Raw genomic sequence first — 72,089 nt, forward strand, 5'->3', positions numbered from 1 at the left:
AATAAAATAGAGAGAGTACAGAGGAGATTTACTAGAATGTTACCTGGATTTCAGCACCTAAGTTACGGAGAACGGTTGAGCAAGTTAGGTCTTTATTCTTTGGAGCGTAGAAGGTTGAGGGGGGACTTAATAGAGGTATTTAAAATTATGAGGGGGATTGATGGAGTTGACGTGGATAGGCTTTTTCCATTGAGTGTGGGGAAGATTCAAACAAGAGGACATGAGTTGAGAGTTAAAGGGCAAAAGTTTAGGGGTAACATGAGGGGGAACTTCTTTACTCAGAGAGTGGTAGCTGTGCGGAACGAGCTTCCAGCAGAAGTGGTAGAGGCAGGTTCGATGTTGTCATTTAAAGTTAAATTGGATAGATATATAGACGGGAAAGGAATGGAGGGTTATGGGCTGAGTGCAGTTCGGTGGGACTAGGTAAGAGTAAGCATTCAGCGCAGACTAGAAGGGCCGAGATGGCCTGTTTCCGTGCTGTAATTGATATATGGTTATATGGTTAAGGTGTTGCTGGCAACTTGGTCCCCAGCAGGGGTGAGGGGATGAACGACAACAAAACCTACCCTCTCTGGTGCTTCAATCCGTAGAGTAGAGACACAAAGTACTGCAGATGCTGGAATCTGGAGCAAAAATATAATCCGCTGGAGACTCTCAGCAGGTCGAGCAGCATCTGTGGGGAGAGAGGGATGGGCAACGATTCGGTCTGAGATCCTGTATCAGGGCTGAGAGTGTACAGGGATGACTGCAGGTAGAAACAGGTGAGAAGGAAGAGTGAGACGGTGGCTGGTAGGTGATGGGTGGAATTCAAGTTCAACTTGAACTTCAGTTTGTTGCCATTCAACCACACACATGTACCATCAAATGAAACAACATCCCTCCAGACCAAAGTGCTCAACACAGTACATATAGCTCATACACACAACTCATAAAGTGTATATAATATACAGGTTAAAATATAAACAGTATAATGCCACTGGCCTTTCATACGTGATGAGACCCAGGATGTTTCAGGCAGGTCAGTAGTCTCATTGCCAGGAGGAAGATGTTTCCCATCCTAACAGTCCTTGTCCTAATGCTACAGTACCTCCTGCCTGATGATAGGGGGTCAAGGAGACTGTTGGACAGATGGGAGGGTCCCTGATGGTGTTAACGACCCTGTGTATGCAGTGCTCCAGATAAATATCTCTAATGGGTGGAAGAGAGACACATTGCCACAGACGGTTATCGAGGCCAAGGCACTGGTTCAAAGCGGAGTTTGATATGTTCTTTGATGAGACACGCCATCAAAGATTGTGGGGAGAAGGCAGGCGAATGGTGTTGGGAGGGATAGCCAAGATGGAATGACAAAGCAGACTTGATGGGCTGAATGGCCTAATTTTGACCCTATGTCTTTTGGGCTTATGATGGAACCAGGAGAGATGGGGAACTGATAGGCAGAAGCATGTTGAGATATAAAACCTATTGTCACTGAGAACAAGAGAGTTGCCCAAGGTCCTGACAATGCCAAACCCTCAAACATTACTCAAGTAGATTACTGAGTTACAATGAATCTCTATAAGTAGTTTATGGAATTATTAGATTACAGGGGCAGCAGGGTAGCATAGTGGGTAGAACAATGTTTTACAGCTGTAAGATTGGGGCTCGAAGCCAGCCGCTGTCTGTAAGGAGTTTGTATGTTTTTCCATGCCCATGTGGCTTTCCTCCGGGTATCACAATTTCCTCCCACTGTCCAAAGACTAGGTTAGGGTCAGTGAGTTGTGAACGTGCTAGGCTAGTGACACTTGCAGGCTGCCCAGCATATTCCTCACTGACTTGATTTGATTTAACCAATCAGCCCATTTCACTGTATGGTTCAATGTACATGCAACAAGTGAAGCTAATCAATAATCTCCCTAATCGATCCTTCAATTCCTAATCTATTCTCACCCACTAATCCACCCCCTGCACAAACCCCGTCACCACTACTTTATCATTTCCTGTCAGTCACCGTATGTACAGACTTGCCTCTGCCTGGTGTCACTTTGTGGAGATACAACCCATCTGTTGTGTTTTTTTATTCATGTGTTTTTTGTGCTGCATCAGATCCGGAGTAACAATTATCTTCTTCTCCTTTACACTTGTGTACTGGAAATGTCGTTAAACAATCGTGACTCTGTACCAATTCCTTACACCGACACTTGCCCTGTAACCTTCTCTGCCTTGAGGATTCAAGTGTAAGTCCGATCCTTCCAAAGGTCTCATCACAAGGTTGTTTCTGGAGGATTGAATTATATACACTATCAGAGATCCTCACCACCCAGGCCATGCTCGTTTCTCACTGCTGCCGTCAGGCAGAAGGTACAAGAGCCTCGGTATTCACACCATCAGGTTCAAGAACAGTTACTACCCCTCAATCATCAGGCTCTTGAACAAAAGGGATAACTGCACTCATTCTATTTCTGGTGTTCCCACAATCAATAGTTTCACCTTAAGGATTCTTTATCTTGTTATTTCATGTTCTCATTATTTATTGCTATTTATTTATAATTGCATTTGCACAATTTGTTGTCTTCTGCACTCTGATTGTGACATAGGGCGGTGGCTGGGAATGGACCCAAGTGCAAGACACAGACACTGAAGTACTAGGGACAGGACTAGGATACAGGGTGAGGGCAAGGATATGGACGCGAAAACCAGGAACCTGAAACAGGACTGGACAAGAGAGCTAGGAGCCCAGGCTTGGACTCCGAGCCAGAGACTGGACAAGGACCCAGTACCTGGGTCTTGCCTCTGGCTCGAATCCCAGAACTAGGCAAGGACGAGGCTAGGCTGGCAGGCAGGAGGCAGGAGGCTGGAGTCTTCAGGCTTGAGGCTAGAGACTAGAGGCGAGGCTTGGCAGGAGGCAGGAGACAGGAGGCTGGAGTCTTCAGGCTTGAGGCTAGGCAGGAGGCTGGAGTCTTCAGGCTTGAGGCTAGGCAGGAGGCTGGAGTCTTCAGGTTTGAGGCTAGACAGAAGGCCGGAGTCTTCAGGCTAGAGGGTAGAGGCTAGAGACTTGAGGCGAGGCTTGGCAGGTGAGGAAACAGAAGGCAGAAGAAGGGATACAAGGAGTAAGGACAAGGACAATCCAGCAGCCACACCCTGGTCTCTGAAGGTATTTATTCAGCCAGCCCCAACGAGAATCAGCTGCCTCAATTAGAGCTCAACAACAACAGAAACAGGGTAGACAGGAAAACCTGGAGCAAGGGTCAATGGACCGGACCGTGAACCGGAATATGGACTTCATGGACCGGACCATGACAGGTTGATCTTTCATTGATCCTGGTATAGTTACTATTCTATACATTTGCTGAGTATTCCTGCAGGAAAATGAATCTCAGAGTTGTATGTGGTGACAAATATGTACTCTGATAATAAAATTTACTTTGAGCTTTGAACTTTTCCCTGCAGTCTTTACCACATCCATGCAGTGGGTACAGTTTGCAATCACCCAATTGTTCTGTAGAATTCTGAACAGGATAAGGAAGGTGCCACAGAAATCTGAATTGTTTTCTCACACACCCCAGCAAATAAATAACACTAATCTACTTGACGTTCTTGTGGCTGGAATGTGGTGTACAGTACACCTGGGACAGTGTAATGCTGACTGCTACATCACTGTAAAGCCCAGAAGGAGAGACCCAACAGGCTGGGACTATTTCCCTGGAGCGGAGGCTGAGAGGTGACCTTACAGAGGTTTATGAAATCATGGTAAGGTGAAAGGTCACAGTCTTTTCCCAGGGTAGGGAAGACTAAAGTAGGGAGCGCAGACTGAGGTTTTAAAAGTTAGTGTATTTCTTAGTGTAACATATAGTAATGTTTTATTTATGTATTACACAGTACTGATGCTAAAGAGTGGGAAATTTCACAACATACACTCAGTGGCCACTTTATTCGGTTCACCTATACACCTGCTCGTTAACGCACATATCCAGTCAGCCAGTCATGTGGCAGCAACTCAATGCATAAAAGCATGCAGACATGGTCAAGAGGTTCAGTTGTCCAGAGGAAGTCAAGTCAAGTTTATTGTCATTTTACTATGTACATGTATATAACCATATAATGTTTATAGAAACAAGACAAGATTTCTCCAAACCAGGGTGTATAGCACAGTAGTACACATAACACACAATAACTTATAAAGGTAAGGATAAAATCTACAGATGAATCATACACAAATAAAGTGCATTAATATTAAATATTATAAGGTATGGAACAGATTAACCAGTGCACTTCGAATACGATGTGGCAGGGAGTTCAGAATCCTAATGGCCTGGGCCATTTCAAGATGCAAAGAGACTGGGAAAATTAGGTTGTTGCTGGATCCCAAGAGGAGGAATTTGTAGAATGCCTATGAGCTGGCTTTTTAGAGCAGCTCATAGTTGAGCCCACTAGGGGATCAGCTATTGTGGGTTGGGTGTTGTGCAATGAACCAGAATTGATTAGAGGGCTGAAGGTAAAGGGGCCAGTGATCACGATATGATCAAATTCACCCTGAAATTTGAGCAGGGGAAGCTAACGTCAGATATATCAGTATAACAGTGGAGTAAAGGGAATTACAGAGGCATGAGAGATGAGCTGGCCAAAGTTGATTGAAAGGGGTCATTAGCAAGGATGAATGGCAGAGCAGTGATGGCTGGAGTTTCTGGGAGGAATTCGGAAGGCCTTCCCAAAGAAAAAAATGTATCCTAAAGGCAGGATGATGCAATGTGGCTGACAAGGGAAGTCAAAGACAAAATAAAAGCCAAAGAGAGGGCATATAATAGAGCAAAAATTAGTGGAAAGTAAGAGGATTGGTAAGTTTTTAAAAACCAACAGAAGACAACTGACAAACAAGAGAACATCTGCAGATGCTGGAAATCCAATCAACACACTCAAAATGCTGGAGGAACTCAAAAGGTCAGGCAGCATCTATGGAAAAGAGTAAACAGTCACTGTTTCAGGCCGAGAGCCTTCATCAAGGCAACTGACAAAGTCATACAGAAGGAAAAGATGGAATATGAAGGCAAGTTACTGTAGCCAATAATGTTAAAGAAGATACCAAAAAGTTTCTTCAGATATAGAAAGTGTAAAAGAAAGGAGAGAGTAGATATCAAACTGGTGGAAAATGATGCTGGAGAGGTAGTAATGGGGGATAAGGAAATGACAGATGAACTGAATAAGTGTTTTGCATCAGTCTTCACCACGGAAGGCACCACCAGTAAGCTGGATGTTCGAGAATGTCAGGGGGCAGAGGTGAATGCTCAAAGATATTTTCAATCTCTCACTGCTACAGTTGGAAGTTCCCACTTGCTTCAAAAGGGCAATAATCACACCAGTGCCCAGGAGCAGGGAGAGCTGCCTTAATGACTATCATCCAGTCACACTCACATCTGTGGTGATGAAATGCTTTGAGAGGTTGGTCATGGCCAGAATCATCCCCTGTCTCAGGAAGCCCCTGGATTCACTGCAATTTACCTGTCGCCACAATAGGTCTATAGCAGACATACAATGGCTGTCCACACAACCTTGGATCACCTGGGCTATGCAAGTACCTATGTCAGGATGCTGTTTGTTGACTATACCTCAGCATTTAACACCATCATTCCTACAGTCCTGATCAAAAGGCTACAGAACCTGGGCCTCGGTACGGATCCTCGACTTTCTAACCAAAAGACCACAATCTGTGCGGATTGGAAATAACATCTCCACCTTGCTTAGCCCACTGCTCTACTCTCTCTACACCCATGACTGTGTGGCTAGGCACAGCTCAAAGTCCATCTATAAATATGCTGATGATACAACCATTGTTGGTAGAATTTCAAATGGAGACGAGAGGGTGTACAGGAGCAAGATATACCAACTAGTGGAGCGGTGTTGTAGCAACAACATTGCATTTCACATCAGTAAGACCAAAGAGCTGATTGTGAACTTCAGAAAGGATAAGATGAGGGAACACAAACCAATCCTCAAAGAGAAATCAGAAGTGGAGGGAGTGAGCAGTTTCAAGTTCCTGGGTGTCAAGATCTCGGATGACCGATCCGAGATGCAACATATTGATGCAGCTAGAAAGAAGGCAAGCTAGCAGCTATATTTCATTTGGAGTTGGAGGAGATTTTTACAAATATACTGTGGAGAGCATTCTGACTGGCTGCATTACTGTCTGGTATGGGAGTGGGAGGCTACCGATCAGGATCAAAATAACTTGCAGAAACTTGTAAAATTAGTCAGCTCCATGATGGGTACCAGCCTCCGTAGTTTCCAAGACATCTTCAGGGAGCGGTGCCTCAGCAAGGCACGTGTTTCAGTGAGGATCCCCACCACCAGGACGTGGTGCCTTCACGCTGTTACCGTGGAGGTGGAGGTACAGAAGCCCACTCTCAGAGAATCAGGAACAGTTCTGCCATTTGATTTCTAAATGGACATTGAACCTATGAACACTCCCTCACTACTTTTTATTTCTGTTTCTTGGCATTACTTATTTTAACTTCACTATTTAATAGACAAATATACACTCACTGTAGCTGTTTTTTTCTCTATATTTGTTTATCATGTATTTCATTGTACTGTTGCCATAAAGTTAACAAATTTCATGATGTATGCCGGTGATATTAAAACTGATTCTGATTCAGATTAGGAGATTGGGCAAAGAAGGGACAGATGCAATACAATGTCAGGAAGTGTATGGTCATGTACTTAGAAAACCATAGAAACCATAGAAACCATAGAAAAACTACAGCGCAGAAACAGGCCTTTTGGCCCTTCTTGGCTGTACCAAACCATTTTCTGCCTAGTCCCACTGACATGCACACGGACCATATCCCTCCATACACCTCCCATCCATGTATCTGTCCAATTTATTTTTAAATGTTAAAAAACCCACATTTACCACCTCGTCTGGCAGCTCATTCCACACTCCCACCACTCTCTGTGTGAAGAAGCCTCCCCTAATGTTCCCTTTAAACTTTTCCCCCCTCACCCTTAACCCATGTCCTCTGGTTTTTTTTCTCCCCTTGCCTCAGTGGAAAAAGCCTGCTTGCATTCACTCTATCTATACCCATCATAATTTTATATATCTCTATCAAATCTCCCCTCATTTTTCTACGCTCTCCGGGGAATAAAGTCCTAACCTATTCAACCTTTCTCTGTAACTGAGTTTCTCAAGTCCCGGCAACATCCTTGTAAACCTTCTCTGCACTCTTTCAACCTTATTTATATCCTTCCTGTAATTTGGTGACCAAAACTGAACACAATACTCCAGATTCGGCCTCACCAATGCCTTATACAACCTCATCATAACATTCCAGCTCTTATACTCAATATTTTGATTAATAAAGGCCAATGCACCAAAAGCTCTCTTTACGACCCTATCTACCTCTGACACCGCTTTTAGGGAATTTTGTATCTGTATTCCCAGATCCCTCTGTTCTATTGCACTCCTCAGTGCCTGACCATTTACCCTGTATGTTCTACGTTGGTTTGTCCTTCCAAAGTGCAATACCTCACACTTGTCTGTATTAAACTCCATCTGCCATTTTTCAGCCCATTTTTCCAGTGTCCAAATCCCTCTGCAAGCTTTGAAAACCTTCCTCACTGTCTACTACACCTCCAATCTTTGTATCATCAGCAAATTTGCTGATCCAATTTACCACGTTATCATCCAGATCATTGATATAGATATTCGGTAGAAGAAATAAACGCATAAACTATTTTCTAAATGGAGAGAAAATTCAAAAGTCTGAGGTGCAAATGGACTTGGGAATCTTTGTGCAGAATTCCTTAAAGGTTAATTTGGAGGTTGAGTTAGTGGTGAGGAAGGTAAATGCAATGTTAGCATTCTTTTCAAGAGGACTAGAATATAAAACCAAGGACGTAATGCTGAAGCTTTATAAGGCACTAGTGAAGCCTCACTTGGAGTATTGTGAGCAGTTTTGGGCCCCTTTTCAAAGAAAGGATGTGCTAACATTGGAGAGGGTTCAAAAGAGGTTCACGAAAATGATTCTAGGATTGAAAGGCTCATCACATGAGGACTAAATGGCTGTGGTGTGTTCTTCGTGCTGGATGTTGAAGAACTGGGAGACCCAGAGTCTCCCAGGGAAGTGCATCCGACTGCAGCTCCTTGAAGACCGTGTTAGGGATCGGGAGCAGCAGCTGGATGACCTTGGGCTTGTACGGGAGAGAGAGGAGATAATCGATCAGAGTTACAGGGAAATAGTCACCCCAAAGTTGCAGGAGGCGAGTAGCTGGGTGACTGTCAGGAGAAAGGGAAATAGGCAGTTAGAGCAGAGCACCCCTGTGGCCATTTCCCTCAAAAACAAGTATACCACTTTGGATAGTTTTGTGAGGAATGACCTCCCAGGAGAAGGCCACGGTACCCAGGTTACAGTCACTGAGCATGGGTCTGTGGTGCAGAAGGGAAAGAGGGAGAAGAAGGGAGTGGTAGTGATAGGGGACTCAATAGTGAGGGGATCAGACGGGAGATTCTGTGGATGTGAACGAGACACCCCGATGGTATGATGCCTCCCAAGTCCCAGCGTCAGGGATGTCTCAGATTGCGTCCACAACATTTTGGAGAAGGAGGGGAGCAGCCAGATGTCTTGGTACATATTGGTACCAATGACATAGGAATGACAAGCAATGAGGTCCTGAAAAGAGAATTTAGAGAGCTAGGTAGAAAGCTGAGAAGCAGGACCTCCCAGGTAGTAATTTCTGGATTGCTGCCTGAGCCACGCACCAGTGAGGGTAGAAACAGGATGATTTGGCAGATAAATGCGTGGCTGAGAAGCTGGTGCAGGGGGAAGGGCTTCAGGTTCTTGGATCATTGGGATCTCTTCTGGGGGAGGTATGACCTGGTCAAAAGTGACAGGTTGCACCTGAACCTGAGGGGGGATCAATATTCTCGTGGGCTGTTGAGGAGGGTTTAAACTAATTTGGCAGGGGGGTGGGAACCAGAGTGAAGGGACTCAGGATAGGACAGACGGTAAAAAAGTAAATATAGCGTGCAGTCAGACTGTCAGGAAGGGCAGGCAGGTGATGGGACATAGTCACAGCCAACAGGGTGAGTATCAGTACATTAGGGATGCAAAATCAAAAAGGGCAGCAAATACGGTACTCAGTGTGTTATATCTCAATGCACGGAGTATAGGAAATATGGTGGATGATCTTGTTGCACTATTACAGATTGTCAGGTATGATGTTGTGGCCATCACTGAATTGTGGCTGAAGGATGGTTGTAGTTGGGAGCTGAATGTCCAAGGTTACACGTTATATCAGAGGGATAGGAAGGTAGGCAGAGGGGGTGGTGTGGCTCTACTGGTAAAGAATGGCATCAAATCAGTAGAAAGATGTAGAGGAGGACAAAGGGCTTAATTAGGAAGGGGAAAAAAAATTATGAGAGAAAACTGGCAGGGAACATAAAAACGGACTGTAAAAGCTTTTATAGATATGTGAAAAGGAAAAGACTGGTAAAGACAAATGTAGGTCCCCTACAGACAGAAACAGGTGAATTGATTATGGGGAGCAAGGACATGGCAGACCAATTGAATACTTACTTCAGTTCTGTCTTCACTAAGGAGGACATATATAATCTTCCAGAAATAGTAGGGGACAGAGGGTCCAGTGAGATGGAGGAACTGAGCGAAATACATGTTAGTAGGGAAGTGGTGTTAGGTAAATTGAAGGGATTAAAGGCAGATAAATCCCCAGGGCCAGATGGTCTGCATCCCAGAGTGCTTAAGGAAGTAGCCCAAGAAATAGTGGATGCATTAGTGATAATTTTTCAAAACTCTTTAGATTCTGGACTAGTTCATGAGGATTGGAGGGTGGCTAATGTAACCCCACTTTTTGAAAAAGGAGGGAGAGAGAAACCGGGGAATTATAGACCGGTTAGCCTAACGTCGGTAGTGGGGAAACTGCTGGGGTCAGTTATCAAAGATGTGATAACAGCACATTTGGAAAGCGGTGAAATTATCGGACAAAGTCAGCATGGATTTGTGAAAGGAAAATCATGTCTGACAAATCTCACAGAATTTTTTGAGGATGTAACTAGTAGAGTGGATAGGGGAGAACCAGTGGATGTGGTATATTTGGATTTTCAAAAGGCTTTTGACAAGGTCCCACACAGGAGATTAGTGTGCAAACTTAAAGCACACGGTATTGGGGGTAAGGTATTGATGTGGATAGAGAATTGGTTAGCAGACAGGAAGCAAAGAGTGGGAATAAACGAGACCTTTTCAGTATGGCAGGCAGTGACTAGTGGGGTACCGCAAGGCTCAGTGCTGGGACCCCAGTTGTTTACAATATATATTAATGACTTGGATGAGGGAATTAAATGCAGCATCTCCAAGTTTGCGGATGACACGAAGCTGGGCGGCAGTGTTAGCTGTGAGGAGGATGCTAAGAGGATGCAGGGTGACTTGGATAGGTTGGGTGAGTGGGCAAATTCATGGCAGATGCAATTTAATGTGGATAAATGTGAAGTTATCCACTTTGATGGCAAAAATAGGGAAACAGATTATTATCTGAATGGTGGCCGATTAGGAAAAGGGGAGGTGCAATGAGACCTGGGTGTCATTATACACCAGTCATTGAAAGTGGGCATGCAGGTACAGCAGGCGGTGAAAAAGGCGAATGGTATGCTGGCATTTATAGCGAGAGGATTCGAGTACAGGAGCAGGGAGGTACTACTGCAGTTGTACAAGGCCTTGATGAGACCACACCTGGAGTATTGTGTGCAGTTTTGGTCCCCTAATCTGAGGAAAGACATCCTTGCCATAGAGGGAGTACAAAGAAGGTTCACCAGATTGATTCCTGGGATGGCAGGACTTTCATATGAAGAAAGACTGGATGAACTAGGCTTGTACTCGTTGGAATTTAGAAGATTGAGGGGGGATCTGATTGAAATGTATAAAATCCTAAAGGGATTGGACAGGCTAGACGCAGGAAGATTGTTCCCGATGTTGGGGAAGTCCAGAACGAAGGGCCACAGTTTGAGGATAAGGGGGAAGCCTTTTAGGACTGAGATTAGGAAAAACTTCTTCACACAGAGAGTGGTGAATCTGTGGAATTCTCTGCCACAGGAAACAGTTGAGGCCAGTTCATTGGCTATATTTAAGAGGGAGTTAGATATGGCCCTTGTGGCTACGGGGATCAGGGGGTATGGAGGGAAGGCTGGTGCAGGGTTCTGAGTTGGATGATCAGCCATGATCATACTGAATGGTGGTGCAGGCTCGAAGGACCGAATGGCCTACTCCTGCACCTATTTTCTATGTTTCTATGTAACATAGGATCGGAAGATGTTGAATCCTTGTGGGTTGAGTTAAGAAACTTCAAGGGTAAAAGGACTTTGATGGTAGTTATATACAGGCCTCCAAACAGTAGCTGGAAGGTGGACCACAGATTACAACAGGAAATAGAAAAGGCATGTCAAAAGGGCGATGTTATGGTAGTCATAGGAGATTTTAACATGCAGATCGATTGGGAAAATCAGGTTGATAATGGATCTCAAGAGAGTGAGTTTGTTGAATGTCTAAGAGATGGCTTTTTAGAGCAGTTTTTAGAGCATTGAGCCTACTAGGGGATCAGCTATACTGGATTGGATGTAATGTAATGAACCAGAGGTGATTAGGGAGCTTAAGGTAAAAGAATCCTTAGGAACCAGTGATCACAATGTGATTGAGTTCAACTTGCAATTTGACTGGAAGAAAGCAAAGTCGGAGGTAGCAGTATTTCAGTGGAGTAGGGGAAATTACAGTGGTATGAGAGAGGAGTTGGTCAAAGTAAATTGGAAGGAGCTGCTGGCAGGGATGTCAGCAGAGCAGCAATGGTGTGAGTTTCCGAGGAAAATGAGGAAGGTGCAGGACATATGTATTCCAAAAATGAAGAAATACTCAAATGGCAAAATAGGACAACCATGGCTGACAAGGGAAGTCAAAGATATTGTAAAAGCAAAAGAAAGGGCATACAACAAAGCAAAAATTAATGGTAAGATAGAGGATTGGGAAGTTTTTAAAAACCTACAGGGAGCAACTAAAAAAATCATTAGAATGGAAAAGATGATATATGAAAGCAAGGAAGCAAATAATATTAAAGAAGATAATAAAAGTTTTTTCAAGTATGTTAAAATTAAAAGAGAAGTGAGAGTGGATACTGTATTGGACTGCTAGAAAATGAGGCAGGAGAAATAATAACGGGGGACAAGGAGTATTTTGCATCAGTCTTCACTGTGGAAGACACTATCAGTATGCTTGATGTTTCTATGTTTCTATGTAACATAGTGTGTGAGGGAAGAGAAGTGGGTGCAGTTACTGTTACAAGAAAGAAGGTGCTCAAAAAGCTGAAAGACCTAAAGGTACATAAGTCACCCAGACCAGATGAACTGCACCCTAGGATTCTGAAAGAGGTAGCGGTAGAGATTGTGGTGGCATTAGAAATATCTTTCAAAAATCATTAGACTCTGGCATGGTGCCAGAGGACTGGAAAATTGCAAATTTCACTCCACTCTTTAAAACAGGAGAAAGGCAGCAGAAAGGAAATTATAGACCAGTTAGCCTGACCTCAGTGGTAGGGAAGATGTTAGAGTTAATTGTTAAGGACAAGGTGATGGAGTAGTTGGTGTCACAGGACAAGATAGTACAAAGTCAGCATAGTTTCCCTCAGGGAAAATCCTGCCTGACGAACCTGTTGGAATTCTTTGTGGAGATTACAAGTAGGATAGATAAAGGGGATGCAGTGGATGTTGTATATTTGGACTTTCAGAAGGCTTTTGACAAGGTGCCACACATGAAGCTGTTTACCAAGTTAAGAGCCCATGGTATTACAGGAAAGTTACTAACATGGTTAGAGCATTGGCTAATTGTGACAGTGACTAGTGGTGTTCCGCAGGGGTTGGTGTTGGGACCACTTCCTTTTATGCTGTATATAAATGATATAGATGATGGAATAAATGGCTTTGTTGCAAAGTTTGCAGATGATACGAAGATTGGTGGAGGGGCAGGTAGTGTTGAGGAAACAGGTAGGATGCAGAAGGACTTAGACAGATTAGGAAAATGGGCAAGAAAATGGCAAATGAAATGCAATGTTGGAAAATGCATGGCCATGCACTTTGGTAGTAGAAATAAATGTGCTGCCTATTTTCTAAATGGGGAGAAAATCAAAAAATTTGAGATGCAAAGGGACTTGGGAGTCCTTGTGCAGAACACCCTGAAGGTTAACTTGCAGATTGACTCGGTGGAATGCAAGTGCCATGTTAGTATTCATTTCAAGAAGTCTAGAATACAAGAACAAGGATGTGATGCTGAGGCTTTGTAAGGCACTGGTGAGACCTCACCTTGAGTATTGTGGACAGTTTTGGGTTCCTCATCTCAGAAGAGATGTGTTGGCATTGGAGAGGGTCCAGAGGAGATTCACAAGGATGATTCCAGGAATGAAAGGGTTTTCATACGAGGAACATTTGATGACTCTGGGTTTGTACTCCCTGGAATTCAGAAGGATGAGGGGGGATCTCATTGAAACCTTTTGAATGTTGAAAGGCCTAGATGGAGTAGATGTGGAAAGGATGTTTCCCATGGTGGGAGAGTCTAGGACAAGAGGGCACAGCCTCGGGATAGAGGGGCGCCCTTTCAAAACAGAGATACGAAGAAATTTCTTTAGCCAATGGGTGGCGAATTTGTGGAATTTGTTGCCACATGCAGCTGTGGACGCCAGGTCGTTGGGTGTATTTTAAGGCAGAGGTTGATAGGTTTTTGATTAGACATGGCATCAAAGGTTACAGGGAGAAGACCGGGAACAGGGGTTGAGGAGGAGGAAAAAAGTAACAGCCATGATTGAATGGCGGAGCAGACTCAATGGGCCAGATGACTTAATTCTGCTTCTACATGTTATGGTCTGTGCTCTTATGGTCTAATTGATGGCTCTGGGCCTGTATTCACTGGAATTTAGAAAAATGAGGAAGGATCTCATTGAAACCTAGTGAACATTGATAGGCCTTGTCAGAGTGGATGTGGAGAGGATGTTTCTTCTGTTGGGGGAGTCTAGGACCAGACGACACAGCCTCAGAATAGGCAGGCATCCTTTTAAAATGGAGATGAGGAGAAATTTATTTAGCCAGATTTATGTGAATCTCTGGAATTCATTGCCACAGATAGCTGTAGAGGCCAAGTCATTGAGTATATTTAAGGGAGAGGTTGATAGATTTTTGATTGGCCAAGGCATGAAGGGTTATGGAGAGTGTAGTGTGGATGAAATCACAGGAGAAACAGAGTCACTGGTAGATACAAAGCAGCTTCTTTATTCCACACAACAAGGTACAGCAGGCATCATACGGATGGAGACCTTTTGGTAGAAAGGTCTGCTAGCCCAATGTGGGCTCGATATTTATATGCTAAACACAAAGGCAATCGCTACTTAAAAAGTTATAGACAATGCTTCCTTTTGAAGCTACATACAAACATCACACCTTCTGAATTCATCCTTTCCTTCCAATGCCAACATGTCTGGGTTGGTATCCACAGCCTTTAGGAATGCAAGTTAAATCCAAATACATTTATTTGGCATTTTACGTGCTAACATAGAAGACAATTAATATTTATGAAGTATAGATAATACTGTCTTCGAAACTACAGCATCTGGTCAGACTACGACGCCAGAAGCATCTGGTATTCACACCTTTTAAGGAAGCGCATTGTTGTGGACTCGATCCACAGTACTTTGTCAAATAGAAGTCTGGTGGCCAGAGTGATTTAAGTGTAAACAAATCATCTGCCCAAAAAAACTCACTCTAACAGAGAGAAGGAAGTCATAGTCATAGTCATAGTCATACTTTATTGATCTGGGGGGAAACTGGCTTTCGTTACAGTTGCACCATAAATAATAAATAGTAATAAAACCATAAATAGTTAAATAGTAATATGTAAATTATGCCAGGAAATAAGTCCAGGACCAGCCTATTGGCTCAGGGTGTTTGACCCTCCAAGGGAGGAGTTGGAAAGTTTGATGGCCACAGGCAGGAATGACTTCCTATGACGCTCTGTGTTGCATCTCGGTGGAATGAGTCTCTGGCTGAATGTACTCCTGTGCCCACCCAGTACATTATGTAGTGGATGGGAGACATTATCCAAGATGGCATGCAACTTAGACAGCATCCTCTTTTCAGACACCACCGTCAGAGAGTCCAGTTCCATCCCCACAACATCACTGGCCTTACGAATGAGTTTGTTGATCCTGTTGGTGTCTGCTACCCTCAGCCTGCTGCCCCAGCACACAACAGCAAACATGATCGCACTGGCCACCACAGACTCGTAGAACATCCTCAGCATCGTCCGGCAGATGTTAAAGGACCTCAGTCTCCTCAGGAAATAGAGGTGCCTCTGACCCTTCTCTTAGACAGCCTCAGTGTTCTTTGACCAGTCCAGTCCAAGGAGATTGGGGCTGAAAGGGAAATAGATCAGCATGATGGAATGGTGGAGCCAACTTGATGGGCCAAATGGCCTCACTCTGCTCCTGTATCTTATGGTCTTACAAAGTGGCCACTGGGTGCCTAAGCCCACAGATGGTGGCCCTCGATCCGTGTTGTCTGGGTCTTGCTGTCCACAGCAGTGTGCTCCTTGCTGGTGAGCTGGAGATGGAATTGAACTCTATCTGCAGCATTGCTGCTTCAGCCGTGAACTCCTTGCTGAGGAGATTGCTGTTTGCAACAGAGTGACTGGAGGTGGGTGGGCCCGGGACACCACCCTGACGAACTCCTGCAAGGGATGTGAGCCAACAACCTTCTGGGAGCAAAAGGACATCAGTAGGGATGGCTCAGTAGCCCAGCGGTTAGATCGGTGCCTTACAACCTTAGTGACCCAGGTTCAATTCCTCCGCTGTCTGTAAGGAGTTTGTACGTTCTTCTCCTGACTGTGTGGGTTTCCTCCAAGTGCTCCAGTTTCCTCCCACATTGCAAGGAGTTAACGGGTGAGTTGTGGATATGCCACGGCGAGTGTGTGGAGACTTGCGGGCTGCCCGGCACAATGGCCGCTGGTTTGATTGGACACAAAGTGACGTATTTCACCCTACGTTTCGATGTACACCTGACAAATAAACACAAGAAAATCTGCAGCTGCTGGAAACCTAAAACAACAAGGTGTAGCCATGGGTGCCGCCGTGCCTGCTTTTTCATCGGCTCCATGGAACAGTCTACGTTCTGAGCCTACACCAGCATCGCTCCCCAACTGCTCCTACACTACCTCACAACTGCATTGGTGCTGCTTCCTGCACCCGTGCCCAGTTCATCGACTTCATCAACTTTACCTCCAACTTCCACCCTGCCCTCAAGTTTAACTGATCTATTTTTGATACCTCACTCCCCTTTCTCGATCTCTCTGTCTCTATCACTGAAGATAGTTTATTTACTGATATTTTTTATAAATCCACGGATTCTCACAGCTATCTGGGCTATACCTCTTCCCACCCTGTCACTTGTAAAAATGCCACTCCCTTCTCTCAGTTCCTCCATTTCCACCGCATCTGCTCTCAGGATGAGGCTTCTCATTCCAGAAACTGGCCTGCTGAGTTCCTCCAGCATTTTGTGTGTATTGCCATGTAACAGTTAAAGATTATCATCTCCTTCTCTCTTTACATGCACTGTGTAGTACGAATACCATGAAAGCAAGTTGTTCACTGTACCTCAGTGACAATAATAAACCAATTCTAATTCCAAGCTGTCAAAGGGACAGGCCCTCTGTCTTCTGTGGAGCGTCTGAGGGATGCTACTGGAAGTCAGATTTCTCAACAAGTTAATGAAATCTGGTTGTAACCACACTGTCATTGTGGTAAAATTGCCTGCGGAACATGGTGACGAGACAGAAATTCCTTCATTGGCTCCTCATGACTGCGTGGGATTTTTTCCATATGCTCCAGTCTCCTCCCACATTCCAAGGATGTACGGGTGGGAATCAGTAAGTTATGGTCATGCTATGTTGGTGCCGGAAGCATGGCAATATTTGCGGGCTGCCCCCAGCACATCCTGAGTCTGTTTTGGTCGTCGTCACCACCACCATCATCATCATCATCATCATCATCATCATCACCATCATCATCATCACCATCATTATGTGCTGTGTCATATGATTTGGATGATCATGGTCTCCATGACCATGCTTGTCCTTGGCAAATTTCTCAGCCGAAGTGGTTTACCGTTGCCTTCTCATCAACAAGAGAAAATCTGCAAATGCTGGAAATCTGAGCAACGCACAAATGCTGCAGGAACTCAGCAGGCCAGGCAGTGTCTATGAAAAAGAGTACAGTCGATGTTTCGGGCCAAAACCTTTTGGCAGGATTCGATTAAGAAAAAGCTGAGGAGTAGATTGAAAAGGTGGGGGAGGGGAGAGAGAACACAAGGTGATAGGTGAAATCTGGAGGGGGAGGGATGAAGTAAAGAGCTGGGAGGTTGATTAGTGAAAGAGACAGAGGGTCTTAGAAGACAGAAAAAGGGGTAGGAGCACTAGAGGGAGGCACTGGGCTAGCAGGAAGATAAGACGAGAGAGGGAAAAGGGGATGGGAAATGGTGGGGGGGGGGAACATTACCGGAAGTTTGAGAAATCATTGTTCATGCCATCAGGTTGGAGGTTACCCAAACAAAATAAGACCATAAGACCGTAAGACAAAGAAGCAGAAGTCGGCCATTCGGCCCATCGAGTCTGCTCCACCATTTTATCATGAGCTGATCCATTCTCCCAATTTAGTCCCACTCCCCCACCTTCTCACCATAACCTTTGATGCCCTGGCTACTCAGATACCTATCAATCTCTGCCTTAAATACACCCAATGACTTGACCTCCACTGCTGCCCATGGCAACAAATTCCATAGATTCACCACCCTCTGACTAAAAAAATTTCTTCGCATTTCTGTTCTGAATGGGCGCCTTTCAATCCTTAAGTCATGCCCTCTCGTACTAGACTCCCCCATCATGGGAAACAACTTTGCCACATCCACTCTGTCCATGCCTTTCAACATTCGAAATGTTTCTATGAGGTCTCCCCTCATTCTTCTAAACTCCAAGGAATACAGTCCAAGAGCGGACAAACGTTCCTCTTATGTTAACCCTCTCATTCCCGGAATCATTCCGGTGAATCTTCTCTGTACTCTCTCCAACGTCAGCACATCCTTTCTTAAATAAGGAGACCAAAACTGCCCACAGTACTCCAAGTGAGGTCTCACCAGTGTCTTATAGAGCCTCAATATAAAGTGTTGTTCCTCCTGCCTCAGTGAGGCCTCATCACAACAGTGGAGGAGGCTATGGATGGACATATCAAAATGGGAATGGGGAGTGGAATTAAAATCGGTGGTCACTGGCAAATGGAGCATAGATGCTTGGTGGCGGTCTCCCAATCTACATCGAGTCTCACCGATATACAGGAGGCCACACCGGGAGCACTGAACACAGTGTGTGACCCCAACAGGCTCACAGGTGAAGTGTCACCTCGCCTGAAAGGACTGTTTCATAGTCATAGTCATACTTTATTGATCCCGGGGGAAACTGGTTTTCGTTACAGTTGCACCATAAATAATTAAATAGTAATATGTAAATTATGCCAGGAAATAAGTCCAGGACCAGCCTATTGGCTCAGGGTGTCTGACCCTCCAAGGGAGGAGTTGGAAAGTTTGATGGCCACAGGCAGGAATGACTTCCTATGACGCTCTGTGTTGCATCTCGGTGGAATGAGTCTCTGGCTGAATGTACTCCTGTGCCCACCCAGTACATTATGTAGTGGATGGGAGACATTGTCCAAGATGATATGCAACTTAGACAGCATCCTCTTTTCAGACACCACCGTCAGAGAGTCCAGTTCCATCCCCACAACATCACTGGCCTTACGAATGAGTTTGTTGATTCTGTTGGTGTCTGCTACCCTCAGCCTGCTGCCCCAGCACACAACAGCAAACATGATAGCACTGGCCACCACAGACTCGTAGAACATCCTCAGCATCATCCAGCAGATGTTAAAGGACCTCAGTCTCCTCAGGAAATAGAGACGGCTCTGACCCTGAATGGTTGTGAGGGAGGAGGTGTAGCACTTGTTCTGCTTGCAAGGATAAGCGACAGGAGGAAGATCAGTCGGGAGGGATGAGTGGACAAGGGAGTCTCGTAAGGAGCGATCCCTGCAGAAAGCAGAAAGCAGGGGTGGGGAGGTGTGGAGGGAAAGATGGTGTATACAGCACATAATTCTCCAAAACTTCCTACACCTCCAACGGAACTCCACCACCAAGCACATCTTTCCCTCCCCCTCACTTTCTGCTTTCCACAGGGATCTCTCCCTACGCGACGCCCTTAGCCGCTCCCAGCTCTTTACTTCACCACTCCCCCTTCAGGTTTCACCTATCACCCGGTTTTCTCTCTCCCCCCCCCCCACCTTTTAAATCTACTTCTCAGCTTTTTTTTTGTCTCCAGTCCTGCTGAAGGGTTTTGGCCCAAAATGTCAGCTGTACATTTTTCCATAGATACTGCCTGGCCTGCTGAGTTCCTCCAGCATTTTGTGTTTGTTTCTACCATTGCCTTCTTCTGGGCAGTGTCTTTACAAGATGGGTGACCCCAGCCATTATCAATACTCTTCAGAGATTGTCTGCCTGGCGTCAATGGTTGCATAACCAGGACTTGTGATCTGCACGGGCTGCTCGTACGACCGTCCACCACCTGCTCCCATGGCTTCACGTGGCCCTGATCGGGGGCTAAGCAGGTGCTCCACCTCACCCAAGGGTGACCTGCAGGCTAGCGGAGGGAAGGAGTGCCCTACACTTCATTTGGAAGAGACGTATCTCCAACCACCACCCAAAAGTACGTGACAAATAAAGTAAAACTTCTCAATCTTTAATCCTTGGAAGGTGGGAGGACAAGGACACAAAGCAAGGACAGAAGAGTGTGTGCATGAAATCAGAGAGATTTCTCAGCAGTGCCCAAGATTTCCCGTCCATGATCACAGTGTCATCTTATAACAGGACCCAGCCAACTGTTCTGTTGGAGTGTAAGAGACTGAGAGGTGCCTTAGAGAAATGTATAAAATCATGAGCGGTGTAGATAGGGTAAATGAACATTGTCTTTCTTCCCAAGGATAGGCAATCTAGACTTAGAGGGCACAGGTTTGAGGTGAGAGGGGAGAGATTTAATAGGAACCTGATGGACAAATTCTGCACCCTGTTGTGTAATTAATATTTCAATAGTAATTGAGTGATATTGTAAATATATTGCTTGATTAAGCATTCTTTGTTGTTTACATTATTCATTATGAGTTACATATAAAAGTACATGAATGGCATACGTCATTATGCCACCAGGTCATATGTGTGCGCCTCACTCAAGCAGAACAGGAACTAAGCATATGCGTTCGGGATCTCCATGTATTTCTTTCAATTAGTTTTATGTTTTTGGTGATCTGGTTAAGAAAAAGAGAGAGGTGTATAGCAGGTATAGGCAACAAAGAACAAATAAGGTACTTGAAGAGTATAGAAAATGTACAAACGTAAGAAAATACTGAAGGAAATCGGGAAGACATGAGGTTGCTTTGGCAGATAATGTGAAGGTAAATCAGAAGGGTTTCAACAAGTACAAGTATATTAACAGTAAAAGTTGGCGGAAGGAGAGGATGGCAACGCGACGCAGCGCGTGCGGTCTCTCCAATGAAATGATATCGTATTTGTTAAATAGGGGCCGTGCACAATTCTGATTTGATGAAAACAGACATGAGAAGCATGGAGGAACTTCTGGAGAAACTTCTGAAATGCCCAGTTCGTTGCCGCTGCTACTGTGTGATCGAGAATCTCCGGAGGGAAGGCCCCAAATCCTCGGCGTTTCCTGTTGCTGGCGGCCAGGGCTGGGGTCAAAGCGCTCGGCAGAGATGATGCTCGGCGCTCGGTGTCGGAGGGCTGGTCGGAGGCTCGAAGTTTTCAGATGCCTCAGAGTCGGACTGTGGTCGGGTGCTTCCAGGATGCTGCATCAGCAAGTTTGCGGCGCTGGTAGCTCATGGCAGGAAGAGAGTTTCCTTCCTTCTCCCGTCCGCGTGAGATGAGGGGACTTTCGAGAGACTTTGAACTTTTTTTTAACCATGCCCATGGCCTGTTCTTCATTAAGTTACAGTATTGCTTGCACTGTTGTAACTGTATGTTATAATTATGTGGTTTTTGTCAGTTTTTCAGTCTTGGTCTGTCTTGTGTTTCTGTGATATCACACCGGAGGAACATTGTATCATTTCTTAATGCATGACAATAAAAGAGGACTGCATGTCCTCATAATCTAAATCTAAAAGGATAGTAAAGGACAAAAATGGTTCCCTAGAAGATCAGAGTGGTCGTCTATGTGTGGAGTTTCACGAGATGGGGGCGATCTTAAACAGTTTTTTTGCATCAGTATTTACTCAGGAAACTAGCATAGCGTGTATGGAAGGAAGGAAAACAAGCAGCAGTGTCATGGAACATATAGAGATTAAAGAGGAGGAGGTGCTTGCTGCCTTACAGTGAATAAAGGTAGATAAATCCCCCGGGCCTGACATGATATTTCCTCTGGCCTTGAGAGAGACTAGTGTAGAAATTACCGGGGCCCTGGCAGAAATATTTAAAATGTCCTTAGCCACGGGTGCGGTGCCGGAGGATTGGAGGGTAGCTCATGTTGTTCTGTTGTTTAAAAAAGGCTCCAAAAGTAAACCAGGTGATTACAGGCCGGTGAGCCTGACATCAGTAGTAGGTAAATTATTGGAAGGTGTTCTGAGAGATCGGATATACAAGTAGTTGGACAGCCAAGGGCTGATTAAGGATAGTCGGCATGGCTTTGTGCATGGTAGATCGTGCTTAACGAATCTTGTAGAGTTTTTCGAGGAGGTTACCAAGAAAGCAGACAAACGAAGGGCTGTGGACATTGTCTACGTGGACTTTAGTAAGGCCTTTGACAAAGTCCCACATGGGAGGTTAGTTCAGAAGGTTCACACCCTAGGTATTCATGGAGAAGTTGTAAACTGGATTCAAAATTGGCTGTGTGGGAGAAGACAGAGAGTGGTAGTGGATGATTGCTTCTCAGACTGGAGGCCTGTGACTAGTGGTGTGCCTCAGGGATCTGTGCTGGGACCATTGTTGTTTGTTGTCTCTATCAATGATCGCTAAGATTGGAGGCATGGTGGACAGCAAGGAAGGCTTTCAAAGCTTGCATAGGCATCTGGACCAACTGGGAAAATGGGCCAGAAAATGACAGATGGAATTTAATGCAGACAAGTGTGAGGTGTTGCATTTTGGAAGGACAAATCAAGGTAGGACATACACAGTAAATGGTAGGGCACTGAGGAGTGCAGAGGAACAAAGAGATCTGGGAGTTCAGATACATAATTCCCTGAAAGTGGAGTCACAGGTAGACAGGGTTGTAAAGAAGGTTTTTGGCATCCTGGCATTCATAAATCAAAGTATTGCGTATAGGAGTTGGGATGTTATGGTGAGGTTGTGTAAGAAATTAGTGAGGCCAAATTTGGGGTATTGTGTGCAGTTATGGTCACCTAACTATAGGAAGGATATCAGTAAGCTTGAACGAGTGCAGAGAAGATTTACTAGGATGTTGCCGGGTCTTCAGGATTTGAGTTACAGGGAAAGATTGAACAGGTTAGGACTTTATTCCTTGGAGCGTAGAAGAATGGGGGGAGATTTGATAGAGGTTTACAAACTGATGAGGGGTATAGACAGAGTAAATGCGAGTAGGCTCTTTCCACTTAGATTAGGAGAGATAAATACGAGAGGACATGGCTTTAGGGTGAAAGGAGAAAGGTTTAGGGGGAACTTCTTCACTCAGAGAGTGGTGGGAGTGTGGAACGAGCTGCCATCTGATGTGGTAAATGTGGGCTCACTCTTAAGTTTTAAGAATAAATTGGATAGATACATGGATGGGAGAGGTCTGGAGGGTTATGGACTGGGTGCAGGCCAACGGGACTAGTGGAATAAAGTTTCAGCACAGACTAGAAGAGCCAAATGGCTTGTTTTCTGTGCTGTAGTGTTCTATGGTTCTATGGTTCTAACTAGGTTAGAATATTTTCGCAGGCAGGTTTGTTAGAGCTGTTGGGGAGGGTTTAAACTAATTTGGCAGGGGGGTGGGAACCGGAGTGAAGGGACTCAGGATAGGACAGATGGTAAAAAAGCAAAGATAGCATGCAGTCAGGCTGTCAGGAAGGGCAGGCAGATAATGGGACATAATTGCGGCCAGCAGGGTGAGTATCGGTACATTAGCAGGATCAAAAAGGGCAGCAAATACGGTACTCAGTGTGTTATATCTAAATGCATGGAGTACAAGAAATGAGGTGGATGATCTTGTTGCACTATTACAGATTGTCAGGTATGATGCTGTGGCCATCACTGAATCATGGCTGAAGGATGGTTGTAGTTGGGAGCTGAATGTCTCAGGTTACATGTTGTATCAGAGGGATAGGAAGGTAGGCAGAGGGGGTGGTGTGACTCTACTGGTAAAGAATGGCATCAAATCAGTAGAAAGGTGTGACTTAGGATTGGAAGAAGTTGAATCCTTGTGGGTTGAGTTAAGAAACTGCAAGGGTAAAAGGACGCTGACGTTATATACAGGCCTCCCAACAGTAGCTGGAATGTGAACCACAGGTTACAACAGGAAATAGAAAAGGCATGTCAAAAGGGCAATGTTATAATAGTCATGGGAGATTTCAACGTGCAGGTGGATTGGGAAAATCAGGTTGGTAATCAAGAAAGTGAGTTTGTTGAATGTTTACGAGATGGCTTTTTAGAGCAGTTTGTTGTTGAGCCTACTAGGGGATAGCCGTACTGGATTGGGTGTTATGAAATGAACTGGACTAGCTTAAGGTAAAAGAACCCTTAAAAACCAGTGATCACTTTATGATTGAGTTCAACTTGGAAATTTGATAGGGAGAAAGTAAAATCTGATGCAGCAGTATTTCAGTGGAGTAAGGGAAATCACAGTGGTCTGAGAGAGGGGTTGGCCAAAGTAAATAAGAAGCAGAAATGGAGTGAGTTTCTGGGAAAAATGAGGGAAGTGCAGGATAGCTGTATGCCAAAAACAAAGAAATACTCAAATGGCAAAATAGTAGAACCATGGCTGACAAGGGAAGTCAAAGCTAATGCAAGAGCGAAATAGAGGGCATACAACAAAGTGGGAAGACAGAGGATTGGAAAGCTTTTAAAACTCTACAGAGAGCAACTAAAGGAACTCTTAGGAGGGAAAAGATTAGACATGAAAACAAGCTAGCAAGCAATATCAAAGTGGATAAATTAAATTAAATTAAAGGCACCCGTTAGTCTTGTGAGACCATGGATCTGCACCTGGAAAGTCTTCATTCTCAAGGGTGCAGGCCTGGGCAAGGTTGTATGGAAGACCAGCAGTTGCCCATGCTGCAAGTCTCCCCTCTCCACGACACCAATGTTGTCCAAGGGAAGGGCATTAGGACCCATACAGCTTGGCACCAGTGTCGTCGCACAGCCTCGCTCAAGGACACAACATGTTGCCTCGGCTGAGGCTCGAACTCACTTTGTACTTTATACTTTATTGTCGCAAAACAATTGGTACTAGAATGTACAATCATCACAGTGATATTTGATTCTGCGCTTCACACTCCCTGGATTATAAATATTAAATATCAAAAATAGTAAATATTAAAATTTTAAATTATAAATCATAAATAGAAAATAGAAAAATGGAAAGTAAGGTAGTGCAAAAAAACCGAGAGGCAGGTCCGGATATTTGGAGGGTACGGCCCAGATCCGGGTCAGGATCCGTTCAGCAGTCTTATCAAAGTTGGAAAGAAGCTGTTCCCAAACCTGGCTGTACGAGTCTTCAAGCTCCTGAACCTTCTCCCGGAGGGAAGAGGGACAAAAAGTCTGTTGGCTGGGTGGGTCGTGGCAGCACTGCTCCGACAGCGTGCGGTGTAAAGTGAGGTCGCTAGTCCAATGCCTTAACCACTGGGCCACGTGCCCACAAAGTGGATGGTAAAAGGTTTTTCAAGTATGTAAAAAATAAAACAGAGATGAGAGTGGATATAGGACTGCTAGAAAATGAGCCTGGAGAAATAATAATGGGGGCAAGGAAATGACAGATGAACTAAATGAGTATTTTGCATCAGTCTTCACTGTGGAAGACACTAGCAGTGTGCCAGATGTTGTAGTGTGTGAGGGAGGAGAAGTGGGTGCAGTTACCTAAAGGTACACAAGTCACCCGGACCAAAGACACTACACCCTAGGGTTCTCAAAGAGGTAGTGGTAGGGTAGAGGATGTCGAGGCATTAGTAATGACCTTTCAAAAATCTCTGGATTCCGGCATGGTGCCAGAGGACTGGAAAATTGCTAATGTCACTCCACTCTTTAAGAAAGGACAAAGGCAGCAGAAAGAAATTATAGATAGATAGATAGATAGATATACTTTATTGATCCCGAGGGAAATTGGGTTTCGTTACAGCTGCACCAACCAAGAATAGAGCATAAATATAGCAATACAAAAAACCCCAACAATCAAACAACAAAATGCAAAACTATGTCAGATGGAAAATAAGTCCAGGACCAGTCTATTGGCTCAGGGTGTCTGACCCTCCATGGGAGGAGCTGCAAGTTCGATGGCCACAGGCAGGAACGGCCTCCCGTGCCACCCAGTGTTGTATCTCGGTGGAATATGGCCGAAGTCCAACAGTAAAAAGTTCAATATCCGTATAGACCAGTTAGTCTGACCTCAGTGGTTGGAAAGATGTTGGAGTCAATTGTTAAGGATGAAGTTACAGAGTATTTGGAGACACAGACAAGACAGGACAAAGTCAGCTTGGTTTCCTTCAGGGAAAATCTTGCCTGACAAACCTGTTGGAATTCTTTGAGGAGATTACAAGTAGGATAGATATAGGAGATGCAGTGGATATTGCATACTTGGATTTTCAGAAGGTCTTTGACAAGGTGGCACAGATGAGGCTGATTACCAAGTTAAGAGTCCATGGTGTTATAGGAAAGTTACAGGCATGGTTAGAGCATTGGCTGATGGGTAGGAGGCAGTGAGTGGGAATAAAAGGATCCTTTTCTGGTTGGCTGCCAGTGACTAGTGGTGCTCCGCAGGGGTTGGTGTTGGGACTGTTTCTTCTTATGCTGTGTATAAATGATTTAGATGGTGGAATAGATGGCTTTGTTGCACAGTTTTCAGATGATACAAAGTTTGGTGGAGGGGCAGGTAGTGTTGAGGAAACAGGTAGGCTGCAGAAGGATTTAGACAGATTGGGAGAATGGACAAGAAAGTGACAAATTAAATACAATGTTGGAAAATGCGTGGTGATGCACTTTGGTAGTAGAAATAAATGTGTGGACTATTTTCTAAACAGGAAGAAAATCATGGAATCTGAGATGCAGGGAGCCCTTGTGCAGAACACCCTAAAGGTAAACTTGCAGGTTGAATCAGGGGTGAAGAAGGCAAATGGAATGTTAGCATTCATTTCAATAGGTCTTGACCACAAGAGCCGGGATGTGATGCCCTTGTGAGGCCTCACCTTGAGTATTGTGAACAGTTTTGGGTCCCTCATCTTAGAGAAGATGTGCTGGCATTGGAGAGAGTTCAAAGGAGGTTCACAAGGATGATTCCAGGAATGAAAGGGTTATCGTATGAGGAATGTTTGATGGCTCTGGGTCTGTACTCACTGGAATTTAGAAGGATGAGGGGGGATCTCATTGAAACCTTTCGAATGTTGAAAGGCCTAGACAGAGTAGATGTGGAAAGGATGTTTCCCACGGTGGGAGAGTCTAGGACAAGAGGACACAACCTCAGGATAGAGGGGTGTTCACAGAGATGCGGTGAAATTTCTTTAGCCAAAGGGTGGTGAATTTGTGGAATTTATTACCACAGGCAGCTGTGAAGGCTAGGTCGTTGGGTATATTTAAGGCACAGCTTTGACTGGACATGGCATCAAACGTTACGGGGAGAAGGCCAGGCTAAGGAGGAGAAAAAAGGATCGGCCATGATTGAACGGCAGAGTAGAATTGATGGGCCAAATGGCCTGATTCTGCTCCTATGTCTTACGGTCTATGGTCTAGGAGGCTATTGAGACAGGTACATTAATGTTTAAAAGACTCTTGGACAGTTATGTGGATGGGAAAGTTTAGAGGGTTATGGGCCAAACTCTAGTAAAAGGAACAAGTTTAGTCTGCAGCAACCAGATGGACTGAAGGGCCTGTAGTACTCCATGACTCTAAATGGCATTACAACATCCTGAGACTGTAAAAGACTGGAGGTCAAAGTCATTCTGACTCTGGAACTTGAAGAGATCTGAAAGTCATAAAGCCATCAAGGGAGATAAGTGGGGTGATAATGGAAAAATAATTGCTTCGGTGTGAAAGAAGACTTGTTTCCCTATCGTGGCTAGCTCGTTATCAGAAGATAAATTATGGCAGAATTTGCTCTAGTTACAGGTGTTAATCTTGTGCAGCCTGGACTTCAGCTCTCAACATGCAACCACATCATAACCCTGAAACAGATGATAAACAGAGCAGTGAGTGATCTCTCCCGAGCTGCCCAATATTCCAGCGTTACACACCCCTTCAGACAAACTCTGAGCTGTAATTACCTGGGTCAGAGGGATTTGCACACAATATACTTGACTCCTTAAGTTTGTCATAGCCAGGGAATGAGGGAGGGTGTGGGGGTTGTGGGGACAAGCTCCCACTACCTACTAAACATTCCCAATGGAGTATGTCTCATATAGCCTCTGACAACCAGTTCCAGCTCCTGACCTTTACGAGTAGCTTAGCTACTAAACCTGACAGAACCATTTCTACTTACAGGAGAAGGGGTGAAGACGGGTTACTGGCTCCTTAAAACCAGTCGCTTCAGGCAGATGGGGCTCGTCAGCCGTGGCTGGCAGCTCATCTCGGAAAAGGAAAACTCTGATCTCAAACCTCCGCTGCCTTGCGGCTATATCCTCTTGTGGGGAAGGCTCGGGAGTAACAGAGCACATCAAGCTCTCCAGCCAGAAACCTGGATACATCCGAGGGATTGAATGAAATAAGGGAGTAAGATATGGGAGCAGAATTAGGCCATTTGGCCCATTGAAGCAGGATTAGAAGCAGGAAAAAGACGTTTATTGCCTTGTGACTACTCCACCATGGTGAGACCAGAGAGGCGTAGAGCATTGCAGCCCATCAGCCCATCTAGTCCATGCTGACTGAGTCTTCTGCTTTGTCTCATTGACCTACACCCGAACCATAGCCCTCCAATCCACCCCCATCCATGTACCTATCCAAACTCGTCTAAAGGATTTGGACAAAAAACATTATTGCAGTACACTAGTACGGTTAGCATAACACTATTGCAGTACACTAGTACGGTTAGCATAACACTATTGCAGTACAGTATTACAGTTAGCGTAACACTATTGCAGTACAGTATTACAGTTAGTGTAACGCTATTGCAGTACACTATTACAGTTAGCGTAACACTATTGCAGTACACTATTACAGTTAGTGTAACACTATTGCAGCACTAAGCAACAGGGGTTCAATTCCCGCAGCCGTCGGTAAGGAGTTTGGGTGTTTTCTCCGTGATCCCGCCTTTCCTCCGGGTGCTCTGGATCCCTCCCACATTTCATGGGCGGGGAGGTTTTGTAGGTTAATTGGTCACGTGGGAGGAATTGGGTAGGGCTTGTGATGGGTCCACCACTTTCTACAGATGTTGAAACTTTCAAATCGTTGAAAGGCCCACGTAGAGTAGTTGTGGAGAGGATGTTTCCTGTAATAGGGAAGTCTGGGACCAGAGGGCACAACCTCTGAAAAGAAGGACATCCATTTGGATCAGAGGTGAGGAGGAATCCCTTTAACCAGAGGGCAGTGAATCTGTGGAATTCATTGTCACAGACAGCTGTGAAAGGCAAGTCATTGAGTATGTTTGAAACAGGGTTCTTGATTGATAAGGGTGTCAAAGGTTATGGGGAGAAGGCAGGAGAATGGGGTTGAGAGAGATAGTAAATCAGCCGTGATGGAATGGTGGAGTAGACTCAATGGGCTGAATGGCCTCATTCTGCTTCTATATCTTATGATCTTATGGAACAGCCCGTTTCTATGTTGAGCGACTCTCTGACTGAGGGGCTGAACCCTTACATTGAGATGGCAATCTTTGGTTCGAAGGCTCTCAGGCATGGAAGTGCACTACTGACTGGGAGAGGGGAGAGGGGACGGTGGGTTGAGAGGTGAAATCTACCTGTCCAAAGGTGCGGAAGAGGGTCTGTTGGCTAATTGTGGCTGGGAATGAACCTCACGGTTCCCTGAGCACGGAAATCAGAACTTCAGAGTTAATTGATTGTGTTGTTCTTTAGAGCAATGAAATAGTGTGCAAATACGCATGTCATCATGATAAAACCATCAGTTAGCTTTACAATCTGCTGAGGTGTGGTGTGAATGTAAACACAACTTGGTTGGGTATTCCCACATCACAACCTCTTCACCTTCCCCCCAAATCTTGCTCTTTCTGCATCTGCCAGCTTCTGTGGTGGCCATGCCTTCATCTGCCAAGATCCCAACCTCAGGAATTCCCTTTCCACCCATCCGCCTCTCTCACTTCATTCAAACCTGCAGTCCCGTGCAAAAGTCTTAGGCACATATACCTAGCTAGGGTGTCTAAGACCTTTCAACAGTCCTGTATTTGTCAACGTGGAGTGGAGAGCGAGTGTAAATCTGATGGGAACAAAGGATGTTGGGAATGGCGAGGGTGGAGTGCTACGGGAGGGGTGTGGGACAGGTGGCAGAGGAGGAGAGCTGGGGGCAGGAATGGCACAGATGCAGACACACCCAGCCCTGAGACACCAGGCAAGGTCATCTGATTCCAGACAATTGGTTTATGATCATTACAGAATGTCTCTCTAGTGCTTCCCGCTCCCTCCCCTCTCCCTTCCCCTTTTCCCAGACTTCATTCCCCTCTCCCTGTCCCCTTCCCACTCTCAGTCTACAATAGAGACCCGTATCAGAATCAGGTTTATCATCACTCACATATATCATGAAATTTGCTTTTTTTATGGCAGCAGTACAGTGTAATATATAAAATTACTACAGGAAGGTGCAAATGTCTTAGGCACCCTATCTATGTATATGCGTGTGAGGCTTTTACACAGTGCTGTACATACCTGGCCAAGACCTGCCCTCACTGCAGTTGCTCCTTAGGAAACACTTGAGGTGCTGAGCAAATATACAGAGCCCAGGTGTGACCGCAGCTGGAGTGTTGTTCGAAGAAAGATGAACTCAGCATATGTTCAGAGGTTATTGCAGTTTTGGTCCCCTAATCTGAGGAAAGACATTCTTGCCATAGAGGGAGTACAAAGAAGTTTCACCAGATTGATTCCTGGGATGGCAGGACTTCCATATGATGAAAGACTGGTTCGACTAGGATTATACTCTCTGGAATTTAGAAGATTGAGGGGGGATCTTATTGAAACGTGTAAAATTCTAAAGGGATTGGACAGGCTAGATGTAGGAAGATTGTTCCCGATGTTGGGGAAGTCCAGAACAAGGGGTCACAGTTTGAGGATAAAGGGGAAGCCTTTTAGGATTGAGATGAGGAGAAACTTCTTCACACAGAGAGTGGTGAATCTGTGGAATTCTCTGCCACAGGAAACAGTTGAGGCCAGTTCATTGGCTATACTTAAGAGGGAGTTAGATATGGCCCTTGTGGCTACAGGGATCAGGGGGTATGGAGAGAAGGCAGGTGCAGGGTTCTGAGTTGGATGATCAGCCATGATCATACTGAATGGCGGTGCAGGCTCGAAGGGCCGAATGGCCTACTCCTGCACCTATTTTCTATGTTTCTATGTTCACCAGGCTGACCCCTGGCATTGACCTACAAGCAGAGAACGTGTTGAAAGACAAAGCCAAAAATTAAAGGTTAGCTTTATTTGTTGCATGTACATCAAAATATACAATGAAATACGTTGTTTGCATCAATGCCAACACAACACCGAGGATGTGCCGGGGGCAGCCCGCAGACGTCGCCACGCTTCTGGTGCCAACACAGCACGCCCACAACTCACTGACCCTAACCCATACGTCTTCGGCATGTGGGAGGAAACCGGAGCACCCGGAGGAAACCCACACGGTCACGGAGAGAATGTATTAACTCCTTACGGACTGCAGCAGGAATTCAATCCCAGTCGTTGGCACCATAAATCATAATGCTACTTTGCCACCCTTTTGTTGACTAAGTCTGTATTGGCTAATGTTCTGATGAATGAGACGAGATCTCTTTATAGAACATAGATCAGTAGAGTGCAGAAACAGTCCACAATGTTGTACCGAACCACTTCAGTTAATGATATCTAACAACAGTAACCCATTCTACCTACACAATGTCAGTATCCGTCCATTCTCTGCATATTGACGTCCCTGTCTAAGAGTCTGTTAACTATCTTGACAACCGCCACTGGCAGCACCTTCCATGTATCCTCCACTCTCCACGTAAAACAACCTGCCCACACATCTCCTTCGAATTGACCCCTCTCACCTTAAGGCACCTAAGGGAGACTTACGACTAGTTTATTATGAAGGTTTGACCTTGGGAAAAGATACCAGCTGTCTGCTATATCAATGCCCCTATAAATTGTTAAATTGGTTTATTATTGTCACGTGTATCGAGATAGAATGAAAAACGTGTCTTGTAAACTGTTCATACTGATCATTATATTACAACAGTGCAATGAGGTACTTTCGAAGGCTCTTCGTCCCATGTTCATGATATTTATTGTTTAGTTAATTATTATTATCATTTGCTTTTTGTATTTGCACAGTTTATTGTCGTTTGCACTCTGCCTTACCGTGTGTGGTTTTTCACTGATTCTATTGAGTTTTTATGTATTTACTATGAATGCCCGCAAGTAAACGAATCTCAGGGTTGTACTTTGATCTTTGACCTTAATTTATAGTTTTTTTGTGTACTGCATTGTGTTGCTATTGTAAAACAACACACTTCTCGATATATGTCAGTGACAATAAACCTGATTCTGATTCTGAATGAGTTATGTCTTAACTGTATAAACAAGGCAGCAGAGGAACGGGCCACATACTGAGTTCCAGTTAACCAGCAAAGGCAGCCGAACTCCCCAGGAATGATGAATGCGTACAGGGGGAAAGGTAAAGCGTTCTTTTTAAATATAGCATGAGTCGCCTTTCCGGATCTTGGCACCCCTGGCAAGGCCAGCATCACCATCGCCGGCCACCCTCGAGAAGGTGGGAGATGAGCTTCCTCTTAAAACTACTGTGACCATCTGGTATGGACGCCCACCACCACCCCCCCACCCCATGCACAGACTGGAAAAAAAACTGTAGCAAGTTGTAGACTGGGCTGGCTCCACCATGGCCACCAGCCTCCACACCATCGAGAACATCTCTAAAGGTGCCTCCAGAAGCCAGCATCCATCATAAGGGAATGTGCTCTCTTCTCGTTATGACCATCAGGGAGAACATACAGGAGCCTGAAGACACACACACACTCAACGTTTTAGGAACAGCTTCTTCCCCACCACCGTCAGATTTCTGAACAGTCCATGAACCCAGGAACAATACCTCAGTATTTTACTCTCTCTTTGCACTTTTTTTTTTAATTTCTTATTTTAACTTTTTTCTGTATTGCACTGTTGTGCTGCCACAAAACTACAAATTTCATGACACATGTCGGTGATAGTAAGCCTGATTCTGGTTCAGTCTTTCTGGTGAAATACTGTCATGGTGCTTTTGGGGAGGTAGTCCCAGGGTTAAGAGCCAGTCAGACAGAGGACCAGATGTGTAAGTTCACAGATGGTTCAGAATGACAGGGGAATTACAGGCTGCAGATTGCAGCAATAGTATATCAGAGAAATATATCGAGGAGGTTTTGTGGACCACCGACAAAACATTGGCAACACAATTCTGTCCCCTCTACGCACAAGATATGCAGGCAGATTATGGAAAGGAGTAAAAACAGCAGAGTTGCTATAGTGGAGACTTTTAACTTCTCCAATATTGACTGATACACCCTTTGTACCAGAGGCTTAGACGGGGTAGAATTATTGAAGTGCATCCAACACTCTGTGGCTAGTCCAACTAAAGGAGGTTCCAAACTGGAACTTGTATTAGGAAACAAGCTTTTCGAGGCTGGATTTCAGTGAGAGAGTGTTGTGGGAACAACAACCACATTTCCACAAGTTTAAAGTAACTCTAAGTCCAGAAGACATATATTATTGTGCAAAAGTCTTAGGCATGTACAGTGTATACAGCAAGACTTTTGCACAGTACAGTATTTGTCAACGTGGAGCAGGAAGCGAGTTTGTAAATCTGGTGAGAGCAAAGCACGATGGGTATAGCGAGGGTGGAGTGCTGTGGGGAGAGGTGAGGGAGAGGTGGTAGAAGAGGAGTGCCGGTGGTGGGGAATGGCACGGGTGCAGACACACCCAGGCCGTGAGACACCTGGCAAAGTCATTTGATTGCAAACAATCCGTTTATTGATCATTACAAAATATCTCTCAGGTGCTTCCTGCTCCCTCCCCTCTCCCTTCCCCTTTTTCCAACCGTGAATCCCCTCTCCCTGCCCCTTTTCCACTCTCAGTCCACAATAGAGACCCAGATCAGAATCAGGTTTATCATCACTTACATACGTCATGAAATTTTTTTTGTGGTAGCAGAACAGTGCAATACATAAAATTACTATAGTACTGTGCAAAAGTCTTGGGCACCCTAGCTATATACAGTGCTTATAAAAAGTATTCAACCCCTTGGAAGTTTTTATGTTTTATTGTTTTACAACATTGAATCACGGTGGATTTAATTTGGCTTTTTTGACACAGAGGAACAGAAAAGACTCATATCAAAGTGAAAATAGATCTCTACAAAGTGATCTCACAAGATCACAAGACAAAGGAGCAGAAGTAGGCCATTCGGCCCATCAAGTCTGCTCCGCAACTCCCCCATGAGCTAAACTATTCTCCTATTTAGTTCCAATTTCCGGCTTTTTCCCCATATCCCTTGATACCTTGACTAGTTAGATACCTATCAATCTCCTCCTTAAACACCCTCAATGATCGGGCCTCCACAGCTGTATGTGGCAACGAATTCCACAAATCCACGAATCTATATTAATTACAAATATAAAACACAAAATAATTGATTGCATAAGTATTCACCCCCCCCTTTTAATATAACACACCAAATCATCACTGATGCAGACTATCTGTTTTAGAAGTCACATAATTAGTTAAATGGAGATTACTGTGTGCAGTCAAAGTGTTTCAATTGATTGTAGTAAAAATGCACCTGTATCTGGAAGGTTGATCTGCAGGTGAGTCAGTAACCTGGTAAACATTACACCACGAAGGCAAAAGAGCACTCCAAGAAACTCTACGAAAAAGTTATTGAAAACTACAAGTCAGGAGAAGGATATAAGAACATTTTCAAGTCACTGAATATCCCTTGGAGTGCAGTTAAGTCCATCATCAACAAATGGAAAGAATATGGCGCAGCTGTAAATCTGCCCAGAGCAGGCCGTCCTCAAAAACTGAGTGACTGTGCAAGAAGGGGACTAGTGAGGGAGGCCACCAAGAGACCTATGACAACTCTGGAGGAGTTACAAGTTTCAGTGGCTGAGATGGGAGAGACTGCACATACAACAACTGTTGCCTGGGAGCTTCACCAGTTGCAGCTTTATGAGAGACCGGCAAAGAGAAAGCCACTGTTGAAAAAACTCACACATGAAATCTCAGCTAGAGTTTGCCAGAAGGCACGTGGGAGAGTCTACAGTCAGCTGGATAAAGGTTCTATGGTCTGATGAAACCAAAATTGGGCTTTTTGGCCATCAGACTAAACCCTATGTACATCATCAAAAACACACCATCCCAACTGTGAAGCAAGATAATGACCCCAAGCATAAAGCCACAGCTACACAGGAATGGGCTTAAAAACAGCAAAGTTAATGTCCTGGAGTGGCCAAGTCAGAGTCCAGACCTCAATCCAATTCAGAATTTGTGGCTAGACTTGAAAAGGCTGTTCACTCACACTCCCCATGCAATCTGACAGAGCTTGAGCAGTTTTGCAAAGAAGAATGGAAAAAATTGCAGTGTCCAGATGTGCAAAGCTGATAGAGGCCGATCCACACAGACCCAAGGCTGTGATTGCTGCCAAAAGTGCATCTACTAAATACTGACTTGAAGGGCGTGAATACTTATGCAATCAATTATTTTGTGTTTTATATTTGTAATTAATTTAGATCACTTTGTAGAGATCTGTTTTCACTTTGACATGAAACAGTCTTTTACTGTTTATCTGTGGCAAAAAAAAGCCAAAATAACTCCACTGTGATTTAATGTTGTAAAACATTAAAACATGAAAACTTCAAGGGCGGGTTGAATACTTTTTACAGGCACTGTATATCATGTCAAAGACTTTTGCACAGTACCATGGAAGCTGAATTTAGCCACTCAAACCATTGAATCTACTCCACCATTCAATCATGACCTTTTTTTAAAAACACGAACACAAGGAAATCTGCAGAATCTGGAAGTTCAAGAACACACATAAAAAATGCTGGTGAACACAGCAGGCTAGGCAGCATCCCTAGGAAGAGGTACAGTCGACGTATCAGGCTGAGACCCTTCGTCAGGACTAACTGAAGGAAGAGTTAGTAAGAGATTTGAGAGGGGGAGGGGGAGATCCAAAATGATAGGAGAAGACAGGAGGGGGAGGGATGGAGCCAAGAGCTGGACAGGTGATTGGCAAAAGGGATATGAGGCTGGAGGAGGGGGAGGATCATGGGACGGGAGGCCTAGGGAGAAAGAAAGGGGGAGGGGAGCCCAGAGGATGGGCATGGAGTTATAGTGAGAGGGACAGAGGAAGAAATAAGAGAGAAAACACTCAGGTTGGAGGAACAACACCTTATATTTTTCCTCTCTCTCTTTTTTCTCCCTCTGTCCCTCTCACTATAACTCCTTGCCCATCCTCTGGGCTCCCCTCCCCCTTTCTTTCTCCCTAGGCCTCCCGTCCCATGATCCTCCCCCTCCTCCAGCCTCATATCCCTTTTGCCAATCACCTGTCCAGCTCTTGGCTCCATCCCTCCCCCTCCTGTCTTCTCCTATCATTTTGGATCTCCCCCTCCCCCTCCAACTTTCAAATCCCTTACTAGCTCTTCCTTCAGTTAGTCCTGATGAAGGGTCTCGGCCCGAAACATCGACTGTACCTCTTCCTACAGATGCTGCCTGGCCTGCTGTGTTCACCAGCATTTTTTATTGTGTTCATGACCTTTTTTTCTTTTTTTTCCTACCCCATTCCCTCACCTTCTCATATCTGGTAATCCCTTTGCCCATCAGGAACCTATCAATCTCTACTTTAAATACTGTCTACTCCTTGGCCTCCAGAGCTGTCTGTGGCAATGAATTCCACTGATTCACTACCCTCTGGCTAAAGAAATTCCTCCTCATTTCTGTTCTAAATGGATGTCCCTCAATCCCGAAGCTGTGCGCTCAGATCGTAGACTCTCCTACAGATGGAAATATCCTCTCCACACCCACTCTACCCAGGCATTTTAGCATCAGCAACACACACAAGTTGCTGAAGAAACTCAGCAGGGCCAGGCTATGGAAAAAAAAGTACAGTCAACATTTCAGGCTGAGACCCTTCAGCAGGACTGGAGGAAAAAAGATGAGTTTAGTTGAAAGGTGAGGGGAGGGGAGGGGCAGGAGTGAAATAAAGAGCTGGGAAGCTGATTGGTCCAGCTCTGTATCTCTTTGACCAATCAACTTCACCCCTTCCCCTCCCGGTTTCACCTATAACCTTGCCTATCTCCCTCCCCTCCCCCCACTTTTTAAATCTTCTCCTCATCTTTTTTTCTTCCAGTCCTGCAGAAGGGTCCTGGTCCAAAACATCGACTGTGCTTTTTTTTTTACCACAGATGCTGTCTGGCCTGATGAGATCATCCAGCATGTTGCAGATGACTTCCAACATCTGCAGATTCTCTCTTGTCTGTGCTTCAGCATCAGGTACACTTCAGTGAAATCCCTTCTCCTCCTCCTAAACTCCAGAGAGTTCAGGCCCAGAGTCGTCAAACATGCCTCATATGTTAACCCTCTCATTCCCAGAATCGTTCTCGTAAACCTCCTCTGGACCCCCTCCAGGTCCACAGGACTTCCATTTAAGGCAGAGGAAGGTTTCGGAGGTAAGTTCATTCCACAGGGAGTGGTAAATGTTGTGTGTTTGGTATTTCAGTAATATTGTAAATATGTTGTTCTTTATTGTTTAAATAATTCATCTTGGTTCTATGTAAAAGTACGTGAATTACATACATCATCACGCTACCACATGATGTGTGTGCACCTCGCTTGAAGTAAACAGGAAATTGGACTCACATATTTGACTCCCATGTCTTCCTTTCAATTAGTTTAATGTTTTGAAGTTACAAAACAACACAGTAATTACTGGAATGCACTACCTGAGGTGGTGGTCGAGACTGACGTAATATTTATTCTATTTTTATCAACACGGCGTTGACCCTTCTGGTCCTTCGAGCCATGTCACCCCAGCAACCCCTGACAAACCCAATCACGGGACGATTTACAATGACCAATTAACCATTCCGGTACGTCTTTGGACTGTAGGAGGACCCGGAGAAAACCCATTAGAGACATTTAAAATGCTCTTATAAAGACATACGGACATAAGAAAAATGGAGAGCTATGCGGGAGGGAAGGGTTAGATTGATCTTGGAGACGTTTGTAGAGATTGGCACATCATTGCGGGCTGAAAGGCCTGTACTGTACTATGCTGAACTGTTCTACGTTTTCTATTTTCCCTATGTTCTGACTCTCATATTTCATCTTCTCCTCCCTTATAGCTTTTGTTAGTTGTTCTCTGTTCATTTTTAAGGGTTTCTCAATCCTCTGGCTTCCCACTAATCTTTGCCATATTGCATGCCATGACTTCCCTTGTTTTCCCCTAAGTGTGATTAATATTCAATGTGATAAAACTCTCTTGAATAACTTCCAGAAACTAATGCTGTTATTGCTCCACCAGCCCCCTGCCATGGTCCCCTCCCAGTCAGCTCCGTCCAACTCGCCCTTCGTGCCTGTTAAATTGGGGTGTCAAATTGTTGTTTTTCTTGTAGTTTAATTTTCTTATGCTTGTTTCTGTTTTTATATGATCACTCATGTATCTGTAACTGTTCAGTGAGGTTTCTGGTGGTTACAGTTGCCTCTACACAGAGCGTTGTCGTGGGAAAGCAGGAAAGCAGCATCCATCATCAGGGACCCCCACCACCCAGGTCACGCTCTCTTCTCACTGCTGCCATCAGGTAGAAGGTACAGGAGCCTCAGGACTCACACCACCAGGTTCAGGAACAGTTACCCCTCAACCATCACGCTCTTGAACCAAAGGGTATAACTTCATTCAACTTCATTTACCTCGTCACAGAAATATTCCCACAACCTCTGGGCTCACTTTCAAGGACTCTTTATCTCATTCTCAGTATTTATTGCTTTGTTCTCTCTCTTTTCTATTTGCACAGTTTGTTGTCTTTTGCGTACAGTTTGTTGTCTTTTGCACACTGTTTGTTTGTCTGTCCTTTTCGTCCTTGTGTGGTCTTTGTCTGTCCTTTTCGTCCTTGTGTGGTCTTTCATTGACTCGATCGTGTTTCTTGTAATTACTGTGAATGTCCACAAGGAAATGAATCTCAGGGTTGTATACGGTGACAAATACAGTACTGTGTAAAACTCTTAGGCACCCTACCTAATTATATGTGCCTAAGACTTTTGCATAGTACTGTGTGCACTTTGAAAGTAAAGTTAGTTTGAACTTTGTAAAGTCTTGTAAACCTCCCCTGGATCCTCTCGCGGACCACAGGACATCTAGTTAAGGTGAGAGGAGGAATGTTTAGGGAAGATGTCAGAGAATGGTAGGCATCTAGAACATATTGCCGGTGTGGCTGATACAATAGAGACATTTAAAATATTCTCAGAAAAGCACATGGACAATAGAAAAATGGAGAGCTATGTAGGAAGGAAGGGTTGGATTGATTTTAGAGAAGGAAAATTATTGGCTTCAATGGCGGGTGTCATTACTTGCACCTGGGCTATCTTGTTGGTGAACTGTTATCAGTGGAGTTTTCTGTTATCAGTAGTCTGGTAAGAGACCACACTACTTTTTAGTCTCTCTTTCCTTTTCCTCTCGCCACACTTCTTCATCCCTTTCCTTCTTTGCTCTTGTAGCATTTATAAAAAGATCGCAAGCAACGTGGTACCATAACGGTTAGAATGAAGCTATTTCCACTCAGGGTGTCAGAGGCCTGAGTTCAAATCCGGTGTCCTCTGTAAAGGGTTTGTACGCCCTCCCCGTGAGCTCGTGGGTTTCTGCCAGAATCTCCAGTTTCCTCCCACATCCCAAAGACGTACCGGTTAGTAGGTTAATTGGTCACTGTAAATTGTCCCATGATGAGACTAGGGTTAAACTAGTGGGTTACTGGGTGGTGCAGCTCAGTGGGCCGGAAGGTGTATCTCTAAATAAAAATGGAGAGCTATGGGCCAGGTGAAGGTCAATGGGACTAGGCAGAATAATAATTCGGCATGGACTAGATGGGACAGCCAGGATGTGTTCTTAAACACATGAGATTCTGCAGATGTTGGAAATCTACAGTTACACACACACATACTCGGCAAGTCAGACAGCATCTGTGGAGAGATATAACGAGTCAATGATTCAGGCTGAGACCCTTCATCAGGCCTTGATAACTTGACCTGTTGAACTCCAGTTCTATGGATGTACGGTAGGGTCTCTTAACCATTTTTATAATATTAATCCGTGGACCCCAGGTCAGGAACCCCTGCTCTGAAGTCTCTCTGACTAGATACATAACAAATTTCATGCCTCATTCTTGACTTCCGAAGAAACTTTGGATCACAAAGGTTATCAGGATCCAACAACCAGAATCAGAGTTTGAATCAGGTTTAATATCATTGATCCATGTCGTGAAATGTGTTGTTTTGCGGCAGCAATACATAATAATAAAGAATCTATCAATTACAATTTTAAAATATATATATATATATATATTGTGTAAGGGGTTTCTTTTTTATATGTCACTGCGTAGTCTAATTAAAATGGCTTCTTTGTTATGTTATAATTGGAAGGGCTTCTTTGTTATGTTAACTGCTGAGAAAGTCCTCCCGCTAGTAGTTTGTTTTGGATTATCTATTGATAAGATGATGAATGAACCAATTGGGATAGTTGTTACGTTTTTGGTGTATCTGTAACATATTGTATGCGCGGAGTTTTGGGGGAGAAGGTGGGAGAAAGAGACAGAGGATGGACCAGGTGCTGTGAGTCCGGTAACAGGGTTGGACTCCGTGTGGGGCGTTCGGCGAGGAGAGGAGACGGAGACGGACTCGTGTGGAGCATCTGGTCGACCACCGTTGTTGGTCCCAGGTGACCAGTCAAGGTGGTCCGAGGGGTCGCAGGGTGAAGAAGAAGGGTCCTGAGTTCCAACTGTTTGTGCATGAAGAGATTGAACTTTGATAAGTGTGGCGCCTTTTATTTTCCTTTTATATTTTATTCTCTATTAATTATATAGTTCCAGTAATATCTATAAACTGTAAATCACTTAATTGTATCTGGTGTATTGTCTGTTATTTGGGTGGGGTGGGGTACATCACACAGCATCCACACAAACTGATTACCCAGTTTGGCGGGGCCGAGGGCTGTTTCCCTAGACGACAGCGAGCTGAGCGACCCTGAGGCTTACTGGAGGGGCTACAATTGGGGGCTTTTGTACGGGATTAGATTCAGTGGTGTGCTGCATGGTTGCCCTGTTTAAATCAGTAATGTGTGTCTCTGTGGGTTATTTGCTGGTTATTGCTGCATGCATGTTGGGTGAGGTCTTTGTTCGAGTTCAGGCTGGCATTGACGAGTTGGGGGTGGAACTCGGGGCTGTCCATGCGGTTGGGAGAGAGAGGAAAGAGTGGTCTGATTTGGAGGTAGTGTCTGCGAATAAATGTTCTAGCTCTGGCAGGCTCCATCTGGCGTTTGGGATAGTGTCCACCCCAAGAGGGGCGGAAGCATGCGAGATGTGGGTGGAGCGGATCTCTCAGTTGTTAGATGAGCGGCAGTGCTCGGTTGAGGGACAGCGACAGGGATTGGTTGAAAGTTTGAGTAGGCGGGCTGGTGATGGTGTTACTGTCAGGTTCACTTACACCGTAGTGACAGCTGTCAGTTATTTGAAAGAGGGGGTAAAGTTTTCAGTGTGTCTTCTCTGGCTAGGAGGGTGGCTAAATTGCCTGCAGTACCAGGGGGATCATTTCAGGGGATCAGCCCCTCCCTCAGTTGTTCAGCTGATCAGAGAGGTGTCGGGAAACTTAGTGGAGGCCCAGTGGGGGAAAGGCTTGGGGTGTCTGGGGAAGCACGTTCCCAGCAATGTACCACTGAACTTCCGCAAGGAAAAGACCCTGTTCCTGAAGGCTTAGAGGGACCACACCCCAGGGTGTCGTTACGGATAGAGGGAAGCGATGCTAAAGCCATCCTCGACCCCGGGGCGCAGGTCATGTTGTCGTACAGTTCGTTTTACAACCAGTGTCTAAAGCATTTACCCTTGACAACTGCAAGGGCACCGGAGACTTTGGGTACTAGTGGCAGTAGTTATCCAGAAGACGATGATTGGTTAATGACCCTGGAGCTCATGGGGGCATTGTCTGGGCACCCAGCGTGTCGAGTTGCTTCTGAGGACGTGTGTAGCAGCCTTGAGCCGGTACCGAATTTAAGCGAGACCCAGCGGTGGTACGGCCTGGGGAAAGGAGCTGAGGGTGAGACCCTCTTAGTAGATACTCTGAACTACCACGAGGGAGGGGAGTTGACCGCTGAAGACACCTCAGTGAGAGAGAGGTCGCGGCAACTGGACCCTGGTGCCGTGGAAGATGAAGGCAGCGTGTGTGTGGATTATGCGATGTGGTTTAATGTGCTGGATCTGAGGAGTGGATGTTGCCAGATCCTGAGGAGTGCGGCTGTCGAGCCGAAGACGGCCGTTATTAGTTCCCTAGGATTCTTCCGATCCGAAAAGATGCCCAAGGGCATATCCGGAGCCCCTGCATCCTTCCCGCGGGGCATGAGGAAGACCATGGGGGAAGTGAAGGTATGTGGAGTTTTGACGTATGTGGATGACTGCCTAGAGCTTGGATTCGCCTGGGGGGACTATGAGGCAAGGCGAGTGGCTGAGCCTGGGCGACAGAAGTGAAGTGTCAAATGTGGAGGAGTTTTTGGCCAGAGGAGTTTGGTGCAATGTGAGAAAAATGACCCAACACACCAGTTGAACTTCCTGGTGTTGGAACAGACGGTGGTGGACCTGGGGATGGAAACCCAGGTCGTCAATCTGAATGAGACACAGGGGAGAGAGGGGATTTGCACCGCTGAACTGAGTGCTCAGAAATGCCGGCCGGAGACTGAGTGCCGCACGTGTGGGTCGACCATTGCAGACTTGGAATTCACGCTCATCAACGTGGAGAAGGAGCAACGGAATTCCAAGCCAACACTGTGGTCATGTACTGATGAATTAATCCAGCCAGAAGAAACAATGACCCACCTTCGAAGGGATCAGCAGAAACTCAAGACGTCGATCCAGAAAAGATTGGAAGATTTACAAATGAGGGAAGATCAAGGAAGTGTTCTGACTCAGGCCAACAGAAAACCGAGAGCCCAGGGAGGGGAGTATGACTACACTCCTGAGGAGGTGAAGAAATGGAGGACAGATCTCAGAAAAAGGAGGCGGAGGCTTGAAAGGAACTTGAAAACAACTTTCAACAGTTCAAATGAAGTGGAAAAACTGGAAGTTGACCTGGAAGACAACATCAGGAAGAAACAACCGGAGGCTGACCACCCTTTAACTGCTGCTTTTCAGGTCAGGGTGGAAGAAGCTGGTGGGGTAACTGCGTCCCAGATTGAGATGGCCAGGAACCCTGAGTCAGAACGGCTGAGGCTGTGGCGAGAGTTGAAGGAGTCCCTGAAGAAGCTGACGTCTCGACTGCAGGAGGTTGAAGGGGTAGCCCCGGCTAAATGTTTCAGTTTGGAGAAACTCAAACAGCAGCTACCGAGCGAGGGAATGAGGAAGAATACGGATTCGAAGGATGATGTGCTTGACATGTGGTACATGCTGCCTTTCACTAACTTCCCCGTCATTGAGGAAGAGACCCTTGGCTCTTCTCCCACTGAGTCAGGTGTAGTGGGGAGGGCTAGCTGTGGGCAGTCTGAGTTATGGCAGGACCAGGAAGGAAAAGAAGTGGGGCCCTGGACACGGGACAGGGGGCTCTGAGTTGTAATGGTGGCCTGAGTGAGAGAGGAGTTGGCAAGTAGGCCCGAGGTATCCCTAGTAGTGTCTGAGCCTTTAGGGTTTAGGTGAGGGGGTACGGAGGTCTCGGAGGATTAGGATGCTCCCAGATACATTGGCCTATGTAGCGCCTATGGATGGGGGGGAAGGTCCACTGTTTGGGGAGCAATGTCACTGTGTGTATCTGGATGGGTTTCTGTGTCTGTAGGACTGGTTGGCGAGTTATTTAGAAGTCATGAGGACATGACTTTATCTAGTGGGAGGAGAGTGTAAGGGGTTTCTTTTTTATATGTTACTGCGTAGTTTAATTAAAATGGCTTCTTTGTTATGTTATAATTGGAAGGGCTTCTTTATTATGTTAACTGCTGAGAAAGTCCTCCCGCTAGCAGTTTGTTTTGGATTACCTATTGATAAGAGGACAAATGAACCAATTGGGTTAGTTGTTATGCTTTTGGCGTGTCTGTAAGATATTGTATGCGCGGGTTTTTGAGGAGAAGGTGGGAGAGAGAGAGAGAGAGAGAGGATGGACCAGGTGCTGTGAGTCCACTAACGGGGTTGGACCCAGAGCGGGGCGTTCGGCGAGGAGAGGAGACGGAGACGGACTCGTGTGGAGCATCTGGTCGACCACTGTTGTTGGTCCCAGGTGGCTGGTCGAGGTGGTCCGAGGGGTCGCAGGGTGAAGAATAAGGGTCCTGAGCTCCAACTGTTTGTGCATGAAGAGATTGAACTTTGATAAGTGTGGCGCCTTTTATTTTCCTTTTATATTTTATTTTCTATTAATTATATAGTTCCAGTAATATCTATAAACTGTAAATCATTTAATCATACCTGGTGTTTTATCTGTTATTTGGGCGGGGTGGGGTACTTCACACAGCATCCACACAAACTAATTACCCAGTTTGGCGGGGCCGAGGGCTGTTTCCCTAGACGACAGCGAGCCGAGCGACCCTGAGGGTGGCCAGGGGGGCTACATTTGCATATATTTTATATATAAAACAGGATTGTGTGTGGACTGCAGTCTGCTGAGAACATCTTTTACTTGCCAGCAACACCCATGCACCATCAATTTACAGGACATGTCACTTGGGTTATATGTATTTTTTCTGTGACTCTAAGTTTACTGCTATTTTATATGTGCTACATGTGCTTTGCGCTGTGTATGACTGTTGGATCTTATGGATATTTAATTGAATGACAGCTAAACTTGAACTTAAACTATAAGTATAAAATTACAAACGTAGACAAGTAATGCCAAAAGAGAGTAAAAAGAAACACTATAGTAGTGTACATGGATTCGTTGTCCATTCAGAAATCTGATGGTGGAGAGGAAGAAGCTGTTCCTGAAACAATAAAAGTGTATCTTCACTTTCCTCCTTTCCTCAACTGTAATGCTGTTGGGTCAGATTTCACCATTTCTCTGAATAGAGATAGGTCTGGACTTCTAGGGAAAATGCTAAATGGGGTTCGGCAAATTACAACATAATTACGCAGGAGCAAAACTGGAAATAAGATTGGGAGCAGCTGTTATTGGGTAAGTCCGCGTCTGGCATGTGGAAGTCATTTAAAAACCAATAGTTCAGAATTCAAAACTAGCATGTTCCAGGAAGCAGGATAGTCAAGGGATAACAATGTCTAGGAACCTTGGATGATGAGAGATGTTGTAAATTTAGTCAAAAACATAAAGAAAGCCTTTCGGAAGCCAAAATCTGACAGTGTTCTTTAGGAGTAGATAGAAGGCAGGACATAACTCAAGCAGGGAATTAGGAAGACTTATGAAGACCGTGAAATGTCGTTGGCAAGTAGGATTACACTCAGCAGCCACCTTATTACCTGTACTCCTGCTCGTTAATGCAAATATCTAATCAGCCTGTCATGTGGCAGCAATCCAATGCATGAAAGCATGCAGACATGGGCAACAGGTTCAGCTGCTGCTTAGACCAAACATCAGAATGGGGAGGAAATGTGATCTAAGTGACTTGGACTGTGGGATCATTGTGTAGTTTGAGTATCTCGGAAATTGCTGATCTCCTGGGATTTTCATCCACAGCAGGACCTAGAGTTTACAGAGAAGGGTGCGAGAAACAGAAAGTATACGGTGAGCAGCGGTTCTATGGGCAATGAGAGAGGTCAGAGGAGAATGACCAGATTAGTTCAAGCTGATAGGAAGACAACAGTAACATAAATAACCATGCATTACAATGGTGCTGTGCAGAAGATCATCTCTGAATCAATGACACGTTGAAGCTTGAAGTGGACGGGCTGCAGCAGCAGAAGACATGAACATACGCTCAGTGGCCACCTTATTAGGTCCAGGAGATACCTTATAAAGTGCTCACTGAGTTCATACTTGCGTACATTGAAAGTAAGAGGGCAGAGGGGGACGACACAAGGATAAAGGGGGGAATTTATTGCTGAAGCCAGAGGGAGTGGGTGAAGTACTAGCACAGAATGAGTTTATAAAGACCAGTACAGTATCATGGGCTGAAGGGCTTGTGCTGTGATGTATTGTTCGATGTTCTATGTGCTTTCTTCTCTTTTTGAAGATGAAGATAATGACATTATCTTCAAAGAAAACATCAAAATCAGCCTGAAGAAATCCGACATTACATCTAAAAACTGGGAAGACAGTGCACTCGATAGCTACACCTGGAGGAAATCTGTTCAAGAGGGAACTGCGCTACATGAGGTCAACCACAGAGCAGCTGCGAGACAAAAAACTGAACAACCAAAAGATCCATCCGCTAGCCACAGTCATCACTTCCACATGGGCCCCAAATCAGCCTCTTCAGCCACCCGAGGGTCAACCAACAAAAAAACCGCTTAAGAAGAGCATTGTGTTCGACTCGAGGGGTCAAACACTACACTATGTTCACTGTACGTTCTATGTTCTTACCCTCGTACCTTCTACTCCCTTATAGCTTTTATTAGTTATCCTCTGTTGCTTTTTAGGGGCTTCTCAATCCTCTAACTAGATCAGGATCCGGTTTAATATCACCAGCATATGTTGTGAAATTTGTTGTCTTTGTGGCAGCAGTACAATGCAAAACATAATCAAAACTGTAAATTATGGTAAGAAGTTGTATGAAAAGCTAAATTAAATAAGTTGTGCAAAAAAGAGGAAAAAAAAGTGAGGTAGTGTTCATGGGTCCACTGTCGATTCAGAAATCTGATGGCGGAGAAGAAGAGTGTGTGCCTTCAGGCTCCTGTACCTCCTTCCTGATGGTAGAAATGAGAAGAGGGCATGTCCTGGGTGGTGGGGGTCCTTAACGATGGACGCTGCCTTTTTGAGGCAACGCTCCTTGAAGACTTCCCAGTTCTTTACTTCTGGTTTCACCTATCAACTTGTGTTCCTCTGTCCCCTCCCCCCACCTTTTAAATCTGCTCCTCAGCTATTTTTCTGAAGGGTCTCGGCCCAAAATGTCAATGTAGTTTTTCCCATAGATGCTGCCTGGCCTGCTGAGCTCCTCCAGCATTTTGTGTGTGCTGCTGTCATCGCCTTCTTCTGGGCAGTGTCTTTACAAGATGGGTGACCCCAGCCATCACCAGTACTCTTCAGAGATTGTCTGCCCGGCGTCAGTGGTCGCATAACCAGGACTTCGCTCCGTGAAGGTGTCCTGGATACGGTGGGGCTAATGCCCATGACGGAGCTGGCTGAGCTGACAGCTTATTTCAATCTTGTGTATTGCCCCCTCCCCAGACCAGACAGCGGTGCAGCCAGTCAGAACGCTCTCCACAGTACATCTGGAGAAATTTGTGAGTGTCTTTGGTGACAGACCAAATCTCCTCAAACTCCTAATGAAATATGGCTGATGTCTTACCTCCTTAATAACTGCATCAATATGTAGGGCTCAGGCTATCCTTTGCCATATTATATGCCATCTCTTCTGCTTTTACTGGCCCTGATATCCCTTGTCAGCCACAGCTGCCTTGCTTTCCCGTAGTGTGAGTCTTAATCACTGTGATGAAATTCTTTTACTTCTTTCGAGATACTGCAGGGAACAGGCCCTTCCACCCATCAAGCCACGCTGCCCGATTTAACCCTAACCCTTCCACCCATCGAGCCATGCTGCCCGATTTAACCCTAACCCTTCCACCCATCGAGCCATGCTGCCCGATTTTAGAGAGAGTTTTATTTAGGTTTTCTTTAGCGCTGGAAATGGTTACATCCTGACACGCGGGACAAAAGCAAGGTTGCATTGTGTATTCCACAGTCCAGCTAATGCCGGCCGGTTTAGCGAGCAGAGCGGCGGACACCCCTGCTGAAATCCAGAGGAAAACACACACAGGGGGATCACAAAGCCAAGGAAAGAGGACCGGGTCGAGACAACAGAGACTTATGGAGAAGAGGAGTTCGGTGGGTAATACCGTTCGGGCTGACCGGGAGTGCACTGAGAGCGGTAAGCGTAAAGGAGTTGGGTGCTTATTGTTCTGGTTAACAACAGATGGTGCAATTCGGGTCATATTACGATCGAGGAATGTGTTTGCAGACTGGATATTGAACTTCTTACTGTTGGACTTCGGCCACATTCCACCGAGATACAACACTGGGCGGCACGGGAGGTCGTTCCTGCCTGTGGCCATCGAACTTGCAGCTCCTCCCGTGGAGGGTCAGACACCCTGAGCCAATAGACTGGTCCTGGACTTATTTTCCATCTGGCGTAGTTTGCTTTTTGTTGTTTGATCATTGGGGTTTTTTTGTATTGCTATATTTACGCTCTATTCTTGGTTGGTGCGGTTGTAACGAAACCAAATTTCCTTCGGGATTAATAAAGTATATCCATCTATCTATCTATCTATTTAACCCTAGCCCTTCCAGCCATCAAGCCACGCTGCCCGATTTAACCCACTGATTTAACCCTAGCCCTTCTGACCATCAAGATCATTCTGGAGGAATATTGTATCATTTTTTAATGCATGCATTTCTAGATGACAATAAACGAGGACTGAGTGTCCTCAGAATCTAATCTAAATAAATCCAAATCAGGTTCATTATCACTGACATAATCCTACCACCAAATATATCGTTACCTCCTCCCAATCTCTGCTTTCCACAGGAATTTCTCCCTCTGTAATTCCCTTATCCATTTGTCCCTCCCCACTAATCCCCCTCCCGCCACTTATTCCTGCAAATAGCCAAAGCGCCACACCTGCCCATTCACCTCTGCCCTCACCACCATTCAGGGTCACAAATAATCCTCCAGGTGAGGCAACACCTCACCTGCGAATCTGCTGGGGTCGTCTATTGTGTCCGATGCTCCCAATGCGGCCTTCTCTACATTGGTGAGACCCGTCGTAAACTGGGGGACTGCTTTGTCGGGCACCTCTGCTCCACCCACCAAAGGCAGAACTTCCCGGTGGCCAAACGTTTTAATTCCAATTCCCATTCCCGAGATGAGGCCACCCTCAGGGTGGAGGAGCAACACCTTATATCCCGTCTGAGTAGCCTCCAACATGATGGCATGAACATCAATTACTACTTCTGGTAAAAATATTTTTCCCTCCCCCCTCCCCTCCTCCTCTATTCCCCACTCTGGCCTCTCACCTTTCTATCATATCTCCTTGGGCCCCTTCCTCCTTCCCTTTATCCCATGGTCCACTCTTGTCTCCTTTCGGATTCCTTTCTCCCAGGCCTTGACCTTTCCCACCCACCTGGCTTCACCTATCACCTTCCAGCTAGCCTCCTCCCCCTCTCCCCACCTCTTTATTCCAGCACCTTCCCCCTTCCTTCTCAGTCTTGATGAAGGATCCCGTCCTGAAACGTTGACTATTTGTTCAGTTCAATAGACGCTGCCTGACCTGTTGAGTTCCTAGATAGATAGATAGATAGATAGATATACTTTATTGATCCTGAGGGAAATTGGGTTTCGTTACAGCTGCACCAACCAAGAATAGAGCGTAAATATAGCAATACAAAAAACCACAAACAATCAAACAACAAAATGCAAACTATGCCAGATGGAAATAAGTCCAGAACCAGTCTATTGGCTCAGGGTGTCTGACCCTCCACGGGAGGAGCTGCAAAGTTCGATGGCCACAGGCAGGAAAGACCTCCCGTGCCGCCCAGTGTTGTATCTCGGTGGAATATGGCCGGGGTCCAACAGCAAAAAGTTCAATATCCAGTCTACAAACACGTCCCTCGATCGTAATATGACCCGGATTGCACCATCTGTTGTTAACCAGAACAGTAAGCACCCAACTCCTTTACGCTTACTGTTCTCAGTGCACTTCCGGTCAGCCCGAACGGGCTGGAAGCCATCCATGGAAAAGATTTGATCGGGTATGTCCTCGTGCAGCCCCGTTCCAGTAAAACACATAACACTGCACTCCCGAAATGTTCTCTGACGCCTGGCTAGCACTGTGAACTCGTCCATTTTATCCTCTAGCATTGTGTGTGTGTGTGTGTGTGTGTGTGTGTGTGTGTGTGTGTGTATTGCTCTGGATTTGCAGGGACTGCAGAATCTCTTGTGTTTTGCAGCAGCAGTACAGTGCAAAGACATGAACATCTATCAAAGTCAAGGTTAAATAAGTAGTCCATAAAGAAGGAATAATGAGAAAGTGGTCTTGAGCCATTGAGAAATCTGATGGTGGAGGGGAAGAAGCTGTTCCTGAATTATTGAGCGGGTGTCCTCAAAGGCCCCTCCTCCCCAATGGTAGTATTAAAACCGTTGGCACAGGAGAAGAATTATAACACTCAGCTCACCGAGCCTGCTCTGCCATTCCATCATGACGGATTTATGAAAACGTCAGTGAGAAGAGGACACGTCCTGGACGGTGAGGGTCTTTACTGATGGTTGCCGGCTTCTTGAGGCCTGGCCTCAGTGCTGGAGAGGATTGTGCTCGTGATGAAGCTGCTTCTGGTCTTATGAAGAGTCTCAGACCACAGAGGCTGCCTGGCCTGCTGAGTGTTCTTCTATTTGTTTCAGATTTCCAGTTTCTGCTATTCTTTTTCTGACATGCAGTAAATGTCATCTTCTTCCCATCAAAGTTCAAAGTAATCTTGATATCAAAGTGGTTCAAAAGTCCGATGGTTGAGGGGTAGTAACTGTTCCTGAACCTGGAGGCTCCTGTACCTCCTTCCTGATGGCAGCAGTGAGGAGAGAGCGTGTCCTGGGTGGTGGGGGCCCCAATGACTGACGCTGCTTTCCTGCTACAGTGTTTCATGTAGATGTGCTCAATGGTGGGGAGGACATTACCCGTGATGGACTGGGCCGTATCCGTTGCTTTTTGTTAGGATGGATCCCTGCAACTCCCTTCAGGTTCCACTACTCTGCTACACTCCCAGGGAAATCTACAACGGCCAATTATTATTCAATAAGGAGACAGCGAAATAGCCAAGAGGATCATAGAAACATGGAAACATAGAAAACCTACAGCACAATACAGGCCCTTCGGCCCACAAAGCTGTGCCGAACATGTCCCTACCTTAGAACTACCTAGGCTTACCCATAGTCCTCTATTTTTCTGAGCTCCATGTACCTGTCCAGGAGTCTGTTAAAGGACCCTATCATATCCGCCTCCACCACCGTCACCAGCAGCCCATTCCACACACTCACCACTCTCTGCGTAGAAAACTTGCCCCGACATCTCCTCTGTACGTACTTCCAAGCACCTTAAAACTGTGCCCTCTCGTGCTAGCCATCGCTGGGGTCTCCCTTCCTCCCCCCACCCTCCCCACTTGTGACGTTTACCGGGAGTGTTGTAGACGAAGGGCCCAAAGCATTGTGAGGATCCCGAGCACCCACAATCCCACCATCTCTCTGACCCATTACCGTCAGGAAGGAGGTACGGGAGCATCAGGACCAGGACTGACGGACTGGGTAACAGTTTCTTCCCCTCAGGCTGGGAGACCCTGCCTCCACCGAGGTCTCGCCACTACTACTACGGGGAGCTGTTTGCTGTGCACTACATGAATTTTGAATTACATTGTATTAACTTGCGGGAATATTTTGTTTTATGAGCTGTGTGTGATGTATGTTGTGTGGGTGCACCGTGGCCCAAAGGAACGTTGTTTCATTTTGTTGTGCAGTCAGATAGCAATGAACTTGAACTATTAACCCACCTGCCCTACTCATCATTGGATTGCGGGAGAAAACCAGAGCACCTAGAGGAAATCCATGTAGTCACAGGCAGAATGTACAAAACACATACACATACACACACACACACACACACACACACACACACACACAACCGGGATCTCTGAGGATATCAGGCAGCTGCTTGACCCACTGTGCCATGGCTGCAGAATGAATCCAGCAACCAAATCAGGAATGGGTGCCCAGCCAGCGTGATGGATTCCTGGTGATGAGTTACACACAGGGAGAAAAAAGACAAAATTGGCTTTCAACATCAAGTACTCGATGTGCTTTTTGGAAAAGCTTTTGTTCTGTAAATGATATTAGGTTTCTGTTCCTGTTGGCAGCATCTAGAGGGTTTAGTGTGGGAAATTGAAAATATTGGCTCAGGCCCAAACTTCAACGATAGTCACTGGGATCAACGCTCCATGTTCTGTCAATGCTCAGAGGGTGAGTTTAGACCCCCTGGTGGGGTGGGCACGTAGGACTCAGGCCTCACACCTCCTGAGCCTTCTACCCTCCAGGGCTGCAGGGTCCTCTGATACCCCTTAAGATGGCTTGTAGGATTTTCAACACATTGTATCCCGCAAGCTGTGTTGGAAATTCCCTGCCATAAAACATGACATGTGAGGGCAGATACATAAAGCAACCGTGCCATTCTCAGCTGTTTACACTGTTTACCACATTCACATTCAGTTACTTGTTCATCGACTTGGGAACAAACAGCGAAATACCTCGCTTGCGGCCACATGTTCCAGCGCCAACACGTTCAGCTGCTCAAGCAATAACAACAGCAAATCAACGCAATGTTCCATCTAGCTGCTTAATTCTTACATTAGGCTGCTTAATTGATACTTCCTTTGCAGTTTAACGGTAATTATCTGCTTGTGTTTTAAGGTAATTCTTATATGTATAACAGTTTAGACCACAAAACTGAGGAGCAGAATTAGGCCATTCATCCCATCTAGTCTGCTCCGCCGTTCCACCAGGGCTGATTTATTATCCCTCTCAACCCCATTCTCCTGCCTTCACCCTGTAACCTTTGATTATTCAGGAGCCTATCAACCTTCACTTTAAATACACCCAATGGCTTCATCTGTACAGCTGTCCATGGCAATGAATTCCACGGATTCTGTCATGGTCCAGTCCGTGAAGTCCGCATTCCGGGTCACAGTCCGGTCCGTGGATTCAGGACTCCAGGTCTTCCAGCTGTCCCTCGTTTGGTTGAGTTAATCATAGGCACCTGATTCCCATCTTGGGGCTTGGAGTATAAGTAGCCTTGGGGTTGAGTGTGGGCTGCTGGTTTGTCTTGTCAGTTCCCATGGGAGCAACCTGCTGGTGGAAGGCTACAGCGACCACTTGTCATCTTTAGACCGCGTTGGGGAACCACTGCTTCATGGAGCCTTGCTGTCAGTAGTTGGAGCTGTCTTTATGGTATGGATTTGGCTGTTTCTGTACCCAGCTGAGGTTGCTGGCTCAACTGAGACTTAGAGCTACCCTGGAGCAGAGATGGAACTGTCTCTTGTCCTTGCCTCTGTGGGGTAAGTCAGGCTGTTCTGCTGTTCCCCTGTGGGTGTTCCTGTCTTGTCTTGTCCTTGCCTCTATGGGGTAAGTCAGGCTGTTCTGCTGTTCCCCTGTGGGTGTTCCTGTCTTGTCTTGTCCTTGCCTCTATGGGGTAAGTCAGGCTGTTCTGCTGTTGCCCTGTGGGGGGGATCTGTCCCACCTTGGTGTGGAGATAAAGTTGAGTCCTGGCTTGTATGTGGATGAGTTCTGGCTCTGAGTCTGTGTACTGTCCTGTCTCATGTTTGTGTTGTGTTAAAGATGAGTCCTGGCTTGTTGAAGGATAAGGCCCGGCTCTATGTTGATGTTCAGTTCCCAGTCTGTCTCTCAGCTCCAGCCTCTGAGTTATCAGCCTCCGCATTTCAAGACAAGGATCCTGCAGCCAAACTCCAAGACGTGAGCCTGGAGGATACCGCAGCCAAGCTCAAGACTCAAGACCCCAGCCTGAAGCCTCAAGAGCAAAGACCCCAGCCTGTCTCCAAGCTCAGGCCTCTAGACCCCAGCCACGTCCTGTCCGGTAGCCATGTCATGTCCTTGCCTGGTTCTGGGGTCTGAGCCCGAGGCAAGACCCAGGGTCTGGGACCTTGTCCAGTCTTGGGCTCGGAGTCCAAGCCTTGTCTCCTAGTCCATGGTTCCTAGTCCTGGTCCTGCTTTCCCTTGCCCAACTCTGCGTTCTTGTCCCTGCTCCTTGTCTGTATCCTGTCACGTCCCTACTCTAGTCAAGTCCTGTTCCTTGTATTTCAGTGTCTGTGTCTTACATTTGGGTCCGTTCCCAGCACCCCCTTGTGACAGATTTACCACCTTGTGGATACAGAAATTCATCCTCATCCCTTTTTTAAATAGGCAGCCCTCAATTCTGAGGCTGTGCCCTCTGGTCCTTGACTCCCCCACTATGGGAAACATCCTGTCCACATCCACTCTATTCAGACTTTTCAATATTCAGTATGTTTCAATGAGATCCCACCCCCCCCCGCCCCATTCTTTTGAACTCCACTGAGTACAGGCCCAGAACCTTCAAACATTTCTCATGGTAGTCCTTTCATTCATCAGATCAGTCTCGTGAACCTCCCCCATTTCCTCTCCAATGCCAGCACATTGTTTCTTAGATAAGGAGTCCAAACCTGCTGAAATCCATATACACTACATCTACGGCTCTACCTTCATCAATGTGTTTAGTCACATCCTCAAAAAATTCAATCAGGCTCATAAGGCACGACCTGCCTTTGACAAAACCATGCTGACTATTCCTAATCATATTATGCCTCTCCAAATGTTCATAAATCTTGCTTCTCAGGATCTTCTCCATCAAATTACAAACCACTGAAGTAAGACTCACTGGTCTATAATTTCCTGGGCTATCCTTACTCCCTTTCTTGAATAAGGGAACAATATCTGCCACCCTTCAGTCACCTGCATGAAATTGGGCAGCACGAGCTCACTGGGCCTGTGACAAGCTGCATTTCTAAACAAGAATGCTCTCTTGCTGCTGCCATTGGGAAGGAGGTACAGGAGCCTCGGGGCCCACAGCACCTCAACAATCAGGCTCTTGAGCCAGAGGGGATAACTTCACTTGCCCCATCATTGAACTGTTCCCACAAACTACAGATTCACTTTCAAGGACTCTTCATCTCATGTTTTCAATACTTATTGCTTATTTATTGACTAGTACTATTATTTATTTTTTCTTTTTGTATTTGCAGTTTGTCTTGGGGTCTGAGTCCATAGGACACTCAAAGCTGCTGCGCAGGTTGACTCTGTGGTTAAGGAGGCATACGATGCATTGGCCTTCATCAATCGTGGGATTGAGTTTAGGAGTTGAGAGGTAATATTGCAGCTGTATCGGACCCTGGTCAAACCCCACTTGGAGTACTGTGCTCAGTTCTGGTTGCCTCACTACAGGAAGGACATGGAAACTATAGAAAGGGTGCAGAGGAGATTTACAAGGATGTGGCCTGGATTGGTGAGCATGTCTTATGACAATAGGTTTAGTGAACTCAGTCTTTTCTCTTGGAGCGATGGAAGATGAGAGGTGACCTGATAGAGGTGTATAAGGTGATGAGAGGCATTGATCGTGTGGATAGTCAGAGGCTTTTTCCCAGGGCTGAAATGGCTAGCATGAGAGGGCACAGTTTTAAGGTGCTTGGAAGTAGGTACAGAGGTACAGAGGAGATGTCGGGTAAGTTATTTTACGCAGAGAGTGGTGGGTGCGTGGAATGGGCTGCCAGCGGCGGTGGTGGAGGCAGAAACAATAGGGTCTTTAAGAGACTCCTGGATGGCTACATGGAGCTTAGAAAAATGGAGGGCTATGGGTAAAGCCTAGGTAGTTCTACGGTAGGGACATGTTTTACACAGCCTTGTGGGCCGAAGGGCCTGTATTGTGCTGTAGGTTTTCTATGTTTCTATGTAACCATATGTCTTTAGTCTGTAGGAGGAAACACAGTCACAGGGAGAACGTACAAACTCAAAGATGGCAGCAGCAATTGAATCCGGATAACTAGAGGGTTCATAGTGTTCTGCTAACTGCCACACTACTGTAGCTGAGTCTACAGTCCTCTGCAGCTTTTTGCAATCCTGTATATTAGTCCGTCCACGCTAAACGATGCAATGGCTCGGAATGTTCTCCATGGTACATCTGTAGGAATTTACACGTCTTTGGTGACTTACCAAGTCTCTTCAAAGTCAACAGGCTGGGCAGCATCTAGGGAAAAGATGAAACAGTTGACTTTTCAGGCTGGGACCTTTCTTCAGGAGGGTCTTCATGGAGGCTGCCTGGCCTGCTCAATTCCTTCAGGTGCGTGTGTCTGTGTGTGTGTCTTTGGATTTCCAGCATCGGCAGATTTTCTCGTTTCAGACCCTTCCTCACTATTTTGCTTTTTTTTGTACTACTTGTTTATATTTTAATATATCTTATTGTACCTTGGTATTTTTATGTATTGCTCTGTACTGCTGCCGCAAAACAGCAAATTTCACCACCTGTGTCAGTGATAAGGAAGCCGATTCTCCCCAGCACCCCCCCCCCCCATTTGTCCGAAAACAACCTCGTAGCCGCAATGTTCCAGACCTGGTGACAGCCCTGTAAATCCCCCCTGCAGCCTGTCCAGACTAACCACCTCATTCCTGTAATGTTTGACCAGATCTGTTGACAGGACTGAAACGGCGGTCTGCTCAGTATTGTAAACAGCTCCAGTGTAAACTCCCTGTGCCTGCTTGCTAATTAATAAATACATTGCATGAAACACATTAATATAATCATGTTTTATTTAGTTAAAGATACTAAATGGTAACAGGCCCTTCTGGCCCAATTACATGCATTGACCACCCAATTACACCCATTAATCACCCAATTACACCCATTAATCTACCAACCCAAATGACTTTGGACTGTGGGAGGAAACCTATGCAGTCACGAGGAGAACATACAAACACCTCACAGACTGCAGCGAGAATTGAAACCTGGTGTCTGCCACTTTACTACTGTTATGGTAACCACTACACCACCATGACGCTCTTATTGACCTACTCTGTCATCATAAAGAACCTGTGGTGTTACACTCAGCAGTCTCCCTATTGCCCTATCCCTCTCAGTACCTTGGGTCCCGATACCTGGATCCCTGAGGTTTTCTGCACAGATAGATAGGGTGGTAAGGAAGGTATATGGCATGATTGTCTTGATTATTTGAGGCACTGAGTTCAAGATCTGGAAAGTTATCTAGGAAATCTATCTAGGCCACACTTCGAGCATTCTGTTCAATTCTGGGTCATTATAGGAAGGACGTTGAGGCTTTGGAGAGGGTGCAGAGGAGGTTCATGAGGATGCTGCCTGGATTAGAGAGCGTATCTTATGAGGAGAGGTTAGGGAGGGTTCTTCAACCAACCAACACAACCCTACTTGTGTCAGTTCAGTAACACTATGACCACCTTGCACTATGATGGGTTTTGTTTTTTGTTTTATCTTGTAAAAATTGTGTGACTGATGTTTAGTTGATGGTTTTTCTAATGACTGCTGTGTGCCTGTAATGCTCCATTGTCCCCGTACACACATGGACTTGTGCAGACTGGAACTGGACTGGAATCGGTTTATTATTGTCATGTGTACCAAGCTGCAGTGAAAAGCCTGTCTTGCAAACAGATCAGATCATTGCACAGTGCACTGAGGTAGAACAAGGTAAAACAACAACAATGCAGAATGAAGAATGCCGATGACAATAAACAGACACAAAGTTCTGGAGGAACTCAGCAGTTCAGGTAGCATCTATGGAGAGGAATGAACAGTCGATGTTTCAGGCTGAAGCCCTTCATCCATAACCCCCCCATGTGATGATAAACTTGACTTTGACTTTGACATTGACCTGCTCAACCTCTCTCCATAAATCAGTCCCTCATCCTGGCAATATCCTCATAAACCTCTGGCCTCTCTCCGGTTTAACAACATCCCGACCAAAAGTGGCCTGGGTGACTCAGACTTGCCCTTTCCTTTCACAGATTCATGCTGAAGAATCCTTGCTTTTCTGAATAAATGTTTACAGTGGAACTGGAGCCAATAATGTCGCCACCACTGAAGTTAGTGAAACCGCCTGGTGGTTTCTCTTTCCTCTGTCCCTCTGCCACCACTCGTGCCACGAGGGAAGTGTGAGAAACAATGGCAGGAGTTTCTGCAGTTTCCTTCCTAATTTGTTTTTTCAGACGTAGGAGCTGAATTAGGCCACTCAGCCCATCAAGTCTGCGCTGCTATTCCATCGTGGCTGATTTATTTTCCCCCTCAACCCCATTTTCCTGCCTTCTCCCCTTAACCTTTGACACCCTAACTAATCAAGAACGTATCAACCTCCACGTTACATATACCCAATGACTTTGTCTTCATAGCTGACTGAGACAATGATTTCACAGCTTCACTGCCAAAGAAATTCCTTCTCCTTCCAGCTCTAACGGGATGTCCCTCCATTCTGAGGCTGTCTCTTCTGGTCCTAGACTCCCCCACTGTAGGATACATCCTCTCCACATCCACTTCCAATATTCGATAGATTTCAATGAGATCCCCCTCATTCTATTAAACTCCAGCAGGTACAGGTCCAGAGCCATAAAATGTTCCTTGTATGTTAACCCTTTCATTCCCAGGATATTTCTTCTGAATCTCCTCTGAACCCTCTGCAATGCCAGCACACAATAGGGTGCCAAATTAGTGTACCAGTTATCGTGACGCTATTACAGCTTGGGGTGTCAGAGTTCAGAGTTCAATTCTGCTGTCTTCTGTAAGAAAGTTTGTGTGTTCATCGTGTGAGCACGCGCACTTCCTCCAGGTGCTCTGGTTTCTTCCCACCGTACAAAGACGCTGGTTAATCGGTAAATCGGTCATTGTAACTAGGCTCGAATTAAACCGGCGGGTTGCTGGGTGGCACGGCTCATTGACCCAGAAAGGTCTGTTCCATGCTGGATTTCTAAATAAATAAAATTCCTGTCTTAACTAAAGGGGCCCAGAACTCCCAAGTGACCAATGCCTTATAAAACCTCAGCATCACAACCTTGCTTTTCATATTAATGAATGTTAATCTCACACTCTACCTCGTCATGGGCCCCTGTCCCTTGTTTGCCTGCACTGCACTTTGTCCATAACTGCAAGACTGTATTCTACATACTGTTGTCTTTTCACGCTCCCAAGTAACCTGAAGCTGCTGACCATCTCTACAGCAGGGATCCTGTTCAGCACCTGACTGGTTTATTACCCCTCTATATCCCATTCTCCTGACTAATCAAGAATTCACCAACCTCCGCTTTAAGTCTGCCCAGTGACTTGATCTCCACAGCTGTCTGTGGCAACGAATTCCACAGATTCACCATACTTTGGTAAGGAAATTCCTTCTCCTCTCTGTTCTAAAGTGACGTCCCTCTATTCCAGGGGTGGAATGCGGTTCGGATGCGATTTTATTTTTCACGCACGAGTTCTATATTAACATATTTTTACAAGAATTGAATGGGGGTACAAGAGTTGTATGGCGCATCTGAACTTGTGCGTTTTTAAAAAGAAAAAATTTGACGCATGGAATGTTAAAGGTTGGCCACCCCTGCTCTATTCTGTGGCTATGCCATGTGGTACCTAGACTCACCCTAATAATAGGAAACATCCTCTTCTCGTCCACTCTAAGCCTTTTAATATTCAATAGATTTCAGTGAGATCCCCTCCCCTCATTCTTCTAAACTCCAGTGAGTACGGACCCAGAGCCATCAAACACTCCTCATCCATTAACCCTTTCATTCCTGGGATCATAAGAAACAGAATAAGAATCGGTTTAATATCACCGGCGTATGTCGTGAAATTTGTTCTGAAATTTTCATGAAACTCCTCAGGACCCCCGTCAATGCCAGAACATCTTTTCCCAGATATGGGCCCAAAACTGCTCACAATCCTGCAATGCTTCCTGTATTCCAGCAAAATTTTCAGAAATTTCACCCTCGCTCCCATGTGGAAGACATTTGCGTACATTCCACATCAGGGGCATCAGTATTCCCTGTCTGTCTGGCTTTATTAACCCCATCCTATTCATGTATCACCAAAGCTGGAGGATTAGTGACTCAATTCACGTTGATCAATAAATCCAAAAGAAAAAGGAAAACTTTGTTTCCCAGAGTAACACCTACAAAATGGTGGAGAAATAGAATCTGGTTTATCACTGGTATGTGGTGAAATTTGTTGTTTTGCAGCAGTAATACATTGCAATACATAAAAAGTATAAATCAGGACTCTCCAGAGAGTGGTGAAGACAGCCCAGCGCATCTGTAGTTGTGAATTTCGCATTATTCTGGACATCTAGACCATAAGACAAAGGAACAGAAGTCAGCCATTTGGCCCATCGAGTCTGCTGCGCCATTTTATCATGAGCTGATCCATTCTCCCATTTAGTCCCACTCCCCCACCTTCTCACCATAACTTTTGATGCTCTGGCTACTCAGATACCTATCAATCTCTGCCTTAAATACACCCAATGACTTGGCCTCCACTGCTGCCCGTGGCAACAAATTCCATAGATTCACCACCCTCTGACTAAAAAAATTTCTTTGCATTTCTGTTCTGAATGGGTGCCCTTCAATCCTTAAGTCATGCCCTCTCGTACTAGACTCCCCCATCATAGGAAACAACTTTGCTACATCCACTCTGTCCATGCCTTTCAACATTCGAAATGTTTCTATGAGGTCTCCCCTCATTCTTCTAAACTCCAAGGAATACAGTCCAAGAGCGGACAAACGTTCCTCATATGTTTACCCTCTCATTCCTGGAATCATTCCAGTGAATCTTCTCTGTACCCTCTCCAACGTCAGCACATCCTTTCTTAAATAAGGAGACCAAAACTGCCCACAGTACTCCAAGTAGGTCTCACCAGCGCCTTATAGAGCCCCAACATCACATCCCTGCTCCTACACTCTAATCCTCTAGAAATGAATGCCAACATTGCATTCGCCTTCTTCACCACCGACTCAACCTGGAGGTTAACCTTAAGGGTATCCTGTACGAGGACTCCCAAGTCCCGTTGCATCTCAGAACTTTGAATTCTTTCCCCATTTAAATAATAGTCTGCCCGTTTATTTCTTCTGCCAAATGCATAATCATACACTTTCCAACATTGTATTTCATTTGCCACTTCTTTGCCCATTCTTCCAATCTATCCAAGTCTCTCCGCAAACTCTCCATTTCCTCAGCACTACTGGCCCCTCCAACTATCTTCATATCATCAGCAAACTTAGCCACAAAGCCATCTATTCCATAATCCAAATCGTTGATGTACAATGTAAAAAGAAGCGGCCCTTACACGGACCCCTTTGGACACCACTGGTAACCGGCAGCCAACCAGAATAGGATCCCTTTATTCCCACACTCTGTTTCCTGCCAATCAGCCAACGCTCTATCCACGTATGTAAATTTCCCATAATTCCATGGGCTCTTATCTTGTTAAGCAGCCTCATGTGTGGCACCTTGTCAAAGGCCTTCTGAAAATCCAAATATACAACATCCACTGCATCTCCCTTGTCTAGCCTACCTGTAATTTCCTCAAAAAATTGTAATAGATTTGTCAGGCAGGATTTTCCTTTAAGGAATCCATGCTGAGTTCTGCCTATCTTGTCATATTCCTCCAGGTACTCTGTAACCTCATCCTTGACAATCGACTCCAACAACTTCCCAACCACCGATCTCAAGCTAACAGGTCTATAATTTCCTTTTTGCTTCCTTGTCCCCTTCTTAAATAGCGGAGTGACATTTGCAATCTTCCAGTCTTCCGGAACCATGCCAAAATCTATCGACTTTTGAAAGATCATCGCTAATGCCTCCGCAATCTCCACAGCTACTTCCTTCAAAACATGAGGGTGCATTCCATCTGGTCCAGGAGATTTATCGACCTTTAGCCTATTCAGCTTCCTGAGTACTTCCTCTGTTGTAATTGTGACTGCGCACACTTCTCTTCCCTGCCACCCTTGAGTGTCCGGTATACTGCTGATGTCTTCCTCAGTGAAGACTGATGCAAAATACTCGTTGAGTTCCTCCACCATCTCCATATCTCCCATTACAATTTCTCCAGCATCATTTTCTATCGGTCCTATATCTACTCTCACCTGTCTTTTACTCTTTATATACTTGAAAAAGCTTTTAGTATCCTCTTTGATATTATCTGCTAGCTTCCTTTCATAGTTAATCTTTTCCCTCTTAATGACCTTCTTAGTTTCCTTTTGTAAGCTTTTAAAAACTTCCCAATCCTCTGTCTTCCCACTAATTTTTGCTTCCTTGAATGTCCTCTCCTTTGCTTTAACTTTGGCTTTGACTTCTTTTGTCTGCCACGGTTGCATCCTTATTCCATTGGAAAATTTCTTCTTTTTTGGCATATACCTGTCTTTCACCTTCCTCACTTCTTGTATAAACTCCAGCCACTGCTGCTCTGCCGTCTTTCCTGCCAGTGTCCCTTTCCAGTCAACTTTGGCCAGTTTCTCTCTCATGCCCCTGCAATTTCCTTTACTCCACTGAAATACCGACACATCAGATTTCGGCTTCTCTTTTTCTAATTTCACTCGTGAACTCAATCATGTCATGATCACTGCCTCCTAAGGGTTCCCTCACCTCAATCTCTCTGATCACCTCCAGTTCATTACACAATACCCAATCCAGTACAGCCGATCCCCTAGTGGGCTCAACAACAAGCTGTTCTAAAAAGCCATCTCGCAGACATTCTACAAATTCTTTCTCTTGAGATCCAGTGCCGCCCTGATTTTCCCAATCCACTCGAATGTTAAAATCCCCCACAATTATCATAACACTGCCCTTCTGACAAGCCTTTTCTATTTCCAGTTGTAATTTGTAGTCCACATCCCTGCAGCTGTTTGCTTATAAATAACTGCCATCAGGGTCCTTTTAGCCCTGCTATTTCTGTACCTTCTGATTCTATATCACCTCTTTCTAATGATTTGTTATCATTTCTTACCAATAAAGCCACGCCACCCCCTTTGCCTACCTTCCTATCCTTCCAATACACCGTGTATCCTTGGACGTTCAGCTCCCAGAGATATGCATCCTTTAGCCAGGTCTCAGTGATGGCCACAATATCATACCTGCCAATCTGTAGCTGTACAACAAGATCATCCACCTTATTCCTTATGCTGCGTGCATTTAAGTACAACACCTTAAGACCAGTATTTGGTACTTTTCGCATTGATTTTACTGCAACTTTATTGCACTGCAACTCATCCCAATGGCTACAAATTTGCCCCATCACCTGCCTGTCTTTCCTGACATCTTTACTGCTCACTATCTTAGATTTATTTCTGTTTTCCCCTTCCTCTGCTTTATCATTCCTGTTCCCATCTCCCTGCCAAATTAGTTTAAACCCTCCCTAGCAGCTCTATTAAACCTTCCCGCCAGGATATTGGTCCCCTTCGGGTTCAGGTGTAACCTGTCCTTTTTGAACAGGTCATACTTCCCCCAGAAGAGATCCCAATTATCCAAGAATCTGAAGCCCTGCCCCCTACACCAGTCTCTCAGCCAGGCATTCATCTGCCTGATCCGACGACTCTTGCCCTTGCTAGCACGTGGCACAGGTAGCAATCCCGAGATTACTACCCTGGAGGTCCTGCTTCTCAGCTTCCTTCCTAACTCCTGGAAATCTCTCTTCAGGACCTCCTCCTTTGTCCTATCTATGTCTTTGGTACCAACATGTACCAAGACAACTGGCTGCTCACCCTCCCCCTTCAGAATATTCTGGACCCAATCCGAGACATCCCGTACCCTGGCACCTGGGAGGCAACACACCATGCGGGTATCTCTGTCAGGCTCACAGAATCTCCTGTCTGTTCCCCTGACTATGGAATCCCCTGTGACTACTGCATTCCTCTTCTCCCTCCTTCCCTCCTGCACAACAGCGCCAGGCTCAGTGCCAGAGACCTGATCACTGTGGGCGTCCCCTGTCAGGTCATCCCCCTCAACAGCATCCAAAACGAGATGCTTGTTGCTGAGGGGGGCAGCCACAGGGGTGCTCTCCACTATCCGGGGATTTTCCTTCCCTCTCCTGACAGTGACCCAGTTTTCTGACCCCTGTAGCCTAGGGATGACTACCTCCCTGTAGCTCCTGTCTATCACCTCTTCACTTTCCCTGATAAGCAGTAGGTCATCAAGCTGCAGCTCCAGATCCCTAACACGGTCTCTTGTACAAAGACAAGTGTGAAAAAAGGGCCCAAAGGATCACTGGGGACCTGAGTCATCCCAACCACAATCTATTCCAGCTGCTATCATCCGGGAAACAGTACCGCAGCGTAAAAGCCAGGACCAACAGGCTCCGGGACAGCTTCTTCCACCAGGCCATCAGACTGATTAACTCGTGCAGACTTGAGTGTACTCTATATTACATTGACTGTTCTATTTATTATAAATTACTATGATTGCACATAAAACTCCTCATGCATGTGAAGGATATGAGTAATAAATAAAGTCAATTCAGTTACAGTAATAAGTATAGATACATCTGGTACTGTGCAAAAGTCTTAGGCACATTTATATAGCCAGGGTGCCCAAGACATTTGCACGGTACTGTAGTGATTTTATGTATTGCATTGTACTGCTCCAGCAAAAAAAAACAAATTTCATGACACAAGAAATTCAGGACTCAAGAAGGGTCAGCCCAAAATGACAACTGTCTACTTATTTCCATGGATTCTGCGGGACCTGCTGGGTTCCTCCAGCATTTTATGTGTTACTCTGGCATTCCAGCTTCTGCAGACTTTCCTGTGTTCAAACTTTCATGACATTTGTGAGTGATGATAAACCTGATTCTGATATGGGTCACAGCTCTTGGTTATGTGCGCATCACTCTTTCACAATTTAAAGTGGTTCATAAAGCCTATATGACTAAAGACAAGCTCTCTCGTTTTTACTCGGATTTTTCTCCATACTGAAATAGGTGTAATGTCGAAGAGGCCTCTCTAATTCATATGTTTTGGTCCTGTCCGCGGCTTTATAAATTTTGGAAAATCTGCTGTGATTTAAACAATAAAACATGAAAACTTTTTATAGGCACTGTATATGTGCTTAAGGCTTTTCAGAATACTCTATGTACAAGCAGCACAATCCATTCTGTAATTTTTGAGGCTCGTGGTTTATTTTATTGTCAAAGTATGCATGTACAATACAACTCTGATATTTGTCTTCAGAGTTGTATTGTACCTGCATACTTTGACAATAAAATGAACTTTGGACCTTGAACCTTGAGAATATTTTGCACCAGATTCTATATTTATTGTATTTATTGTTAGTGCGTACATTGTTTACTCTGTGACCTTCATGCAAGCGAGGGATTTCATTGCACACTGGTCTCCGTGGCCACAAACTAATCATTGATAGTGTAATGGTTAGTGAAATGCTTCACTCTGCAAGCTGTGGTACAGGGAGACGGGGGTCAATCCCCTCCAATGTCTGTAAGGAGTTTGTATGTTATCCAGTGGCTTTCCTTCAGATTAGATATGGCAAGGTTATTTCCCATGGTAGGGGAGTCTAGGACAAGAGGACATGGCTTCAGGATTGAAAGACGTCCTTTTAGAACAGAGATGCAGAGAAATTACTTTAGTCTGAGGGTGGTAAATCTGTGGAATTTGTTGCCACGAGAGGCTGTGGAGGTCAAGTCACTGGGTATATTTAAGGCAGAGATAGATAGGTTCTTGATTAGCCAGGGCATCAAAGGGAATGGGGTGAAAGCAGCAGAGTGGGGATGACTGGAAGAGTTAGATCAGCCCACAATTGAATGGCGGAGCAGACTTGATGGGCTAAATGGCCTACTTTTGCTCCTATATCTCATGATCTTATTGACCTCACTTTTAGCTCTTCTCTGCACTTTTTTTCATATATGTATATTTCTTATTGTAACACTGGATGGCACGGTAGTGTCGTGGTTAACACAACACTTTACAGTGACACCGACCCAGGTTCAGCTCTCACTGCTGTCTGTAAGGAGTTTCTACGTTCTCCCCATGACTGTCTGGGTTTCCTCCCACAGTGCAAAGACGTACCATTTGGTCAGCTGACTGGTCATTGTAAATTGTCCTGTGATTAAGCTCGGGTCAAATCGGGGGATGCTGGGCAGTGCAGCCTGAGGGGCAGGAAGGTCCTATATTCCAGGCTGTATCTTAATAAATAAACAAATAAAATCAATTTTTAATAAGACTAAGACATAGAAGCAGAATCAGGCCATTCAGCCCATCAGGTCTGCTCTGTCATTCCACCATGGCTGATCCCGGATCCCATTCGACCCCATACACCTGCCTTCTCGCCATATCCTTTGATGCCCTGACCAATCAGGAAACAATCAACTTCCACCTTAAATCTACCCACAGACTTGGCCTCTACCGCAGTCTGTGGCAGGGCATTCCACAGATTCACTTCTCTCTGGCTAAAAAAAATTCCTCCTTACCTCTGTTCTAAAGGATCTTCCCCAATTCTGAGGCTGTGCCCTCTAGTTCTGGATACCCCCACCATAGGAAACATCCTCTCCGCCTCCACCCTATCTAGTCCTTTCAACATTCAGTAGGTTTCAATGAGATCCCCCTGCATTCTTCTAAATTCCAGCGAGTACAGGCCCAAGGCTGCCAAACGCTCCTCGTATGTTAACCCCTTCATTCCCAGAATCATCCTCGTGAACCGTCCTCTGGACTCTCTCCAATGACAACACATCCTTTCTGAGATATGGGGCCCAAAACTGTTGACCATACTCCAAGTGTGGCCTGAGTAGTGTCTTATAAAGACTCAGCATTATCTCCTTGCTTTTATATTCTGTTCCCCTTGAAATAAATGCCAATATCACATTTGCCTCCTTTACCACAGACTCAACCTGTGAATTAACCTTCTGGGAGTCTTGCATGAGGACTCCTAAGTCCCTCTGCACCTCTGATGTTTGAACCTTCACCCTATTTAGATAATAGTCCACACTATTGTTCTTTTTACCAAAATGCATTATCATACATCTGGCTAAGAGGATGCAGGGTGACTTGGATAGGTTGGGTGAGTGGGCAAACTCATGGCAGATGCAATTTAATGTGGATAAATGTGAAGTTATCCACTTTGGTGGCAAAAATAGGAAAACAGATTATTATCTGAATGGTGGCCGATTAGGAAAAGGGGAGGTGCAACGAGACCTGGGTGTCATTATACACCAGTCATTGAAAGTGGGCATGCAGGTACAGCAGGCGGTGAAAAAGGCGAACGGTATGCTGGCATTTATAGCGAGAGGATTCGAGTACAGGAGCAGGGAGGTACTACTGCAGTTGTACAAGGCCTTGGTGAGACCACACCTGGAGTATTGTGTGCAGTTTTGGTCCCCTAATCTGAGGAAAGACATCTTTGCCATAGAGGGAGTACAAAGAAGGTTCACCAGATTGATTCCTGGGATGGCAGGTCTTTCATATGAAGAAAGACTGGATGAACTGGGCTTGTACTCGTTGGAATTTAGAAGATTGAGGGGGGATCTGATTGAAACGTATAAGATCCTAAAGGGATTGGACAGGCTAGATGCGGGAAGATTGTTCCCGATGTTGGGGAGGTCTAGAACGAGGGGTCACAGTTTGAGGATAGAGGGGAAGCCTTTTAGGACTGAGGTTAGGAAAAACTTCTTCACACAGAGGGTGGTGAATCTGTGGAATTCTCTGCCACAGCAAACTGTTGAGGCCAGTTCATTGGCTATGTTTAAAAGGAAGTTAGATATGGCCCTTGTGGCTACAGGGGTCAGGGGGTATGGAGGGAAGGCTGGGTTCTGAGTTGGATGATCAGCCATGATCATAATAAATGGCGGTGCAGGCTCGAAGGGCCGAATGGCCTACTCCTGCACCTATTTTCTATGTTTCTATATTTCCCAACTCCGTATTCCATCTGCCACTTTTTTGTCCATTCTTCCAATTTGTCTGAGTCCTGCTGGAATCGCATTGCTTCCTCAGCACTACCTACCCCTCCACCTATCATCGTATCGTCCACAAATTTTGCAGCAAAGCCATCAATTCCATTATCCAAACCATTAACAAATAATGTGAAAAGTAGCGGTCCCAATACTGACCACTGAAGAACACCACTAGTCACTGGCCACCAACCAGAAAAAGTCCCTTTTATTCCCACTCACCGCCTCCTAACTGTCAGTTATTCCTCTGTCCATGCCAGTATCTTTCCTGTAACACCATGGGATTTTATCTTGTTAAGCAGCCTCATGTGTGACGCCTTATCAAACGCCTTCTGAAATTCCAAATAAATGACATCCACAGCCTCTCCTTTGTCCACCCTGCTTGTTACTTCCTCAAAGAACTCTAAAAGATTTGTCAGGCAAGATTTCCCTTTACAGAAACCATGCAGACTTTGACTTACTTTATCACTAGTCCCAAGTACTTTGAAACCTCAACCTTAATGATAGACTCCAACACTTTCCCAACCACTGAGGTTAGGGTAACTGGCCTATATCTTCCTTTCTTTTGCCTTCCTCCCTTCTTAAAAATGGAGTGACATTTGAAATCTTCCAGTCCTCCGGAACCATGTCAGAATGAAGTGATTTTTGAAAGATCATGACTAATGCATTCATTACCTCTTCAGCAACCTCTCTCAGGGCTCTGGGATGTAGTCCATCTGGTCCTAGTGACTTATCCACCTGAGACCTTTCAGTTTTCCTCACACTTTTTCCGTTGTAATAGCAATGTATTGCACTGTACTGCTGTCGTGAAACAACAAATTTCAACAAATAGACTTGACTCTATATCAATATTTAAGAGAAATTTGGATAAGTACATGGATGGGAGGGCTATTCCAGGTGCACATTGATGGGAGGAGGCAGATTACCCTATTTAGATAGCATGGACTAGATGGGCCAAAGGGCTAACTTCTGTGCTGTAGTCGTCTATGACTCTATTTCAATGTGTCTGTGATAATAACCAGAGTCCGATTCAGCCGTGTCTCATTCCGGCAGTGCAAGGGTTAACATAGGAATGGCAAGCCTTGTAGTTACTGGGCCTCACTTTCACAAGGCAAGCAAAACAGAGAGGGGAACTCCAGCTCTTGGTGGGAAACTTCCACTGATCGACCTGACCTGCAATATTTCGAGAACAAGAAAACAATACTTCATGGGACCCACAGAACAAAATATTCAGCAATGCTGATAAACACAGACATTTCACAACTTTTTGGAAATGAATATATAATCCATATGACTGTATTGGCATTTTGTGTGCCTCAGAGAGGAACAGGAACTCGTATCACAGAATCTCCCTGAGGTTTGGTCCTTGAAGATACCAACTCAACCCAGGGTACGGTCACTAATGTACCAACTCTCCCTGGGGTATGGTCTCTGAGGTACCGTCTCTCCCCAGGGTACAGTCACTAATGGACCAACTCTCCCTGGGGTAGAGTCTCTGTACTCTCTCTCCCCAGTATATCGTCCTTCATATACTAACTGTCCCCGAGGTACAGTCTCCAGAGGTATCAATTCTCTCCCCAGGGTACAGTCCCTGATGTACCTACTGGCTCTCCCCAGGGTACAGTCATTAATGTACCAACTCTCCCTGGGGTACGGTCTCTAAGGTACCGTCTCTCCCCAGAGTACAGTACCTGATGGACCAACTCTCCCTGGGGTACAGTCTCTGATGTACCGTCTCCCCCAGGGTACAGTCACTAATGGACCAACTCTCCCTGGGGTACAGTCTCTGATGTACCATCTCCCCCAGGTACAGTCACTAATGGACCAACTCTCCCTGGGGTACAGTCTCTGTACTCTCTCCCCAGGATATCGTCCTTGATATACTGACTGTCCCCGAGGTACAGTCTCCAAAGGTACCAATTCTCTCCCCAGAGTACAGTCCCTGATGTACCTACTGGCTCTCCCAAAACATTTACTGTCCATTTCCCTGCACAGTTGCTTCCTCAGCTGCCAAGTCCCTCCATCACTTTGAGTGTTGCTCTGGATTGCCGGTATCTGCAGAATCGCGTGTGCCTCTATTCTGCTGAGAAATTTTCCTTCCCTCAGTAGATGTGGACTCTGCCACACATTTTACCCATTAAACCAGGAGATTCCCAAGCTTTTTTATGCTATGCATCAATACCACTAAGCGAGTGGTCTGTGTGGACCCTAGTGTCACAACCACAGATTCGGCAGCGCAAGGAGATACGGCAATTGCACTCGTGAATATGCATGTGTCAGCTAATCATTTCATTGTGACAGTACTTAACTCCATTCTTTCATCTTAGTGCTTGTCAAGGCCTGACCAAGGCACAGCAACGTTTTGCTGCCTGCTTGCATTCAGCCTTGCCTGAGAAATTGGACTGTCGAGCCAACTGACTCTGAAGACCAGCGGTATTTGTTTTATATTTAGTTATTCCTTTCAGCTGCAGTTTTGGCTTCATTTTTCATTTGAGAGTTTTAGTTAATGGCCCTGTTTTGCTATTTTGTTTTTTTCCCTCTAACTCTGTTCGCATTCAAGTCTGTGAACTATCTACCTGCTTCAGTGTCACTTGGGCCATACTCGAACGTAGTGACACCCAGGTTGGGAACCTCTGCATTAAACCAATGATACAACTTGATTAGTTTAATGGAAAAGACCACATTTCAATTTTTCGGGAGCTGCAAAATTTGCCTTGACCACTGTTAAGGTTCAATTCCCATGACCGTCTGTAAAGAGTTTGTACGTTCTCCCCTTTAACCTCATGGGTTTCCCTCAGGCGCCCTCATTTGCTCCCACATTCTATAGAGGTATGGATGAGGGTTAGTTTGGTGTGGACGTGCTGTGTTAGTGCTCGACGCTTACAGGCTGCCCCCAGCATATCCTCCGACTGTTCTGTAATAATAACACCTAATATTAAAAAGTCTCCTATTAATAACTATCCTTTAATGTTACAAATGGGACAGCATGGTAGTGTAGCGATTAATGGAATGCTAGGACAGTACCAGACATCCCACCTCTCCCGGAAGTTCCGGGAGTCTCCCGCAAATTATATACAATGTCACGGAAATCAATTTTTTTCAGAGCAAGCAAGCGAGAGCGCGCGAGCAACCACGAGAGAGAGAGCGAGAGCGCGCCATGGCAGTGTTCCAAAAAAAATATAAAACGTACGTCACCCCAGACTACACTAAAGTGTAGCCCTGCCTAATAGGGGTCAAAAATAATGACAGTGTTGCTCGCTGCACTGTTTGCAACAGTGACTTTTCTATTGCCCGTGGTGGGTTAAGACTGTAAAAGACATGTTGAGGTGAGTTTAACAGGTGTCCTTCGTTCACTAGCATAGCTAACGTTATTTAAACTAGCTGGCTAGCAGCTAAGGAGCTACTCTATTGCAGACATCCCACCTCTCCCGGAAGTCTCCCGCAAATTGATGGTGCTACCTCCCTGAAATGAGTTTTTGCAGGGTGGGATGTCTGCAGTACCCGAAACCAGGGTTCAATTCCCGCCACTGTCTGTAAGGGGTTTTATATTCTCCTTGTGACCGGGAGCGTTTTTTCCAGGTGCTCCAGTCTCCTCGCACATTCCAAAGACATACAAGTCATTGTTTAAAGTAGCAAGACAGAGAACAGCATCTTGCAGTCCAGGGGCCATTTGAAAACTGCAACTCTCATCGTGAGTGGGTTTTATTTGAGCCGATGAAATGAAAGGAGGTGTAAGCGGAACAGCCCTTCTGTGAGCGGTCCAGCTTTGGCTCAACGGGCTTGGGTGAGAACGGACTCAGGAAAGCACAGACACTGGCTCTACCCGAGTTTCTAGTAAGTTTTTTCTCTGAGTACAAAGCTAGTGCGCTGAGAATGGGTCCAGAGGTAATGGTTTGTTCCTTGTGAGAGATGTGGAAAATTTGGGAGCCGTCCAGTCTCCCTGATAACTACATCTGCATGAAGTTCACAGAGCTGCAGCCCCTTGGAGACTGTGTAACGGAACTGGGGCTGCAGCTCGATGACCTTTAGCTCATGTGGGAAAACTGAGGAGCTGATAGATGGGAGTTACAGGGAGGTAGTCACCCGGAAGTTTCAGGAGACAGATACCTGGGTGACTGTCAGAAGCGGGAAAGGAAATGGGGAGCCACTGCAGAGTACCACATGGCCATTCCCCTCGATAATAGGAATACTGTTTTGGATGGTGTTGGGGGTTGGGAGAGACAACCTACAAGGGAGAAGCCACTATGAGCAGGTCTCTGGCACTGAGTCTAGCTCTGTGGCTCACAAGGGAAGGGGAGAGAAGAGTAGTTATGGAGATTCAAGATTCAAAAAACTTTATTGTCATTCTAACCGTACATCAGCTCTGCAGGGCAGAATGAGACAGCGTTTCTCAGGAGCAGTGCAATCATAACATAACAAACGCAACAGTAAATAATAAACATAACAATAAATAGTAAAACACAACAGCCACATGTCAGTTAAAATCAGTTATAAGTGTCCAGTGCAAGTTAAAAGTGTCCAAAGCAGAGTCAGGTAGAGCAGCTATTTAGCAGTCTGACTGCCTGTGGGAGGAAGCTGTTTAGTAGCCTTGTGGTTTTAGTTTTGATGCTCCTGTAACGTTTGCCTGATGGCAGAAGAACAAACAGTTCATGGAGAGGGTGTGAGGGGTCTTTATGGATGTACCGTGTCTTCTGGAGGCATCGACTCTGAAAGAGGTCTTGGACAGAAGGTAGGGAGACCCCAATAACCTTCTCTGCTCC

At 45.5% G+C, this 72,089-nt stretch overlaps 1 long non-coding RNA gene across 1 annotated transcript; it reads left to right on the forward strand.

The window, feature by feature from the left end:
* Positions 1 to 36,843: 36,843 nt before the first annotated feature.
* On the forward strand, positions 36,844 to 46,389 carry LOC134346394 (uncharacterized). The gene is made up of 3 exons (XR_010017927.1): positions 36,844 to 36,975; positions 37,075 to 37,151; positions 45,836 to 46,389. It is a non-coding gene; the product is annotated as an uncharacterized LOC134346394 (long non-coding RNA).
* The last annotated feature ends 25,700 nt before the right edge of the window (positions 46,390 to 72,089 follow it).

This window comes from Mobula hypostoma, chromosome 5 (assembly GCF_963921235.1).
Source record: "Mobula hypostoma chromosome 5, sMobHyp1.1, whole genome shotgun sequence".
Taxonomy (NCBI): Eukaryota; Metazoa; Chordata; class Chondrichthyes; order Myliobatiformes; family Myliobatidae; genus Mobula; species Mobula hypostoma.